The sequence below is a fragment of the Ricinus communis genome, chromosome 1, assembly GCF_019578655.1.
Source record: "Ricinus communis isolate WT05 ecotype wild-type chromosome 1, ASM1957865v1, whole genome shotgun sequence".
Lineage (NCBI taxonomy): Eukaryota > Viridiplantae > Streptophyta > Magnoliopsida > Malpighiales > Euphorbiaceae > Ricinus > Ricinus communis.
The window spans coordinates 7,951,178-8,009,954 of NC_063256.1; the positions used below are offsets into that span (position 1 = coordinate 7,951,178).

Below are 58,777 nucleotides of genomic sequence, written 5' to 3' on the forward strand. Positions count from 1 at the left end.
GAAAAAGGCAAAATTATCGATTTTAATTTAATCCTTAAAAGACAAGGAAATCTAATTTTAGGTAATAAAATGCAAACAATAACGGCCACAAGGAAAATAAATAAAGGAATAGCACGTGGCAAGCAAAGAGAGGGCCAATGCACAAATCAAGAAGCCGAGTTTGACGGGTTCGGTTTAACCCTAGTGGATGGGAATTGTTATTTCACACGCGTCTACGATTTCTTCCCCTATATAAACCCCTTCAGCCCTCCGCTTCTAAACCCACAAAAGAAAGAGCTTTTCATAGAGAAGGAGAGAGCCAGCCGCAACACCCCAAAGAGATTTCTTGAGCCTGCTGTGGAAAAGTTTGTTTTCTTTGATATAAAGTTTTTCTGCAGTAGCCTCAAGGTTGTTCTCTGGATCTTTCTTCACTCTCACAACAAGAACAATGGCTCAATCTTTCTCAAACGCAAAGGCTCTTTCTTCTTTGATAACCAAGGCAATTACCAGACGAGGGTTCTCAGCAGCTGCATCTGCATCTGCATCTGCGGCGGCACCAAAAGCTACTGCAAGAAGCGGCGCTGCTATGGTTAAGAAAACAGGGGAAGAAGTTGTTGGATCTACCGAGAAGGTTTCTTGGGTTCCTGACCCTCGCACCGGTTTCTACAGACCCGAAAACGTCGCTAAGGAGATTGACGCTGCTGAGCTAAGAGCTATGCTATTGAAGAAACACTGAAACAATCAACTCTAATAAAGATTCTTCTTTATACATAAATGTTTATGACAAAGGTTTGTGCTTTGTCATAATCCATCAAAGGAATGATGTGAAAATCGGCCGCACGGGTTCTTGTGCGTGCTCGTATTTTACAGGTTTTCTTTTTCTTTATATTGGTTACTGTACTCTCTGTTTTAATATCATTAGTTTTTAGCCATCTTTATATTTCATTGAAAGATTTAACACCAAAAAAAATCAAAGCTTTGTCGAAGAAACATTGAAACAAATAAGCGAAATAATTGCCCGAAACGAAACCCAGATGCACTCCAATAATTATTGTGAGGATGGCCTGTGTCTAATAGCGAGCCTCTACCTTAACTTTTTTAAAAAATAAACTAGCATATTAAAAAATAAATAATATCAGTCGATGATTTGTAGGATAAGTTTGTAGCAGTATAGGATTATTATTATTATTATTATTATTATCTGTTGAGGTTAGGCCAAGTTTATATCATATTTTATTATAATTTTAAAAGAGAAAAATAGAACTGAAAAAGAAAACAAAAGAAATGCAAGATGCGGTGAATTGCCGAGCACCTCGTTCCTAGAAAGTTAGGCATAGAAACAACTTGCGACAGGGACATGAACAACTTGTCTACTAGGAGAAAGGTCCAATCACTCAAATACATGCACTTCAAATTAGCGTGTTAAGGGAAGGCGCTCTGATTGACCAAATAATTGATGAGCTTGCAAATATCAGAGATGTAGGCAATTTGGGCTCTTTTCTTGCGCAATGTCAATGCATGATTGACCCACCAGCGAAGTGATATTTAGTTTACTGATATTCTAAACTTCCTTTTTAACTTGTATAGGAAACGATGACTGACCTGGATTTTTCCCATTCCAATTTTAGTGTATAACTCTTGGAAGTTCTATGGAATTTATGGCAATTTAAGATTAGTGATGCCAACTTTCCATCAGAATGTAACAGAATTATTCTCAAAAACAAAAAAGAATGAAACAAATCAACTATTCTTTTTATTATTCGATGTATATCATAATTCACAATATTAAACTGAAAAAGACAATAACAGTCAGATTATAATGATCCTCGTGTAAATAAAGAGGCAAGAGGATTCCTCAGTTTTCTAATTATGGAAGAGAAAAGAGAGGGGTATCAGGTGGCGAAAACCAGAACTATTAAATTGAATACCACCATTTTTCATTATCTTAGATTCCATATTCAGAGAATACATACATCTATTGTGTTGTCCAATCACTTTTAACTAGAGCTGGTCAAAGAACCAATTAAGAACTGAACTGCCTGGTCAAATCTTGAATTTTTTTTTAGTCTTAACAGTTTCGTTCATGTACCGACACAAAACTTAAAGGAGCTGGTTGAATTAACTTAACAAAAATCTTAAAGGAGCTGATTAAAATTTCAACTTTTTGTTAACCTAAACCAACCCCAAACCTATACTAAGGATTTGAACCGGTTCAACCCTTGAGAAATAAAAATATTAATCTAATAAAACTAAATTTTTAAGCTTGTTTTAAATTTAATCACTTATATGAAAATATGAATTATGCACAAAATGTTTAATTTTAAATGAGTTTAAACGGATCGTAATGTCGCACACGAAAATTAAACCATAATTTTGAGTTTTAATTTTATGCGTTCTTAAGGAAATAAATTAATAAGAAAACTAGTAGTGAACTAAAATACAGTATTTCATAATAAAGTATAAACCAGTTTTTCATCGTATAGTGGACACCAAAGATCTTCGGCAACCGATCTAACAAAACACTCAAAATAAGAAAATTAAAATTAAAATTAAAATTCTCTCATATTCATATTAAACATGATAACTTAATTCTATTTTATAATATTCACCTCTTAATTGAATGGTTGAAATTTTACCAAAAGCTATAGTAAATAGCTATCTATTGAATAATAAAATCTCAGCCATTTAAACTTAATGGTTAAAATTATACCAACATAGCCTGTCATATTAACTAAAACATAAAAAGAATTTCAATTCAATAAAAAATAATAAATAACATAGGATCCATAAAAAGACATCACAATCCAAGAAACTATCTTTTAATTTAGATACATTAAATATGAATAGATTAATCTTAAATTATCTTTTATCAATCAACATTTCTTGTTTTCTTATTATCCTCCTTCATGCACAACTAAATTACATCATAATTTTAATTTTTATGAAACATAATTTTCATAACAATTTTTTTTTAAATATAATAAGAAAATTAGAAAGTGTAATGAATTTAAATATATTTTTAATAATAATTGTTTAAATTAATTCTAATTTTCCAGTCAAAACGGAATTAAAATTTATGCAAAACTATATGACCCCTTAATATTGAACAGAACCTAATTTCCTCATAAAATATATTCATGATTGAGCAGATACTAAAAATCCTATAAAAAAAAAAATTCCAAGAAATTTTTAGACAATTCTGTCAATTTCTGGTAATTGACATCTATCAACTTCTGTCCACCACAGAACCACACAAAAACCTAATATTCAGTCCGTCAGATAAGAAACATAAGAAGAAAAATGAAGGGCAAAAATTTAATAGCTAGCATTGAAATTGAGAACAATTGCCTACCACTACTTAAGACATATATCCAACAATGCATCTACATGATACCTGCCCTCCGTGGCTGAAGATGAAATGAAATCTGAGTAAGACAATCTAAATCACTAAGACAATCGCCGAAGAATATTCCTACTCTTAGAGTAGAGGCAGAAAAGTTTAAGAGCACTACGCGAAAAAGAATAATCTGTTGGTTGGCATATTTAGCATTGTGGCTGAGATGCTACAACCAACTCCGGTCCTCTTACCCATTAACATTTTAGAAGATTTCACAAAACCTTTATTGCTTAGCTTTCAATTTTTTGGAAATATAATTTGCAATGCTGAATCAGAAATCATAAGGTAAAGGGAGACTAGCACTTCAAGGAAAGTGAAATCTTGTATCCATGGGAAATAAAGAAAGAAATGGAATCCGTTTCATCCAAGCAGAGAAGTTTCGCCTACACATAAGATAATCCTCAAGGAAAAGAGAGAAAGAACGGAAAGCGTGATATGGAGAATTCCCAACATTATATTCCAAAATAGACTAGAGAGACGATAAAGAGAAATATATTATCCATATGTCCAAGTTCATGTGCATATGTAAGGGCAAATTACAGCTCAATATGCACTATAATGATTATACTCTTCACTTAAATGACCAACTCTGCTCTTTGGCCCTATAATTTATGCATGTATAATTTCATATCTGCAATACTCTTCACCTAAATGACCAACTCTGCTTGTATAATTTCAACTAGCTGTAACCATACTCCACATATTTTCTTAAAAGTTCATCTGTAACAAACTTAATTTGAACTGCATAGCCATGTCAAATGAGAAGTATGTCACACCAACGGAGTACTAAATTTCCTTGGTGTTGCTATGCCCTACCCATACTCCACATATTTTCTTAAAAGTTCATCTGTAACAAACTTAATTTGAACTGCATAGCCATGTCAAATGAGAAGTATGTCACTCCAACGGAATACTAAATTTCCTTGGTGTTGCTATGCCCAGGATAGTTGCCTCATACAATATCTCACTACTGGGCATCCAGCAAAACTTCCTTCCGGGTCAAACTATTGGTGCTAGGATAAAGAATGGCATTCATTTTAGTTCTTTGTTCAGACAACTTGAAAGAATGTCCCTGCCATATTTCTGACCTAGAAGATCCCAACGTTCTCGAGAACTCTTAACAATTGCATCAACCTAAATCAAATGTCTAGTTTTGTACCTGGTCAATAGATCCTCGGATAATAGTTATGAGATTCTTTAACCATCATTATTCCCCAAATTCCAAGCACCACCGGGATTTTCTTGTATTAAGCGAGATAGGAACATTCCAAATTTTTTTAATCATCCAGTGCCAGACCCTCACTAATGCAAACTCTATCTTTCAAAAGGTAATCAGCATATAACAATTAAAAGACTTCTGAACTCTAATATAAGCATGTATAAGCTTTGGCATATGACATGTGCCAATGCGAGCTACCAGAAAGAGTTGTAATTATCTCCTCTTGTGAACATTAAGATTAATTTCATGGCCTAATCTCTATCAGTTGTCTGTTGTAATGTCAGTAACAACACAGTAAGCTTCAGTGAAGCAAATGCTGTCATAATCTAGTTGGAATGTTATCAAGTAGGATGGGATAAAGACTTAAATTCTACTGCTATACACCAACTAGAATGTTGATATACAAGTTGAAAAACAGTAGGTGTAAGCTTTCTCAATGGTGCTTTTGGAATATCACGTTATCTGTGCAAACTTGTTTGCCACACATAATTTATTAAACCCCAAATTTTCTTTGTGAGAATGACATTCAATTAACAAAAGAGTCGGTATAAAGAACACAAAAGGGAGGACACAGTATATGCAGAATGTTCTGAACTACAGTAGCTCTACCTTGGATGAAGAATTCAAAGATAAGAAAGCTTCTAGACAATGATTTTGTTAGTTGAAACTCAGGAAAATTATCATCAACTCCAATTTATCAAAAACCTCAAGTGCTTACTAGGCATGAAATGGGATCATAGAATGCTAGTCTAACACTTTCCAAGCAATTTTATAGCTTGCTAGCTTACCTCATTGATGTCATAAATTAAAACTTCAACTTGTGCAAGGTTAAATGAGTGGTTGTAGTTAGCTTTAATAGCTGCACAAATGAATACATACACTTCAGAAGGCACCCAAAAAAAAAAAAAAAAGGAACTAGCTCTATGCCTCCACCCATAATATGGTGTTCAAGTAGCTAGCCCAAGAATGTCACGTCTGTTGTATGTTGCGCCAAAATATAGCTAAACTAACAGCAAAGGTGAAACTCTGGAGTGTAAATCACACTAAAAAAAATGTCAATTCCAGTACCCGATTGCAATTCCTTAATTCCAACAAATGAAAAGCTTAAAAGAAAAATAATTATACCCCATTCAGAAATAAACACATGAATAAACCAATATCCATTTCCACATATAACATTCAAGATAAATATTCATCAAACGAACTTATGTATATAATACAATAAATACGGAGCCCTAAATTGAAGAAAGAAGAGGATTGCTCCTAAGTTTACTTACTTGAGCAACGTTATTGCAATCCAATCCACAGCCACACTGAGGACAAACATAGAAATTATCAAGCGAAAAACTGGCGGACGCAATCCCAACAGAAAATTGAAGATCATTTTCAGCTCTAACAACCTCCACGATATTCAACCATAAAAACAACACCTTCACGCTTACGCCACTAAGGTTCGTCAGCTTCCTATCGCTTATGTAACCGCTAATTGTTGATTTATATTTGAGCTGATAAGAGCCCTGTAGAGAAAAACTACAAGAACCGTTTAAATAGGCGCGGAATTTACCTGTGGTTCTATCTAGTTCGTAGCCGGTTACTCCTTTGGGGAGGATACCGACTGGGAAATTGTATCCTGCGAGGACCTCGTATGCTGTTGGAGTGTCGCCGGCGGCGGCGGTTAAGGATGAGTGGAGGAGGAGGAGAAGAAGGAAGGTTGTAATGGCGGTGAGAGACATTGCGGTGAGAGAAACGAGATTTGACACGGTGGATAGAAAGTTTGGTATTGGTATTGGTATTTTCTGGAATATTTTGTCATCTACTTGTTCGGATGCCACCTAATGATGACGAAGCTAGGAAGGAAATTCGGCTACGTTTGTGGCACCAGGAAACGAACAGACACGGCAGCGTTTTGCTGTTAATGTGGCAATGCACGCGGCATTCACCAAATGCAGCATGTTGCAGTTGCTGAGAGCCGTTGACTGGCAGGTCGTGGGTAATGGGTATTGATTTAGTTTTTCTGTCGAGGACCCAGTTATGTCACCCGCACTCTGGTTGATATGACATGACGATTATGTCCCTTAATTAAGCGCGGTATTTCGGAGATTGAAAAGCCAAGATAGATACAGGGAGTATATGGTCCTTTCGCGATGGCCCTCAATGGAACTCATTTACAGTAAGAATTTGTCAGAATGATAGCCTTTTTTTGGGCCAAGCAATTGCCACCTATTACAACGTTTTTATTTTGCTTTCTTCTCTTTTCTCAGGGTTCAAGCTGATTCGGACAATAAAAATCATTATATAAATAAGCAGTGTTATAATAATTAATTAAATATTTAAAGAATTATTCATAATGTAACTATTCATAAAATAACATATTAAACCTATCATTACCCTAAAAATATACATATATGATTATTGATGCCGTAGTTTGGGTTACAAAGTAGAGGATCCTTTCCAAGGTCAGACGATTGGCGGCCTGAAGGCCTAGCAAGAAAGTAAGTCACCTCCTTAAGTTAGGATCTTGTGTTCTTGTTCTGTGATAGTGCGGCTATACTGCTATCTCCTCTTCTGTTTTTTCAGCAATGAGTTGCCAAGTATAACTAAAAGCAATAACTGGCATTTGATATCTAATGCAAATTCAAATTACACGTTGCCAATACTTATTTCTGGTACTGTCATGATCTAAACAAACATCAAAACTCTCGCATAAAAGCAAAACGTGCAAACAGAACCCACAAGATGTTCAGACAAAAATCAAAAACTGGATCACATTCATTTATTCTTTTCGGTAACATTCAAAGCTCAAAATTCCCCAAATTAATCAAGAAGAAGAGACCAGACGATTGATCTTAATCTCTCTCGAATTCACATCATCGCAATCAAACCCACATCCACAAGTAGGACACTCGTCAAAATTTCCAATAGGAAAATTAGCAGAAGCGATCCCAACAGAGAATTCAAGCTCATCATCATTGCGAATGACTTCAGTAATGCTAAGCCAAAATAAAAGAACTTTAACCTGGATACCGCTCAAGCTAGACAGCTTGTCTTTCTCAATGACGCCAGTGATTTTAGACTTGTACTTGAGCACATAGCTTTCGATCTTGAAAGTGCAAGTTTCATTTAGGCGAAGCGAGAATTTACCTGTTGAAGTGTTCAATTCGTAGCTTGTGACTCCTTTCGGAAGGAGACCGATAGGGAAGTCGTAATCTTGGAGAACTTCATAGACAGTGGAGTTGGTGTTTGCTGCGAAGATTGGATGGATCGAAGAGATTAGAAAGAGGAAAATTGCAGAGAGAATGGACATTGCGAAGGAGATGGGTGATGATGGGAATGAGAAACTTAAGTGCATATGCTTGATTTCCTCTTTTGTAAGCCTAGCCAGGTAGTGTAGGATGGTGGGGTTTTGACTGTTGGTTATGAAGTGGCAAGTCCCAGAGTGTTTGTTTATATTTGTGTATATTTATTTTCGTGTCCGATTGAAAGATTCGAATTGATTGAATTTTGAAAATCTTTCAATTCCATTATTTATATTTCGTCTTTATTTGCAATTTGTGAGTTACAAATTTGATAATTGAGCTTTCGTGAGACATTTTGAGCATTTGAGTAATGTCTAGCCCACTCCATGTCCATACTTCTTTCTAATTTTATTTTGTTCTGCTTTTGGTAATAAACTCGGTCTCCTCCATTTACTACTAACTAAATTTCTTTCTTTAGGTTTTGTTTTGGTTTTTACTATATGTTTTGTAAGGGCGATGAAATTAGAATTTCATGTTAAAAAAAAAAAATCATAATTTCAAGTTTCCCTCTCCTCCTCTCTCTATTTATGCACATATCTTATCTATCTATGGAGGACACTGTAGTATGTCCTTAGCAGCTCGACATACATCTAGAATAATGTAGGAACTCGTGTTCGAGGAGGTGAGAAAAGTGCAAAAAAATCTATAGTTAAGGCGACTTTAGAGGCGAGGAGGTCACTGCTCAGTCGAGGAAATATAGGGTCAAGAAGAGTTTAGAGTGAGGTCAAGGACATCAACGATGCGAGATGGTGAATAATTGAACTAATTAAATAATAAGAGACCTGCTCATTTATTCTGCTATCAAGATCTATGTTAAGTAAGACCATGCTTTGAATTCCCCTGTAAATAGTTTGTTTTGTGATACAAGGAGCAGGGATCATGGTTATTGATGAATGAATTAGAGGTCAGATTGGGATATAAATATATAATTGGGACGGTAACAGCAGATCATGGAATTACTGTTCACCTTGTTGAACTTATAGTTTGTCATCTTGAAAACAAAAGATCATGCAGAGGTGATGGACATGTGTAATATATCCACAGGCCACAAGAAAACACACAATAGAAACAATACGCTGGAGAAAACTAACACAGGATATGGTTGCAATTTCTTACAAGAGCTGATAAATTTAAACAACTTTCTAACCCGATTGCAAAGTCATCAACTACTAATAAGAAAAGATACCATTTTGCTTCAACTTATTAACACAGTCTAACCCACATCCACATCGCGGACACTCCTCGAAATTGTCAATTGGGAAGTTAGCAGAAGCAATTCCAACAGAGAAATCGAGTTCATCGCCATCACGGATCACCTCAACTATGTTAATCCACAGCAAAATAACAAAAACTCTGACACCCTTCAAATTGCTGAGCTTTCCTTCTGATAGTACACCAGTAATAGGAGAGTTGTACTCCAGCGTATATGACTCGACAGGAAATTGACAAGTTTTATTCAAATATGCAGAGAACTCACCAGTTTCTCTATTGAACTCGTACCCACTTACCCCAACTGGTAGAAGACCAACTGGAAAGTTGTACTCTTCAAGAACTTCATAAGCTGATAGCTTCCTCCCGCCACAACAATCAAAACCCAAGGCGAATGGGATCGTAAAAGAAGTTAAAAAGAGGGTGATTGCCCAAAAGAAAGCCATTAAAAGCAAAGATTTTGGAAAAGATAGCAAATCCATGTCAAATTTGAGTAGCTAACTAGTTGGTCATTCTAAAATTGAGGTAGGATAATGGGGCTTAGATAAGCCGAAGAATACTAATAAAAGTTACATGCATAGGTGGTCCTTAACTCTGAGACAACACACATAATGGCCAACTACCAAGGATAAAAGAGGAGGTAGGTAGTGGAAGTGAGGCAAGAAAACATAACAAGTTTCGTCGCGATTGTAATAAAAGGATATCAATGAAGGTAGAGAGATTTTGTGATGGAGAAGTTAATGTGTTTTTTATACATGGGCAGAAATTGAACAGCTGAAAGGTGAGAGTGATTGGGGTGCGGAAAATAACTAGGAAGAGTGTAGAGTGTGTGCAGACGCATGCAAGTGTGCAAGCAGATGGTGACTCTTGGCTTCAATATAAGTAAGTGCTGTGGCCACAACAATACTGTCATTTCAAGCCTAGTAAAGACGGATGCGAACCAGACAAGAATATAAGAACATTCAAACTCTTGACTGCTACTTATGAATTGTTTCCTTTTAGCAACAAAGAGTTGGAAAAACAAAACAACAACAACAACAATATTGATATTTCTTTTTTTATTATTGAAGATTAAGGAATAGGCGTACGCTTCCAACAAATAAAACCATTGCACGATAAATAAATCTGATATGGAAGAACATAAAGACGCAGGATTATATATGTTTTCAGTTATTCCTTCCAAGAACCACTTCTCTGATGCAAACTCCAGAAACTAAAACACAAACTTACTATTTGTTCAATCTTCCTTTTATTCCATTTCTTCTGCCTTCCTTTTGATTTTACTCCCTTAATGCTTCACCTCTACTCAATCAGTTGATCTTGTGCGAAACACTCATTTGCATGTTTTCTCAAATGTGCTTTGAATTTAGTTCTTGTCTGGATATCCTAACCTTTCAGTTCACCTTGGAAGCAAACCTATTGGGAAGTCTGTATTTTATAAGAAGATATGCTGAAAACGAGATGGGATTGCAAACTATGAAGACACAGAAAGAGAGGGGTCGGGAAGTAAGAATCTTAAAAACCCCATCTGCAATCTATTTCTTCTTGAAGGTGTTAGGTCATTGCTAGATTATTGGGAATAACGGTGGAGGATTGATTTAACGATGCTCATAACGGGGTACTGAAACTTGAAAAACTATTTAGTAAAACACATAATTGGCAATTATGAAAGGCAAGAGGAGGATCACAAGATAGAGATGTATATGGCAGCTAAAAATCATCCATACAATGGCAATCAAAGTATATTGTGAACACAAGGCTTCCTTTAACATAGAGCATTAACAAAGTTGAAATAGGCCTTACTTCTTCAATCAAAGCAAGTATTTTAAAATCATGTCATCGTCATTTCAGCCTGGACTCCCATATAAAGCACGTCTGGCCATCCTCCACGTTTCATTGGGAAATTTTATTTCCCGTTATTGCTAACTTCATTCCAACAATGAATCAAGCTTCCCATCTCAACCAATCCTGCCTACAAGACATGTTAACCTCTTGCATTCAACCTTATCTGTTCACAATCTTAACTGAAAAGACATGCTTATAAAAATCGAATAGCATCCATGCCCAATCATAAATTCTAAGCACACAATTCACATTTTCTCACCCTCTAAATCACTCAATAGGCAACACCTTGTCGTCTGCAAGAACTTTTTACAATAAAACTATCTAATGTCATCTTCTACAAAACAGCCTCAAATATACTGGGAAATCACAAGGCTACTTGACATCTACTCTCACCTTAGCACTCAACAAGAATATGAGAGCCACTTTTCAACCTGAGAGCGGTGACAATTACAACTTTGGTAGAAGAAGGTCAATTGAAAAACGAAGAGGCAAGAGGATACAAAATAAAATGAGGAGGCAATTGTGAATAGTGTGACTAAACAAATTAAAAACAAGATTATCCTACTATGGAACTAAAGTCAAACATAAGAAGGCATCACAACAGCAAGCAGTGGGTCCACTCCCATATGCTGCCATCCTGATGTATTAAAGATTGCACGGAGGGTTCCACTTAGATTTACTGAAGGATATACAGCACACTAATTCAGATCAGAAGAATTCAATACAAAAGCTGATGCATGTGTATTAACAATGAATACAGAAATATTAAATCTCATATCTATTGACACAATCAGAAGACACAAATTGGAAGGAATCAATGATGACAAAAAAAAGAGCATGAATAACAAAAGTATAAAAAGATTTCATAAACACAACTAGAGGAAAGAGCAAGGATCATTCATACAGCTCGAAATTGGATCAGCTCACATCCTTAAGCCTTTTAATTAATGCATCCAAAGATTTCTTCTTTGGGTTCTGCCTAGCTCCCCTGCTCCCAAATGTTCCAAATAGTCTATCTGACTGATCCCTCAACTTTTCTGATACAGTCACTACTTTCCTATAATCCAATTTATTGTAGCTCCTCTCCCTAATTACAGGGTTCAAAAAGTTATCAGGGTGACTGCTCAAAAGCAAATTAATCAGTTGCCTTGCCTCAGCTAGTGATGATTTCAACTGATTTGCGTCTCCCTCAGAGAACAAAGAAGCTTGATTATCAGCAAAAGATTCCAGCAACCGTATATCTACATCAACCCCCATGATAGCATTTATATTAAACCTCTTGACAGAGTCCCCATATAATGCCCCAACAATCGTCTCTGATATGTGAGAAAGAACATCTTGTATAACCTTTTTAAGAACATGAGCTGGCAATATCTGTTGAGCAGTTGAAACCAGAGTTTCCAAATATATTATGACTTCATTCACATATTCATTTCCACTCTGAATGGGTTCATCAGCCATCCAGTTCACATTCTCAATCAATGTCATGAAACCATCAACCTTCTGTTTAAGCAAACCAGACAGCATCTCTTCCGCTGCATCACGAGCTTTGTTTAGTGGAAACTGCCTCCTACCCCTCTCTGCCATTCTCAACGGAATGCCAGAGAGCTGTGCAGCATGACGGAAGAAGAAATCGCAAGCACGTTCCATCACAGCCATATTTGCAGCAGCCTGCATAGCTTGGGAAACCCCATGGACAGATGTATTTGTAAGCTTCAACAAAGCTTCATCCAAAACCTCACCTAAAAGTCGGTCCAAATATTTCTTAACAACATCAAAGAAATCAAGCTGTCCACCATAAGACATAAAACTGACAGAATCTTCAATAAAGGACCGCACAATTCGACAACAATCTGGCACTGTGGAAGAAAATGGTGCAACAAAAGGAAATGCAGGTACAATATCCGATGTCTGCAATTGAAAAGAAAGCACATTCATTGAATATTCATACTCTTTCTTCATCAACATTTGCTCAAACTTATCAGCAGCAAGAGCCTCAGCAATCTGCTTACGACAATCAGACAACAACAACTCATGATACTTATCCCTATGCTTGCTCAAAACATCTAATAAAGCATCAACAGGATAACCATATCTCCTTAAAGTGACACCTAACAAACTCACATAATCCTTTATAAGCAAAAGATGATTTGCAGTTTGCATCCGTGAAAACTGGTCTTCTAAAACAGAACACATCTTACTAACAGCAGTCTCCCATAAATTCTCAACATCCATCCTCGAAATCAAACTCCCTCCAGTCCTCAAAATACGATCTTCAACAATAAAAAAGCCAGCAATTTGTGCAAAAAATGTTTGATGAGATTCAAGAAAAGGAGTCATGGACGAGACCTGAAAATCAGAGGTCAATTGAAGCTTCCTGTTCTCGAAATAATACTGCTTAAACCTATCTTCAAGACCTAAAGTCTGATGGATATGATAAGCCCTATATAAAGGAGTCAAATCAAATCCTAACAATCCATTATTACTATAACCATCTTTACCATCATCTCCAATACTAAAACCATCCTCATCATCTTCATCTTGCAAAGCATAAACACAGTCTCTTAAACTAAGACGGCTTTGCTCTTCAGCTTGTCTCTGTTTAATTCTCAAATCCTCTTCTCGTTGCCTAGCAGCGGATGCTTGACCAATTGCTAATTGACCTAAATTACGACTAACTACACGGATCTCGACAAGCCAATCACCAAACTCTTTATTCACTTTCCTCTCTATATGCGATCTAATCTCTGGTATCTTTTTCTCCATCATTCTTTTCAATGTAGATGATGGCGTTTTATCTAAATACTCACTCTCAATCGTGTCTACACATTTCAACGCCATGTAAAAATTATTATTAGATAAATGATAATTGGATCGCGAACAGAGCTCCATCAGTTTAGTACATGAAATTATTAAAGCCAAAGCTAAGTTTACATTACGAGAAACGGTTTGTGCCTCGATATAAGAGTCAAGAGCGGTTAATAAAGGTCCACCAACAGATTGAAGTCTGGTGTTCGAGTCGGAGAGTGCAGATTTAAGTGAATCGACGTCGGAGAGTAAAGATCGGAGGTCATCGACAGCTAAGATGAAGTCTTGATAGTGTGCCTTGCATACTTCTTCGATTTCTGACTCTTTTGAGCGAGCAAAGTGACGGAGGCTGTGAAGTAACATTTCTGGTTTTCCCGAAGCGAAGGCTTTGCGGATGAATGGGCCGAGGTCTTCCCCGTTGCAGATGGCGGCGGAGAGGAGAAGCTGGTCTTGTTTTTCGGCGGAGTTGCTGTCGATGTCTCCGTTTGCCGCCGGAGCTACTTTCCGGCGGAGCTTTGTGGTGTACATAACGGAACGGTGACGGTTTATATTTGGAGGGATATGGGAGTGATTCAGGTGGTGGATTTGTGTTAGAGCGGTTATTTGGACACAGTAGAGAAGATGGGGAAAAGTTTGGAGGTCGGGTTTGACTAATTTGGACAACGGGCTATTAAAAGGGGTAGCTGAGTAATTTCACCGATACGAGAAAGGTGAAAGACGATTGTTTTGACCTTCTAATTTGGCAATTACACGGCAAAGGTCCCGCTACGAAATGTCCGAAATATCCCAATGATTCATAGGCGATATGGGGATGTATTATTTTCTTGTTTAGACTGTTTTTATATAAATTATATACATATTACATAGGAGAAAACGAAAAATGTCATATGTGGTGAGATATGAATAAAAGAAAAAAGAGAATAAATTTAAAGCAACAACGATTTAAACAAAAAGAAAAGACACTATTTAGTGTAAATTTATAAAACATTCTAAAAAAATTATATAACATATTCTCTGGGCACTTTGGTTTATTGCTTTCATACTATAATTTAAATCAATTAGATATTTAATTAAAGAATAACATATTTAATTATTAATTGATATATTAAGAATAAAAAGGTATCACATTTAAAAAATTCTATATAGCCTACCAAATAAGAAATAGAGAATAAATTTGAAATATTACTTATATATTATAGGTATTAGCATTCGTATTAAAATGAGTATCAATTAAGACCTTAAGTTAAAGATGGATTAATCTTAAAATCAAAACTATAAACAAGACCGCTTTGTTAGTGGTGCGGTTGGGCCAACAACAAGGTGCAGAGGACCTGACCCACGAATGAACTGGCGGGGAGGACAGTGCTGAATAAAATAAGAAAAAAAAAAAAAAAGTAAAAAGGGCATGTTTATTTACAACTCTGCTGTTAACACAAAGTGCACGTGCTTAGGTATGCCAACAAAACAACAACTTATTCATGTTCTCAAATAAAACGTAAAAAAATCACTTGATAAATGTGTGATAATAAAAATATAGAATAGCAACACTCATACTAATTAAATATATTTTTTGGATAAATTTAAATAAAATATTTATATTTATTATAAACTTTTGATTAATTCCATACGCACGTCAATTAACCGTTATAAAAGAAGTCATCGAATTTTAAATAATATAAATTAATAATTATTTTTTTATATATTTATCTAAAGATAATTTAGGGCGATACCACCTCAAAAAAAATTATTTTTGATGTAATTTTTGTTGTTAAGGATAAAACAAGTCTTACACACCAAATGTATATACAAAATTACAAGCTAAACCAATAAATACAAACATACAAACACACGAACACTAATAACTAAATATTAGATTAGATTAGCGGTGGCAAAAAGAAGTGCATAGAATATTTAAGATGCATCGAACAGTGATATTCTTTTCAAATACATATGAATAGAAATATAATCATTAGTCTAATACGAAAGTTTTAGTACCCCAAACAGTTCTTTTTCTTTTTTTCCTAAGAAAACGAATATACCTAATTTTTGTAGTGAAAAAAATTATTACAAAAATCTCTCAAAATGGGCCTTGATTCTTGTCAGCCTGGACCATATCATGAGCCGGACCCATCGAGCCTATAGGCACACCGCCCCACTCTCTCAAGTCTCAACCCATTAACAAAATGAATCAGCCACGTGTACGGAAAATAACTGAGGCGCATAGTAGAAGTCGATAGACTTCACCACAAATAGAAGTAGCCAATCACAACTCTTTCCCTACAAAGTCCTGAAAAACCCTAGCCACTCTCCCTTTAAGCACATTTGCCTCGCTGAAAGTCGCGCGCCGGGCAGCACTAACAGTATCAGAGATGGTACCATTTTTCATTTGCAAGCCTTAATTCAATCTTTAGCTTGTCTCTTTTAACAATCTGTGTCTGAGCTGATTGTCTAATGGATGTTGCAGGGTATCGATTTGAAGGCAGGAGGTAAGAGCAAGAAGACTAAGCGGACAGCACCGAAGTCCGATGATATCTACCTCAAGCTCATCGTCAAGGTGCCCTTATATAACTTCTATTAATCAGTACGTATTTTGTTTTTATAAAATGCAGTTACAAGTTTAGATTTGTATAACAGCTGTACCGATTCTTGGTACGGAGAACTGGAAGCAAATTCAATGCAGTGATTTTGAAGAGGCTTTTTATGAGCAAGATTAACAAAGCCCCTCTTTCATTATCACGTTTGATTACTTTCATGAAGGGCAAGGTGTGTTGTTCTCACTTTTTTAAATTTAAATGATTTTTTTATGCCTATTATAAGTGTACGTACTTACTGATGAGATGTGTTATTGGATCGTTTTGTATTAGGAGAATAAAATTGCTGTGATTGTGGGTACTGTGACTGATGATGTCCGGGTGTATGAAGTCCCCGCTCTCAAGGTTACTGCTCTCAGGTTCACCGAGACAGCAAGGGCGAGGATTGAGAAGGCTGGTGGAGAATGTTTGACGTTTGACCAACTTGCTCTTAGAGCTCCTCTTGGTCAAAATACGGTATGCCTTTGAATACCATGTATTATGTTTTGATATTGCTTGTTATATGATGTACTTTGTTATAATCAGCTGAGCCAAAAATAGCATGTTGAGATTAACTGTTTCTTAGTATTCATTAGTTTGGGCAACAAATGTCTGACATTTCATATAAATTTCAAATAAGATGTTGGATATTGCTCATATGATAATTGCTTTTTTATCTATATTAATGTATCAGAAAGCATTAAGATCCAGGAAGTTTAGCATCTTTCCCTATTCCCATTGACGTTACTGAGCAGCTTAATATTTTGCAATCTAGCATAAAATTGACTTGTATTTTGGTCGAAGACTAAGTTAACCAGATTATCTAATATATTTCCTGAATGTCATAAAGAAGGTGTTCTGTGACACCATACTTTTTGTAGCTGGATAGTAGCCTCTTTAAGTTGTGTGTATCTTTGCATGCTCTCTCTTTTCTTCTGCTTCTTTGGTGTTTAGGGATAAAGAGCTGTAAAGGATTAGCCAATACAGCTTGTGAGATGTACCAAGGCTAATCCATATGAGATGTATGGGGTTCCTATTCTTATTGAATAGGAGAGGGAGGCTTTTCTCGGTCACTCTATCTAGTAAAACTTAGCTTTTGTACTTCCATGTAGCGCCCCACTTGCTTTTGACTCTTCCAGAGTCTAAGGTGTCCACACCACTCATCATAAGCCAGGCTCCATTTGCCTTTGGAAGCGAGAAAGCAAGCAACAAGCTGAAGATTTCCTTTTTCCTTTAGATAATAATAAGGTGAGCTCCATAGCTCCGACTAGGGCAACCCAAAACCAGCTGAAGGATAGGCTTCATAGCCTTAACTTGCTATTAAAGAACCAAAGGGAGCTTGTTCTTATTATGTTCAAAATATGGGAATAAATAACAAGGTTTGGAACCGGACTCTCCAACAACTACAAAGATGCTTGTAGCTTAGAGTGACTAGACAGCTTTCACCTTTAGGTGCCTTGCTTATCTCTTCAAGCTTCTAGTATCACCAGTACTAATCAAGAGGTAAAATGTAGATTAGAGCCTTGTTCCTATTTACTTAGGTTCATCAAGTAAGACTCGCTCTAGATCATTTTCCTTCTTATAGGATAGGACCTATTATAGAAGAGGACCATCGGGGGATGCTTTGCAAACAGACTAGTTGCACCACTTCAATGGCTGCCTTGTTACCCGCCCCACATCTGCTTTTAGTGCTCGAACTCTTCTTAGAGTCTTGCTTAAAGGACTAGGCTTCCAGAAACTTCCTACTCCGTAAGAAGAGTCCATAGGGGGGGAGACTATCTCTTTAAATAAAGGGAATCAATTCCTTTATAGTATAAGTTGACGATGTTAGAGGTAATAATGATCTCCTTTCCTAGTTGTGTTCATGGAGGACAATTAGTTAATTACTGAACAGACAGGATAAACTGAGCATGATGCATATTCTATTTTTCAAAATTTTGCAGGTCCTCCTCAGAGGTCCCAAGAATGCCCGTGAGGCAGTGAAGCACTTTGGACCAGCACCTGGTGTACCACACAGCCATACCAAACCCTATGTCCGAGCAAAGGGAAGGAAATTTGAGCGGGCTAGAGGAAGAAGGAACAGCAGAGGCTTTAGGGTGTAAGCACTCACACTTCGTTCAGAAAATCAGTCTACAAATTTCAACCAGATGCATCCATGCACCAACAGTTGATCTGGTTATTTTTTCTTGTGTTTTCTCATCCTCTAGTGTGGAACAATTACATTATCTTAGCGGGTCAACATCTGCAGTTTATTTTGTATTTCGCTTTAAACAATAGATTTTGGATGTCAGAGAATAAAGATTGCTAGTATTTTTTGTGGCTTTTGTATGGTAGTGCTGTGGTATAATTACGAATTCCCCTACATAATATTGCTTACCAAACGGGAGACTGAACTACGGTAACTGATTGATTCTTCAATATCGTAGTCCTCCAATCCTTGAGAATTACAAGGAAATGTTCCTTTCTATCAAGATTGGGGGACAGCACTATTGCTTGTTATCGCCTTCTTACATGCATTGGTAGACGAGTTTGTAAAAAGAACAGTTTTGAACCGACCAAATCATGTGTAATACAAAACTAAAAATTGGCTCAATCCAGTTTCTTTCTCCGTGGCAAGCATGGATGTCTCGAGTTGAAGATAACTAAGTGTCTGAATTTTAAAAATAATAATTCGGTGTGTGAACTTGTTAAAAAGAATCAAACAAGTTTGTTTTGCATGTCACTTATTAGAAGTATTTACATGGATTATTTTATTATAAAATTATTATGTGAGGTGGAAAAGTAGCAAGTGAAATTACATAAAAATCCACTTATGTAATTCTTATGTATACTATTCTAAAAGATTCAGAAAAGAATAAATTTAGGAATTTGGTTCTTTCATCCTAAGAAAATGGATCTGATCTTGGTTTTCACTCTATAGTTTTCTTGTTCAAGAATCTTGGCTCCACCTTCTTACACATTTTGAAACCAAATCCAGAATCCAAAAAAGAACCAATTGAGACATTTTTGTTCCCAAATTTATGATAACCTGTTGAATTTGTTTCTTTAAAATTATCTGTTTTAAAAGGGCAGATATGAGATTTTCAATATTTACATTATTGAATGAATTAATAATATAGAAGGAAAAAATTTATAAAAGAGAGTTTTTGTTGTTTAAGCAAGTAAAGAGCTTGCAAACTCGACCTCTCTAATTTAGTAAGAAGACGAATCAAAATTAAGAGGAGATATTGGCGGAAAAGAAATTCCTTAAATCAGCAGAGAGATAGATGATGATTAACAGAGGAAGGAAACTGTCAACAAATAATAATAGCACCTCTTATTGAACAAATGATGATGTTTTACATCTTCATATTTCTTAATGTGGAAGATACAGAAAGATCCTTGATGAGAAGAGGAAGTAGGTACAGTTTATTGGTGATTGTGATGTTTTTTATCATTTTGCTCAATTAGAGTCTCACAATCATCTTCTTCATTGTTTGAATCTCTCGCTATTTTATTTTTAAGAAAAAATATTGGGTAATGCAGTGAGTGTGAGAGAAGAAACAGAAGAAATGAGAAAGATGAAGAAATGAATGAAAGAGAGAGTATGATTTGATATAAAAACACAAACTCTAACCTAATTTACTTTATTTTCATCCAAAAGGATGTTTTAGTCCAACTAAATATCCTAAATTCCGTCCTTCTTCCACATAAACATGCTAATCTTCTTCCACATCAACTCCTACTTTAGTGCAACATGTTAGCAACCTACAAAACAAATTTGTTCGTTTCTTTTTAATAAATTGACACACTCAATTGTTATTTTTAAAAATTTAAACACCTAATTGATGAATTCAGACACTGAGTTTGTAATTATACCTAGTTTAAAAGTATAGATCCTAGCCTTGGCTGGCTATTTCATGCAGTGTAAAAACTTGACACTTTTTTTCAGTTATGCGAGATTGAAACATCAATGCCAGATCTTGGATATTGTTTCAGTCCTTTTAGTCTTTATCAAAATTGAAGAAAGAAACAAGTTTACATAAACAGATTATTGTCGGCTAAGTTTGTAACCTCAAACTTGGCATATAAATTGGACATTATTATCTCATCTAAGCAACAAACAGGACAATAAAATTCCACTGCCGTCCATAGAGCATTCGAAGATAAGGAACCCTATTTAAGAAAATTTATTTTTCTCTAAGATAACTAAGCACTTGTTGGCTACAGATATGTAATCTGCCAAATTAGAACTTCTTAATAAAGTCGTGGATATGTGCAGTGACTTCGTCTGGCTTTTCTTGGCTGAGAAAATGTGCCACTCCTTCCAGTACAACTACTTCTTGCAAAAATGGAACATGCTTCTTCATACCATGGTGTATGTATTCCTTGACGCCGGGGAAGTGATAGGTTATGTCCATGTCACCCACAATAAACTTAACTGGTACTTTAATTTGTGACCCAGTCCATGGTGCTGTCAACTCCCAGTTCCTGCAACAGGCAACAGGAAGAAAACTTCAACATCCGCAAAACACAATCTCTTTCACAAACATGAGATGGTCGCATTTGACATTGCAAGCAAAAGTCATTTCATACTCAAAGTCTATGCCTGGGGACATCTTTTAGAAAAAAGTGACGAAAGAACTTTTTTCTCTTCTAGACAGTGGATTGCTCTTTCTGACAATAATATATCATGTCATGTTACGAAAAAGGTTGTATAACTGGAAATGTGAAATGGGCTTGTGCAACGAACAAAGATGTGGAAGATAAATCGCATACTAAATAAAGTGGCTATTTATTATCTAAGATGAAGAAAAATAGCAACAGCTACGACTAGCATGCTTGTATAGAACATACAGGTCCAAACATCGATAGTAGTTCAATCCTCCAGTGAAACCTTTCTGGCCGTATTTGCTAACATAATAATTGATATCCTCTTCTGACAGCCAAGAAGGCAAATTTTGAGGGACAGGTAAGCTTCTGAATCCTGTTGCTTTAGGTACACAAGGTGGTGCTGTACTCCGTGATGCAAGAAATCTTCTAATGATTCTTGCAGCACCAGCTTTGGCAAAGTCTTCTTCAATCTCTCCATGTTCCTGCAACATAATTTGGAACGTGTTTATGCTGGTTAGTTCAATGGAGAAAAATCATGGACATCTACAGCATCAAGGAGGCAAAACAAAATATAGGTCCAAGACGCATGCTAATATCATCATTACAAGATAAGTATTCCAGACAACCATGACTTCAAGGTTCATTCTCAATAAACATTTAAGAGAAAAATGAAAAAGAGTAAAGTAATTTGGTCAGAAGAAGCCTCATTCTAGAGCATAAGCCTTAAACAAAACCACATTCTGCAATGCATTCCACACTCCTGCAATGCTCTCAAGTCAATTCCAGTAAAGCTAATTAACAACGACACTGAAATTATGCGTTTAGGTATACTAATGAAATATGGCAGATGAGTAAGATTTACCCAAAGCCAATCTCTTACAATACCTAACAACACAGTGCAGAACAAGAGCTCATGTGGAACCTTTTCAATTTCTGCATAACAGCAGTGAAATCTAAGAAACATTTAACTTTGCTATCAAAAGGACTCATATTCAGTTTCCAATAGATATATGATATTAGTTCAGAAAAGAAAAAAGGGAAAAAAGGAAGAAAGAGGAATACCAGATGCTGCCTTAGGAAATGCTTAAATCCACCAGTAAATGAGATTCAGAACACTAGAAACAACACTATTCAGGGGTCATGGTGGGACAGCTATGAGTACTTCCCTAGGTATGAAGTTGAGTCATTAAGCTTTGAAGTTGTAGATTAAGAAAAGAAGAAAATTTTATGGTAATTTTGGATCCCATATTATGGTTAGCACTTAGGAGGAAGCTAAATGATCAGACAGCCACAAATTCAAGCCATGCGCTCAAGTGCATTAAGAGACGAGCATTCATTACTAGTTCAAGATAGGCTAAAGAACCAAAAGTCAAGCAATTTAATAGAGAAAGCAAGACTAAACCGCATACATCTAGGATCGTAATGGTGGGTCATGTTTAAGCTTTTTGTTTTAATTGTTCTTTGATGTAATATTAGTCTCCAAACAATCAAAACAAGAAGATCAAAGTTCTAAACTTTTAGATAGACTTGGCGCTTCTTTGACAAATTTAAATTGAGTCTTCATATAAAAAGAAAAAAAAAGAAGGATAATCAAAATTTCCATCATAATTTTACCCAATTTCAGTTTTGCATCAGATTAGCTCTCACACAATACCCATTAATGAAATACTCAATCAATCGCCCAACAACCAATACCCAAGAAAACTAACAGTCTGACACAAAAAATTATATAAAAAAAAATTGAAAAAAGAGAGAGAGAAAATAGCTTACTAACCTGAAACCTGCAGATATAGAAATCATCACCTAACAATTCTCTGTATCTCTCAACAGGCTTCTTATGTGGGTTCCTGGGAGAGAACGCAACACTCGTGTTGACCAAGGCCTTAATTCTATCAGGTCTAAACAAGCACAAATGCCAAGCAACTGTTGCTCCCCAATCATGACCCACAAGAAACACTTGCTCAACGCCCAGAGAATCAAGCAACCCAACAAGGTCACCAACGATGTGTAGGACCGTGTACTCATTGGGAGATGGTGGTGCATCGGTGTCGCCGAAGCCACGAAGATCAGGAGCTATGCAGCGGTAGCCAAGAGAGGAGAGAGCAAGAAGCTGGTGTCGCCACGTGTACCAAAGATCAGGAAAACCATGTAGAAAAAGAATAACTGGGCCTTTGCCTATTGAAGCTATGTGCATGTTTATGCCATTTGTGTATACAGTTGTGTGCTCTATCTTCTCCATCTCCAATCTTAGATGATCTTTGTCTCTTTGGTGGGTGTTTTCTTTTGACTTGGATAAAGATGGGGGAGAAAGTTAACAAGAAGACTGACATAAATAGCAGACCAGATGCATGAATCATGACAGCCAAAATGCAGTTTTCACAAAAATTGAAAGAAAATGACACCCAACCCAAATAACTTTCATAAACAAATAAAGACAGAAGGGAGAAATCTCAAATGTGATTGGACATTTGGAAATTTGTATTTAATTTCTTTGCTTAGATACTTCAATCTTTTTACATTAATTATAGTTTTTTTTTTTCTAAATCATTTACAATTTTCAAATTTAAACCTTATTTTCCAGTAAGATATAATCAAATTAAAGTGACTGGCTCAAACTAAATTAATTCAATTTTTTTTTCTTTGAAGCTTGAGCTCCACTTGAAGAAATGTTAGGAATTTATCTTATAATTTTAAAATTGAATATTAATATGCTCGAATAAGATCTCTTGAACTTAAAATTTTAAATATTTTAAAAATAATATAAATTTAATTAGATTTTTAACTCTTTAAATTGAATTTTTTATTATTTTAATATTCAACATATGCTTCGAGTCAATCTTCTATAGTTCAAAAACTAATTCTTACTCATTTACATATTTTACTTTTAGCAACAGCAATCTTGAATTAAGTATTTTATTTAAATAGAGACATATCCGCAATAATAGATAAAAACTTTTTAAAACTAATGAGTATCACTGTTATGCAATCCTTTGATGACTTTAGTTTTCAATGTTCTTATATAAAAGTCAAATCAAAAGTCAATATAAGAACGATATAAAGTTGTATGAAAATAGTAAAAATACGACATTTCATTTTCTGACGTGTTTTTGAGGTCGCTCCATTATGTTTAATACAGTTGACTAAAATGCTATTCAAAATAATAAATAAGTTGACTAAATACAAACCATAAAATAGAATGTGATTGGTGCAATTTCCAGTCCCTAGGGGCATTTTCTATTCAATTTCAGTCCATTATTATTTGGCCACGGAATTAATATTCAGTACTAAAGCCTTAAATATTTACAAGGCTCGAGAGAACTGCCTATCTAATTACATTTTCCTTTATAGTTTTTATTCAACTTTAACCTCAACCTATATAATTATTTCATACTCTAATTTAAAAAAATAAAAATAAAATCCTAACATTTGTATATTTTCCTTTATTTTTACTCTTTCAAAATTTTTAATTATATTTCGGATAATTCAACTATAGTCAAAGCCAAATAAATCCAAAATACTTGATTTTTAATAAATAAAAGAAACCAAATAAATTCAGTTAGGCCTTTTCTTTTAACTTTTTTATTCATTTATTTTTTTGAGAAATTGATGAAGAATGACGTATCAGTTCTTGACTTCTAAGCCAATCATAAACCCACAAATTTGATCTGTTAATAAAAGCAATCGATTTTTTTTATGTACATATATTCAAATTTTTTATAATTTTCTTTTAGTCAATCATATCTGATTTAAAAAAAATTAATTTAAAAGCAATCAAATTAAAAGGGCAATTAAAACTTTTTTATTTAAATAATAATCATTCTCCAAATTATAATGCATATATAGTAGATATTACAAATCATGTAAGGATTCAGACTTTTGAGGAATTATCGGTGCAAATTTATTTAATTCCATATTAATTGGACGAAGAAATTTAAGAGTCAATAAATTTAATTATGAAAATGGTTAATTGTTTTAAAAACTATTTCAAATATAGAAAGCTGTCATAATGTCTGCCGGTGCCCATACACCTTAACATAGACTGGTTTGTATTATAATTTATGTACTTTAAGATTCACAAGAAAGTATAAGAAATAATTTTGGGAACTATAATTAAGAAGAAGAAGAAGAAGAATTAGGATAGCGAGAAACTTAAGGGAAAACGAAAGAAAAACAGAAAAAGATAAGATGAAATTTCCTCTAACGATTTTATTTTCCATAAATGACAGTATTGATTCAAATGACCTTATTGGGGAAGAGCAACCCAACATTCATGAACCCCCAGAAATGCATTCTTTTTATAAAGGCAATTATTATTAGTGATTAAAACTTCTTAATGAAGTCATAAATGTGTTCGCTAATTTCCTCTGGTTTTTCTTGGTTGATAAAGTGAGCAACTCCTTCCATTACTACCACTTCTTGCAAAAGGGGAACCACTTGTTTGAATCCGCCATTGTGTATATAGTCCTTGATACCTGGAAAATGGTAGGTAAGGTCCAAATCGCCAATGACAAACTTCACTGGCACTTTGATTTGCAACCCATCCCATGGTGCAGTTAGCTCCCAGTTTCTGCAACAAAATTAACTAATTACTGAGATGACTAAGCAAGTGTCCTGTGTCTTTTGTAACAGTGGAAAATACATTAACATGCTAGCTATGATTCTGTAATATAAAGCAATGATGGACGTACTGGTCGATGTTTCTGTAATAGTTCAATCCTCCGGTGAAACCTTTCTTGTTAAATTTGTCAGCATAGTAATTGACATCTTCTTCTGACAACCAAGAGGGCAAGCTTGGGGGATCAGGGAGAGATCTGAATCCAATTTCTTTAGGCACGATCGGTGGATTTGGATCACGGGAGGTAAATACACTTCTAATCAATTTTGCAGTATCAACTTGAGCAAAGTCTTCTTCAGCCCCTCCAGGCTCCTGCAACCGTATATATTAACAATGTAAAAATTTGATATGCCCAATGCAATTTTTATTTGAATTTTGTTGAGAGTAATCTCTAATCTATCTCTATTCCAATAAATCCTTCAATCCCTCTTCCTATAATGCCTGATCAAGTTCAAGCATAAAACATTTCCACAAAGAAAAATGGATGCTTAAATCAGTTTGGCTGTTAGTGCAATTTTCAAGTGTTTATGGCTAAATATCTCCTCAAGTATAATAATTATTATATAATTACCTGAAAGCGACAGACATAGTAATCATCACCGTATACTGTCCTGAACAACTCCAGACTCTTTACTTGTGGATTCCTGGACATGTAAGCCACGCTGGTGTTGACCAGCGCCTTAATTCTATCAGGTCTGAACATGCACAAATACCAAGCCATCATGGCCCCCCAGTCATGACCCACCAAAAAAACTTGCTCGATCCCCATCGAGTCGAGGAGCCCGATCAGGTCGCCTACAATGTGAAGCGCAGTGTACCCTGTTAATGATTCAGGGGCGTCAGTGTCGCCGTAGCCGCGAAGGTCAGGTGCTATGCAGCGGTAGCCACGGGAGGACAGAGACAGGAGTTGGTGTCGCCATGAGTACCAGAGTTCAGGAAAGCCGTGAAGGAAGAGGATTTCTGGGCCTGTCCCTATTGCTGCTACGTGCATGTTTATGCCATTTGTAGCTACCGTTGTATGTTCTATTTTCTCCATACTCCTTTTCACTTATATGTTTTATTCCTACGAATGAGAGAGTTGCGTTGGTTTTTAAAGTGATCTTGATGAGTGAAGAGACGTATTATTCTAATAGGAATACTTATAAGGTATTGCTGTGTAAAACAAGACATGCCCACAAAGTAGATCTACAGGTACGTATATATGAATTCTTGCTTGCAACGTACAATGCTCAAAGCATTAGTCTTGAGTGATAGCTTAGTTTGTTTCCTAATCATTATCAGTACATAAATGTCCAGACAACGCATACTCTGTTAAATTCATTTAGAAAAATTAATAAACTAATCAGAGTGCTCTTAATATTAGCCCCACTATCATTTTTCTTTTTTAACGAAAAACCTATGAAGTTTAGAAAAATTATTGGCAATGGCATTGTAGTTATTTATCGTTTGAAGAAGACAAGATGATATGAACATTGTTTTTCACAGAAGGATATGGAGTTACGGGAATGGAATTATTTCCAAATGCATTTGGAAAAGGCCAAAGTTTCTTGCGAAAATTTTAAACAATTCCTTGTTTCTGTCATCTTCTGTTGGGCCCTGCCCACTTGTCTTCTCCATCGTATACTAGGGATCAATTATATTACCAGATTATCAAAGATGCCGCCATATGGCACTACGCTAGATATTTAGAAGATCAATGCGAATAGAACGTTATATCATATTCCATTCATCCTTTTCCAAGTTAACAATTATTTCTGCAACTTCATATTTGTTACATTTTTTCGCAAAAGCTTTACAAGCTATTTTCTTTTTAACACGCATACAGTATGCAACAATTGTCGACAATAATGTCCTCAATATAATTAGTAGAAGAATGGTCCGAATGACAATCTGACGCTCATGAACCGAAAGGATAGTCCACTTAACGTAATCCATTATTTCAATGCCTTTTAGATGCCAATTAATCCATCTACAAATACATAAGAGGATGAATGAGCAAAAGCTGCACATGTTAAGGTCTCCCAGGGCCTTCAAGCTTGAGGAATAACACTTATGTTGAAATTTGGAAGTCACCGAGAGTCGTTGCTGTCTATGAATTTGCAGAATTGTTAATAATGGTAAAAGATATTTCTATATGGGGAAGAATTATTCAGAAAAAAGAGTTAATATTGTTCGATTGATATATGCAATTCTATTTTATATTTTTGATATAATTTTATTTTTAAAAAAGTCTATTTATTTATTTATAAAAAAATGAGCTAGAAAAATTCAGTAAAACCAAAATTTGAGGGAGGCAGACATGTCAAGGTGTGAGCCTATGCATCTGGACCTGACTTTAGGACGTGACTGAGATGGGCCAGATGACAGCATGGATGGCAAGGTCCAAGAGTGGCAATAAGATTTCCCATCAAATATTTCCTAACGAGTCGCACCACAAATAAATTGATGAAATTTCATCATTTATCTTTTTATTTTTAAATAATTATAAAAATATTCTTATTTTTATTTATTTTTAAATATCTTCTGCTGTTTTCAGAAATATCTATTCTTCACTTTTTTCATCTTTTCCATTTCTTACAAAATTAATTTTTAATAATCTACAAATACTTAACGTATATTATATTTTAGTAAGCATATACCGTTTGTTGTTGAACATTTAAATTTAATTTTATTTGATTTAAAAAAAAATTAAATATTTATTTTAACAAACATATATATTTTGTCGTTTAACTTTTTTCTTTGTTTGTATTTTATTTCATTTAAAAGTTGAAATACCTAATTGTATTTAATATATATTATATTTTTATTAAATATATATCTTTTGTTGTTATTCACATTACAAATATACCAAACATATATTTTTTTCTTCAATATATATTGAATATATACTTTTCGTAAATAAAATTTTTGTGTTTTTGAATATTTTATAGTCAATAATCTTTACAGATATTTTTATAATTATTTTTATTTTTGAGATCATTCATGAAAAACCCAAATAAATATGACAGATTACTCTAGTATATGCCTCTGATGCTTGTCCTAAAGTTGTATAAGTTTTAAATTTTTGTCTCAGAGTTCATTTGAATTTCTTCATTTCTTATAAAATATCTTCCTCTCCTCATTGACATGCATATAAAGTCTAAATGACAAGCTAATTCGTCGATTATGTTCAGCAAATCAAAGCAAACATCACCTAATTAAAATACCTACTAAAGGTTGAGGCCAATCAATCCCCTTCATAACAATAATATGGTCATGAGGACTAAAAGTTCAATAATGGTGAACCTTGCTTCCAAGTTCCAAATTCTTGCTCCCACCCAAAAATTTTGCAAACTATACGTCAAAATCTTGCTCCAAGCATATTTATTTTGTTTTGGAGCCCTGAAGATTTTCCTTTTCTAAAGACTGACTACAACATATATTTTAACTAATTTATCTTTTACATTCCTACCCTTTAAAGATAATTTGTTTTAGTTCCCAATTTCAATTTTTTTAACACCATCTGCTTGAATAATAATCGAGTACAATCCCAGCAATAATATGCTGATTAGTAGACTTAACTTGAGTGAGATATTTCTTCGGACGATTGAATTAATATTGTAGTTTATAATAACTTCAATACCTTTATGTATTTATTGAATGAGAAATTATAAAATTTAGATAAATACAAGGTAATATATTTTATGTAAATTTGGTCTATAAATATTATTAATTTCATTGTATAAACATATAAAAATATTAAAAATTACTATAATATATGATGCCTTAGAATTCACCCAAAATATGTATCATAAGAGGGAGTGAGAGACTTGTTAGGACAAAAAGAAAACATAAAATGCCCAAGTAATATTACCATTAAGGATTAAGGGTAAAATTGGACCTTTTCCTAGATAAAAGGAAAAGCTAAGTGCTAAGAAACTTGGGTTGGGTCTGATGCAGCGTCATCACAAGTCCCTGTATTCTCCCACAACTGTCGGTCCCCAGATGACATCTTCAGCACAGGTTTCTCTTACTTTTCCCCTGTATTAATGTCCGATTCAGCCATAGTCTCCTCAACCTTAAGTTGATTCTATCAAATGTTCTGTCCTAAAGGAAAAAGACTTTAATGCATTCAAACACTTTGAGGCAATATATCATGCCACGCAAATTATTGGGCTCATTTTGTCATGTCCCAGATATGCTATTACTCCAACTATTGCGGGATAGTTCTTTTTCACATTTTAATATTCATTATTAATGTTGTGTTTGATTGATATTTATTAAAAAATTATTTTATTTAAAAAATTAAAAAATAAATATAATTAGCACAATAATATTTAAAAAAAAATTTAAATTTTATGGAATATATTGACAAACTAATGTAAAATTTATTTGAGAATTATATATATTTTATTAGAATTTAGTTTAGCTATAATAAATTTTATACAAATTCGATTATATAGGATTTAAATTAATTTTTATTTTATTTAAAATATATAGACTTTGAATTTGTAAAATAAATTCTTTGAATTTTATGAATTTCAACCAAACAAAATATAAAAATTAATGAGATAATATTTTATAAAAAATTAAAATATTTATTAAACTAGTCTGAGCTCTGAGTTAAATACTATTCATTTAATGTTGACGAATTTATTAAGTCTATATTTTTATTAACAATTATAGATTTAAAATATCTTTTCTCAATATTAATATAAAAATGCATATAATTGTTATAATACTGAGCATAAAGTATATATAATAATAATTTAAGTATTAATATAAAATATAATTTATAGTTATAATTATTACAATATTTAAAGTAATAATATTCGCATAAATTGTATAACAGAATCTAATAATACACATTGTATATATACAAAAACTTGTTCAGGTAATTAATCTGAGAGTAAATTTATTCAGATAAAAAAGATAATAGTATAAGTTTTTATTTTTTTTATTTTTAATAAATTTTTATATAATATTGTAAATGTGTATATCTATATAAAAATTTGTTCAAATAATTAATCTAAAGGTAAATTTATCTGGATCAAACTGATCCGAATTAAAACAGTAAAATTGTAAGATTTTTTTATTTTTCGTGGATTTATATGTAATAGTGCAAAGTCTTCATTGCCTTTAAAAAATTTTGAGTTTAGGGTTAGGGTTTTGTCGTAGAATGTGAAATCTGGGAAAAAAATAATAGTCTCTCTCTTAGTTAATGATGCTGTTGAGACCTAGAATTATTCATTAATTCAATAAATTGAATCTCTTTCTTTCTTGCCTTTCTCTCTTTTCTTTTTCTCTTCCTTTCTTTTTTGTCGTTCCTCTTCTCTTGTCTTTCTCTCTTTCTTTTTGCCTCTTTTTATTTTAAAAACAATGGCATCAAACTTAACAAACAAGAGCAACTTAAAAAAATTTTATGTTATTTTTAAAGGTATAGCAAATCATTAACTACATATGCATCTTTATGGTTTATAGAGTTATCTTTAGCGAAATCATTTTCTATTTCATCTTCTTCAGAATCGGAAACATGTGCATCTTCCCCAACATCGCTATTACTTTCATTTTTCTCTTCTTTTATTATTCATCGCATTTGGGTTACCATTGTTTCCATCACCGCCTTCCATCAAATTTTCATCTTTACTAAACTCGAATATCTCCTCTAGTAATTAATTTATACGTCGGTTATTCTACAAATCATCTATTAAAGAAGCAAGTGCAAGAGAGATACTGGAAGAGAAATTGAAATTCCTTTACAGATTTTAGTTTTGTTTGGCATACTCAAAAATCTTTCACCTTATACTAGTTTTATAATAACTTATAAATTAAATTGGATTAATTATCTAACTGTTGGAATAAAATTATTTTAATTTTTCAATGATCTTTTTATTAATTAGACTTAGATTAATGTGAAAAAATAGATAAATTTTGATGTTGATAGTTTGACATTATAGTGAAAAAAGAGAGAAAAAATTTAACAAAATTTTGGCAACAATCTATGCATCTTTTGTGGCGGTAATACACTATCTTATAATGGAGCCAAAAAGAATTAAGAGTGTTTTGGTGTCTTAATCTCTCATTTTACTAGCTAATCCGGATCAAACTGATCCGTTTAGCAGCGCGGTTAATCTAAATCAATTTTACTTGCAAATATAAGAAGACAATTATATCAATAAGATGATATAATATAGGTAATGCTTTGGATTTACTTTCCGATCATGTTTTGAAATTTTCTCTAAGGGTTGACGAGATTTCTTCTCTTTTCAGCTGAGCTGTAAGGAATGATTTTATAATACGACTTATACATTAATAAGAAATAATTTTATAATATGACTTATATTAATGTATAATTTGCATTCATATTATATTTAAAAATTACTCAATAATATAAATAAACGAACTTAAATCAGCCTTAACAAGTAAACTATCAAATAGTCGATGTGCTATTTAACTAATTTTAAACTAACAAAAATTATAAGATAAACAAGCAGATTCAACATTCTTTTAAGGTTTTCGCTTTTGATAGCCTGAAACGTATTGATGTTTGTCTTTATTTGAAGACATGAAAAGAAAACTTATCCTAGATGACGTACAAGGTTTATGAATTAATGATGATAAATGCAGTGGCGGATAAGGGAGGACCGCCCGTCCCCCTACCTCCTACCTTCTTCAAGTACTCTTTTACTTTCTTTCTTTTTCTCTTCTCGAATTGGCTTCCCTACCTCTCACAAAATCTTACGTTCACTATTGCCAAGGTCATTTAACTTTTTATTTCTTCTCAAATTCAGGGCCCAATTAGCCTTTAAGAAATCAAATAATTTTATCCTTCAAATGTTTTTTTCACTCTAATTCTTCTATATTTGAGTTTGAGCTTCAGTTATTGTGGAAAACGTTCTACTGGTGCAGATTATTTTGTTTGCATATAGTTCACTCGTGTGAAAATGATTATAAAAAAATAATACATGAAAATAATAAAATTGTCGGGACGACTAGCAGTTGGGAACCTGAGAGAAGATTGGAGTTCGTCTGGTCTCCCGACTTCCTTTGTTCTGTCCAGTACAGTGACAGGATGAGCCGATACGTGTCAGCTGTGCATGCTTACCTGAATGATGATTCATGCTGTTTGGCCCATTTTGTATATCTTGAGCTACATATCTAATTTATGTTTAGATAAATTTAGTTTAGACATGGTAACTAATAAAATAAAATAAATACATGTACATAATATTTTATATAAATTAATAAATTTTATTATTTAAAATACTAAAACTATACCAATTATTTATTGGTCGAGAAATAAATAGAGATATAAATCATATTGAGGTAAATTCTATTCTTATTTTATATTATTTAAATAAAAATTTTAAAAAAGTAAAAAACATAGAAAATAACATAGCTTCAACTAGCCAATAATACCTTTATAGGTCTCGATATCACTTTTAATCTTTTTAAACAAATTCAATTAAATCGAAATTGCTAATGATGTTAACTTTACTGTTAGTGGTAGGGTACATCTAAATTATACCCAATTATATTCGACTCTCTTTTACTCTTTTAATTAAAAATATAGATATTAAACTAAATTAATTGAAACTAATTAATAGATTAATTACAATACAATTTACATAATATAGCCACTATCATTAACAAACGACATCACCACCATCAAGACTGTTATTAATTCACCACTTGCTACGTGTCGTCTTTAACAAATCTCATCTCTATAACGCAACTAAAATTGAACGCAAGGATCAAAATCATCTTTATCACATTAATCAACTAAGACCCATTTAAACAAGGTTGAGCCAATCAAATACAATTAGGAAGAAGTAAAAACTGAGACTTGGAATAATAGAAGAACGTGACTGAGACTTTTAATGGTGGAATAAACAACTCATGGTTCGACTCCTTTTTCATCAATATGCTCCTAGTGATAATGGAATAACTAAATTGTACCAATTCCATCGAGTGATGACGAAGGTAGCAAGGATGAACGACAGCAATAGCGATGGTGATCGAGGAATAAAAGGCGACTTACTCATTAACATCGATAGTGATTTTGTTATCGGTGGTGACGAAAAAGACGGTGGCGGTTGGGCTGCAGAGTTGGCGGTGGTGATTTTGAATTAATTTAAGTTTATTTTCAATTTTTTTTGGAAAAGAATAGATGTCTCAATATAATTAGCTTATATTTTAATAGGAGTTATAATATTATTAAAAATTAGACTTATTTGGGAACTTTATTGTTTCCAAATTAGCTGAAGAATTTTAGTATTTGTGCCTTTTAAAAAAAGAAATTCCAGCTTTATGACGGTTCAACAGTTTTGGTCAGCCCACAGAAAAGGAATACGGGTACAAAGGTGCTGTTGGCACATTGCTTGTTTATTATTATACATTATACAGAAACTCAATGCTGGGAATGTTTTACATCCATTGATTATTTCGCAAAATTCAATTGTTTCAGTATCCCACGGCTTTATACCCAATATTCCGAAAATCCATTTCCTGGTTTCCTTTCGCAACTTGTCATGTGATCACACGTTCTCCTTTGCGTAATGATAAGCTTACGGCTGCTTCTTTGATTTATCAAAATCTTGCTGTTCATTCACAACTTCTCATCCAACATTATTATAACCTAATATTTGTTATTTCGTTATAAATATTAATTTATAAAAAATAACTCTTTCTTTTTTCATCTATAATTATATAATAATAGTTTTTTGAAATTAATTTTTTTATATTTTATTATTATTTTAATTAATAAATTTATTTATTTTATTTACATTTAGTATCTTTAGCTATATTATAAGATCTTACTTTAAACTTAATTATTCATTTGACATATATTTTTTATTTATTAATTTGAATTTATTAATAAATTTCATATTTTTTCTATAGTTTAGTTATTTTCATTGTTTGGTTTTACTCATTTAAATTTTAAATTTATATTTTTATGACTTTTTAATAATTTTTTATTTATTGTTTATAGAAAAACTTTAAATATTATATAATTTTATAATTTCTACTTATAAACACTTTCAAAAAAATAATTATTTTAATAAAAATATATTGAAACTATTTAAATTTTTTCTTTAAAATACATCGACTCTTTTTGTTTTTTTCTATGCTCTTACACTTCAATTTTATTTTTATTTTATATTACTAAAATTTAATTAATAACGAATAATTAGTTAAATTTATTTATCCATATTTTATATTGTCAATAAAACTAGAGCTTAAATATAATTTTTTTATATTTTATAAGTTCTTACACTATTGATTTTAATTTTTAATATTTAAGTCAAGATCAGTTTCTCTTCACCTGGTTCCAATTTCAACTTGTAAAATAAATAATTTATTTTAATTAATTTTTTTATTTTTTAAAATTGGTTAAAACCAATTGAAATTAGTGAAAATTGAAACTATGAACCGAAAACAGCCAGCTCATTGACACAATGTCTACTCTTATATATACTAGAATAGTTGTTATATTTATATTAATTAATATTAATATAAAATATCTAACATATATACTCTATGTAGTTTATGTTAGAAATAATAATAAAGTATAATAAATTTAACTCTAAAATATGACTATAAAATTGATTCTTAAATAAAATATATATAATTTATTTATAAAATATTCAATTAAATATCATTTAAAATTCAAATATTAAACTAGTTGAATTTAAAAGAATATGATTTAGCCATTATAGTTTTTGAAACTATCATTTATGGTATTCTTTTTCATAGTTTAAATTCATTTTATTTTTTTTCATCGTATAATGATATTATATTTTTATTTTATGATATCATTTTATTATATTTTTACAATTATTGAGCTTTATTATTTAAAATTAATAAATATGTGTTAATAATATATCGTTTAATGTATAGATGGTGACATAAGTCAAATATAAATAAATTTTATTTAATATAATAATAAAATGAAAGCAATTTACAGTGCATAACAAGATTTAAGTTTTTTCAAAATTTCTTAAAAGTTAAAAAGAATGGAAATTAAACTGACAATAGGATCCCCTCAATCTTAATCATTCACAGTAATCTTGATGATCTTGAATTATTGAGTTGGAGGGACATTGGAGAGAAAGAAAAGAAGTTATGCAATTAATTGATGAAAATAGATTGATCGACTATAGCGAAAAAGAAAAGCTATATCTAAGTCATAACTACTATTCTTTGTAACAGGTGAGTTGAAAAGGGCAGATAACCCATGCTGACGATATTGACGATGGTGTCAACATTGATGTAAGTGATGATAGTGTCAACATTGATACGGAACCTGGAGCTGGCTGGAGTTTATTACTAGAATCAGTGCCATTTAAATACTGCTAATAAAAGAAAGGGCAAGTGGTCCATCACTAATCCAGACTCTCCAAATATCATTTCTCTGTTTTGGGCGAGTGCCTTTACAAAAAGAAATAAATAAATAGACCCGAGTCTTAAAAATCTTGAGCTAAATTTCCCATCACGGGACTGTATTATATATACGTATAGCAGTAGCAATCACCACCTCCATCCTCCACACACAACGCATTTCTCTTTCTCTAATGGAAAACAAAGGAATCCCCAAACCAAGAGATCAAGTTTCCAATAATAATAATATTTCCTACTCTCGTTACGGAAATACCTCCATGCTTTGTTCAGGTATCATCCTCTTCTCAGTAGTACTCATCATGCTTTGTTACTGCAGTTACGATAGGTGCATCTTCAAACGTGGATCTCGCCGCGGCCGCCACCTCCTCTCTCTCTCTGACACGCCTACTATTGCAGCCACTACTTCCGCTGTTCCTTCCCAAGGTCTTGACCCCTCTGTTTTACTATCTCTTCCAGTTTTAGTTTACACCTCAAAGACACACTACCGATCACTCGAATGTGCCGTGTGCTTATCGGAATTTGTAGAAGGTGAAAAAGGGAGAGTGTTGCCTAAATGTAACCACACCTTTCATATTCCTTGTATTGACATGTGGTTTCGCTCTCATTCTAATTGTCCACTCTGTAGAGCTCCGATTCAATATGCCGAAACAGTAATTCCCGTAATTGAACCTTCCGGTTCTGTTTCCGGCTCACAGCCTGAGTTGCGGCAGAAGTTAGAAGAGGAAAAGGGTCGTTCTGGTGGTGGTTCTTCTTCGTCTCCGGCGAGTTTTTCCCTTGTGGAATGCAAGAGAGTGCCGTTAGACCTGGCGAGCATAGTAGTGGAGGCATCCAAATTAGATGAAAGGCGTATGGGCTTGGGTGCATTGGGCCATGATTCTGTTCCTTCTGTATAATGAATTGGTAGCATAGACGATACTAATAGATTTATGGGTGTGAAGTGCCGATATTGTATATATATATATATATATATATATAGCATAGTAGAATATCAATCTTCTTACCAGTGCACATTTGCTTTGTATTTTTTGATGTCCTAGCAAGTTGTATTAAGTAATAATTAGTTATAAGTGTTATCGAAGTGTATCATAATTAAAAAAAAGAATTCAGTTGATATTATTTTCAAATATATTTTGTAGTTCAAAAACCTTTTGAGAGACCATGCATCAAAATTTAAATATATAATTCCAATTTTTAATAAACATTTAATCAATAAATTATTTAATCCATTGCAAGATAGTCATTCTATTATTTAATCGAGTTTAGGCCTGAATATTGTATCTTTGAAAGATATTGAGCTTGTTACTAGCAACACTCCACTACCGAGAATATAAAAGTTTTTCAAAGTATTTTTTAGTTCAAACGATTTCCAAGTGCAATAACAACAATTTCTGTATTTTCCGTGTATAGTAAAAAAAGAAGGGGAAAGAACCAGAGTCCTCAAATTCCGGTGTCTTTTGGTGGCTAAGCGCATCTATTTCTTGCACTGGTGGACCTTCTTAACCGAAGAATAACTTGCACTAACAAATACCTAAATTTGACTTGACAATTTACAACCGATTTTATTGTTTCTTCTTGATTTAAAAACCACACCGTAACTCCCTTTCCAACGGAGGCAGAAAAGGAGGAGAAACATGAAGCCCGCTACAAGTTTCTTCTTTCTCTTTTCTCTGGTAGTTAGCCTCTTTCCTCACCCAAACTTTGCCGCCAGTCTAGTAGAACAAGTATGCGAACGCACTCACAGCAAGGACAACTGCGTTGCAAGTTTTGGGTCGAGCCCAGATAGCAAACAAGCCAATCTACAACAACTTGGCATTATTGCATTGAAACTTGCATCTGAAAACGCAACAGATACATCTTTGCAAATCAAGAAATTGCTTAGTGACAAATCTTTGGGTCCTGCAACCGAGCAGGCGCTCACTGATTGCTATGATCAGTATGTTGATGCTAATGCGCAACTTGCTGATTCTGTTGCTACATTGTTAGCTAATGCGAGTCGGGATGTTTACACTTGGGTTAGTGCGGCCATCGCTAGCGCTCAATCCTGCGAGGACGGGCTTAAGCAAAGCGGGGGTCAGGATTCTGTTCTGAAGCAGAGGAATGCCATGTTCCGCCAATTATGCAACAATGTCTTGGCTATTAATAAACTCTTGGTTAAACAATCTGGACGATGATTTTCTAATGCAATGTCTATTGCCATGAAACGTTTATTACTCAATTTGTGGCTTCATATTTCTAATATAATTAAGTTGTTGAGTTTTGAGCAATGAAATAATTTTGATACTATGGTGGTTGAATATCAATTAATGCAGGTTAAAAGGTTAAGAACATAATGAACGATCTTGATTAAGGTGTAGGAATGATGCTGTTCATGCGTGGCCAAAACCGAATTGTCTTCCACCAGGGATTCCATTAAAGGGCATCAAATGCCCAATTCTGAAGCCATTAAAAAGGAATTGCATGGGTCCCATTTCTAATTGGGTCCTACGACCTCTTAACCCTTCTCATAGTTAGTAGGTATTCTCCTGCAGGCCCGAAGTCCCTAACAAACTATCAATTTATTAAAAGTTTTGAAATACTGTGTAAAGATTCTCATCCACAAAGCATAGGAAAATAAAAAATTTAGCCAATTTTTTTTTTTTTTTTTTTTTCCTTAGTAGTAGTAAGGATAGATATTTTTAGCCTAATGAATAATGGCCATTTCTGATAGGCGAGAAGGTGCTCGTATTATCTCTTGACATAAGCAATATATAATCTCTGCATAAGTTAGATAGAATATATCATCATCATTTCACGAGAAACTTTTAAATATCCTTTCAGGTGTTTGGTTAGTCAGTTAGGTTCCATCAAATCGGTATATTTCTAATAATTCATACTTTTTCTCCTACTCATTCTTAATCATAAAAGATTTTTTTTTTAAAAAGACAATTATATTACAAAAAACGATTTATCCTAACTAATTCAGCATTTAACGAATGGAAAATAGAATAAAAATAGAATATCAATCTGTTTTACCTTACACTATGCATGAAATAAAAAGAAAGAAGGAAGGGAAGGATAAAAAAAGTGTCGGATTTAGTTTCTTGATTATATAATAAATTCCTTGATTATTGGCCTTGATTATAAATTGATTATAGTTTCATGTATAAGTTGATTTAGTTTTCTGTATATGCTGATTCATGTATAAGCTGATTTAGTTTCCTATATAGGCTAATTCCTATATAGGCTGATTGTTATTTCCTTAAAATAGAATTGCTTCCTAATTTAGCTCATGATTAGGAAGATATAAATGTGTGTATATTTCTTATTTTTTAGAGATAGAATATGATACAAATATCATTTATAGAATTTATTCGTTCAACATGGTGTCAGAGCAGTGTTTGCTCCTGAATGTTGTATCTTGAAACCACCACTATTTTTTTTTCTTTTTTACTTGGAAAAAAAAACTTAGTGATCTAAATGGCTAAGATTACTACCAATCCCATTATTCCAGCTACACAAACAAACCAAACACTAACGATAATCATCAACCAAGATAATTTTACATTCCCTATCAGTATTATACTTGATGAAACGAACTACCCATTATGGTTTTCAACTCAAAGAGATGCGTATTGGATCCCGGAATAAGGTTGAATATCTCGTTGGTGAAACGAAGAAACCACCACTCGAAGATCTTAGCTATGCAACATGGATCACCGATAATCACAAACTGCAAAGCTGGTTTATTGAATCAATGAATCCATTATTGATGCAGCGGTTCATTCGTCTTTCAACCGCTAAAAAAATCTGGAAAGCAGTAACCAAGACCTTCTATGACGGATCAGATGAGACTTGTCTTTTTGAATTGAACAGAAAATCCTTATCTACTACACAAAAGGGTAGACCACTGTCCACATACTATAAAGAACTTGTTGTTATTTTCCAAGAAATAGATCATAGAATGATCTCTCAAGAAGGAATAGTTGAAGGGTTGTTCCAAATGCATTCTGCAATGTCTAGGCTTCGAGTCCATATCTTTTTAAGTGGCCCTGATCCTAATTTTGATCAAGTTCGTGGAGAAATTTTATGAAAGGATCCCAAACTCGATCTGGAAAGTACTTATGCGTATATCAGAAGAGATTGCCAACAAAAATTTACAATAGAAGGATCTAGAATCATATCTGAAAGTTCAGCTATGGTTTCCAAGAGAACTCAACCAGCAATGTCACCTGCTTAGTAAAAAATCAGAGTGCCAAGTCTAGTTTTTTTGGTTTGTAGTCATGGTGTGAAACATGACATTCAAAATAAAAATGTTATAAGATTGTTGGTTATTCTGAATGGTGGAACTTCTCAAAGAAACCAAGAAATAAGATTGCAGCAAAGGTTATGATGACATACACAGAAGAAGTTAAATAAAATTTGGAGAATAAATCACAACCTTTAGCAAATATCGCTCACTCAAGTATTATTGTTAAGGCAAATGCTTTCACCACCGCTTCTAAGAATATTACTTGGATTATTGATACAGGCGCATATGATCATATGACTAGAGATTCATAACAATTAAAATGCATTCGTCCATCGCCTCAATCAGTTGTATCTACAGCTAATGGTGGTACTTCTCCAATCACTGGCAAAGGATCTGCCATCTTATATACTACCCTTACTCTAGATACCATCTTTATTGTCCTATCTCTTGAATATAATATTTTGTCAGTTAGCCAAATAACCTCTTCTTTTACTTGTAGTGTAACTTTTTGGCCTTCTTTTTGCATTTTTTAGGACATTCTGACCCGGAGGATTCTTGGTTATGGTGTTAAAAGGAACAAACTCTATTACTTAGATTTGATCGAAAAATGGAAAGAAAAAACTAGTCATGCATGTTGAACGAGTAGTAGAGATAAAGCTCAAGCAGTTGTTTGGTTATGGCATCGGAGATTGGAACATGTTTCATTTGGATATTTAAAGAAATTGCAACCGCATATTTTTTTGAATTTGAATGTTTCAGATTTTATTTATGATATTTGTGAACTGGCCAAAAGCCATCGTATTTCTTATTTGCTGAGTTTGAATAAATCTTCTGAACCTTTTATGATTATACACTTTGATGTATGGGGTCCTGCAAAGGTTCCTTCTTTTTTTAAAGTATATTATTTTGTTACATTCATTGATGAGTGCATTAGGATGACATGAGCATCCCTACTTCATAAGAAAAGTGATGTATCTATAGCTTTTCAAGAATTCCATAATATGGAGAGCACTCAATATCAAAGGCAAATTCGTGTTTGGCGAACAGACAATGCATTAGAATTCTTGGATACTGCTTGTGGAAAGTTCTTAAGCGAACAATGGATTCGTCATCATACTTCGAATACCTATACCCCTCAACAAAATGGCTTGGCAGAGAGAAAAAAATAGGCAAATTATGGAAATTGTTTGTGCCTCTCTCTTTGACATGAAGATGCCTCATTTTTATTAGGGGGAAGCCGTAAAATCTGTTGTTTATCTAATTAATCGAGTTCCTTCTCGAGTAATTGATTTCAAACTCCTTAATAAAAGATGCAAACTTTATTCTCTCTACCGCATGTGCTAAATCTTAAACTTAGGATATTTGGTTATATAGTATATATCCACATTCCGAAGGTACTATGAAACAAAGTTGATCCCTACGCAAAACAATGTGTATTTGTTAGTTACTCAGACTTTCAAAAAGGTTATCATTACTATGATCCACTCATAAAAAGAATACATGTGACCTTGGATGTGTCCTTTCACGAATCAGTACCATATTATTCTGAAAAGGTCGATACTCAGTCTCAAAGCGAGATTCTTAACAAGAAAACTCTATCACAAGAAAATCTGACAGATTTTCCAATTCTGGAAGAAATGAGTGAAAGTTTTTGGCATAATAATCAACAAGTTCCTGAAGAAGGGAGGGATGAAGAGTTATTAGTTTCTTCTGGAGACTCACAATTGCCAATATCTTCTACAATATCACCACCATCTGAAGAGTCGTTCATGTTAACACCATTGGCCAAAGAATCATCTCAGATTTTCTTGGATATCAATACTTCCACCCAGGTAAACCCAAGTCCTATATTTGATGAGTTTAATGAAATAAACATCTTTTCTAAAAAATTTCCTACTAGATATCCATAAAGATCAAATAAAGGTATACCAAAGAAATAATATGAACCTGATCTTAGAAGCAATGTTAGATATCCAATTGGTAATTACCTTTCAACATATAGATTGTCTAATTCATATGCACTTGTTACTAATCTATTATTCCAAGTATCTATTCCTAGTAGTGTGCAGGATGCCTTAGCAGATCCAAAGTGGACAAAAGTAATGAATGAAGAAATGGAGGCATTACAAAAGAATTGTACATGAGATCTCGTTCCATTACCCAAAGGAGAAAAGACGGTTAGTTGCAGATGGGTTTACACCATCAAACTCAAATTAGATGGAAGCATTGACAGATATAAGGCAAGGTTAGTCGCGAAGGGCTTTATACAAAAGTATGAAGTAGATTATCAAAAGACTTTCGCACCAATGGCCAAACTCAACAATATTTATATTCTAATTTATATAGCAGTAATTCGAGATTGGCCTTTGTATCAACTTGATAAAAATGCTTTTCTTAATGGATTTAGAAGAGGAAGTCTACATGGAGCTACCATCGGGAGTAAAATATAATACTTCATTTAAAGGTGAAGTGAGTAAACTGAAAAAGGCATTGTACGACCTTAAACAATCACCTCGAGGTTGGTTTGGGAGGTTCACCTCAGCAATGAAGACATTTGGTTATAAACAAAGTAATGCTGACCATACTTTATTTATCAAACATAAAGAAGGAAAGGTAATGGCTTTAATAGTGTATGTTGATGATATGATCTTGACTGGAGATGATCTTTGTGAAATGATGTTTTTGCAGGAATATTTGGCTAGTGGATTTAAAATGGAGGATCTTGGACATCTTAAATATTTCTTAGGAATTGAGATAGTAAGATTAGAGAAAGGATTTTTCTTTTCATAAAGGAAGTACGTTCTTGATTTATTGACTGAAACCAGAATGCTTCATTGCAAACCAGTTGAAACGCCGATAGAGGTAAATCATAAACTCAGTTTGTTCTCAGAACAAGCTCCAACAGATGTGGGTGTTATCAACGACTCGTTAGAAGATAATCTATTTGACTCACATAAGGCCCAACATAGCATATGCTGTGGGTGTTATGAGTCAATTCATACACACACCTAGTGAAGAGCACATGAGCACAGTATACCAGATCTTGAGATACTTAAAGGGGACTCCGGGCGGGGACTGTTATTCTCAAAAAATGGCAGCTCGTACATTGCAAAGTACACTGATGTTGATTGGGCAGGTGATCAATCAAAAAGTTGTGGCTACTTTACTTTTGTAGAAGGAAATCTGGTTACTTGGAGAAATAAAGAACAAAAAGTTGTGGCACGATCAAGGGCGGAAGCTGAATTCAGACGAATGGCATATAGTTTATGTGAGTTATTGTGGATTAAAAGTGTCGTACAATCTCTAGAGATAGATAATACAAGTCCAATGAAACTTTATTACGATAACAAGGTTGCCCTTGAGATTGCCCAAAATTCCGTACAACACGATCGTATCAAACACGTTGAAGTTGATCGTCGCTTAATTCAAGAAAAGCTCGACCAAAAGATTGTACAGTTCTTATTTCTCAGCTCAAAATAACAGCTAGCTAATATACTAACTAAAGTAGTGTTTGGGAAGAATTTTATGATATGGTTAATAAGTTGGGCATGATAGATATACACGCACCAGCTTGAGGGTGGGTGTCAGAATTAGCTCCTTGACTATAGAATGAATCCCTTGATTATTGGTCTTGAGTATAGGCTGATTATAGTTTCCTATATAGGCTGATTATAGTTTCCTATATAGGCTGATTCCTGTATAGGCTGATTTAGTTTTCTGTATAGGCTAATTCCTGTATAGGCTGATTTAGTTTCCTGTATAGGCTAATTGTTATTTTCTTAAAATAGAATTACTTCTTAATTTAACTCATGATTAGGAAGATATATATATGTATATATTTTCTCTTCTTTAAAGATAGAATATGACACAATATACCATTTAAAAAATTCATTCATTCAACAAAAAGGAAGGGAGGAGAAAATATATATGAAAACTATAATATCCCATTAATGTAGAACTTTATGTTTTTTACCATTAAATAGAAGGAAGAAAACATAATTTGATCCATGTTTAATAGAGTGTGATTTCTCTCCCTTTTTCCCTTATCTTATTGATGGATATTCTAATATTTTAGTTTTTTTATTTGCTATAATTTTTTATGATATGGGTAGAGAGAGGACCAACTCTTATATATAGATTAATGATGACTTTCCATCAAAGCACGAATAGTTACAACTCTTAATGTCATAATCTTTTACCAATAGTCAATAACTATTCAATTCATAACCTTTTATTAACTAATAGAATTTAATTACTAATATCTTACTATAATTATATGAGTCATTAATTTCTTATATTCTTCCACTTGGCTCATATGATTTAATAAGAACATAAAGTGAGCAAAAATTAATATTAAATTCTTTTGTTTTACATTGGCTATGACATAATGTCATTATTAACTAGAAATATTAATGTGGGTCATAGCGGTCGTATGTCATTTTATCGATATAGTCCCTTCCATGTACCACATCAACTTAACATGATTTTTAATAAAGATAACATTAATGGTCTAATATTAGTGTCTTTATTTCAAAACTATTCTTGTAACACCCGGAATTTTTTTACATATTTAATAATGAGTTTTTTATTTAAGTTAATTTTAGCTTTATTTTTAATGGGTTTAATTTGAAATGATTTAATGAAAAATTTAATATTAATCAAATAAATGAGTTATTTTCTATACCCAATTAGTTTGAAATTTTAAGAAATTATTCAAGTAAATTATTTGAGAAATGATTATATTTTGGTTATTCAAAATTTTTCCAAATGCATATTTATATAAGTAAAATTATATATTGGAAAATTATGGTAGAATTGTAAATGATGTGTTTATAAAAGAATTTTGGGAAAATTGATTATTTAATTTAATTGTGTGTTAGGACTAAATTGGAAATTTATTTTGGAATAAGGATTGAAAGTATAATTTTATTTTTGTGAGGGTTTAATGGAAATTTGTGAGTTTGGTATTTTCGTAAATAAATATGTCGGTCAGGGGTATTTTTGTAATTGTGTATTTTAATAATTCGGATTTGGCCCAAATTAAATAGTTAAGGGCTTAATTGAAAGGCTAAAGGAAAGTTTGGGGGTTAAATTAGAATTCTGCGGGATGAAATTGTAAGTAATTAAGGAAGTTGAGGGACCAAATTGTAATAAGGAAAAGTTCGGGGGCCTAATGTCGATATTGAAAGAAATGGAATTGGGGAGAGAGAAAGGAGATCGGGAGAGAGAGAGAGGGCGATGGCCGAAGAAGAAGGGAAGGAAGGCGGCGGCGGTGTCGGTGGGCGAGCTCGGGCGCGGAGCGGCGCGTTGCATGGCGTGAGGCGAGAATCGCGTGTGGCGGCTTCAGGCGTGTTCCGTACGTTCGGCGTTGTTGGCGGTAGAGTTGGGTGGCGATCGGCTCTCTACGGCGAGAGCTTTCTTTTAGCGGCGGCGCTGTGGTGGCCGGGAGACGGAAGATCCGGTGGAGAGAGATAATGGTGGCGGCCGGCGTTTTTGGGCTTTTCCGAGCTCCGACGGAGGATGGATGATCGGAGGACATATCCCGACTCTCCTCTGCTTTCAAGCTTCGCGATGGCAACTGGTTTCCGTGGCGATCGGGCTTCGTTGGCAAATCGACGGTCGAGATCGTCCGCAAATCTCTCCGGATGATCGGGTGTCGGATCGGAAAATCGGGCGGGAATCATCGTCGGTAGCGTCGTTGTGAGTTCGATGGTGTGTTCGGATCGTCGATCGGACTCCCGTGGTGGGCGAGTAGAAGCGATCGAGCGTCTCGGTAATTATCTTTGGCCCGTTAATTTTAGAAATTCTTGGTTTAATTGTGTCTATTGGATTATATTGAGTATTTGATGATTTTTGTGAGTAAAAAATAATTGTACATCGGTTTACGCCTCGTATTTTGTGCTGTGTGGCGGAGTCGGGAAATAGTGAAGTTTGGGGACCCGACTCCTATTGTTTGAATCATTAAGTATTTGGAGTTTTTTTCTGGCAGGTCCTGGACCCGTTTTTACGGGGGGTAATGTTCGTATTGTAGGGGAGGTTCTGCCAAATTTTCGGTAGTTCCCGAGTCGAGATTCTTAGACAGTCAGTCCTGGGAGTCTAGACCTAGGATTAATGATGGATTGTCTCAGCGTATTGATAAATTGTTTTCCGTGATTAGATGATCATGCATTCGGCTCGCTCCAACTGAGGCACCGGAGCAGAGCTAGGAGGTCGCCAATCCTGTGAGTTAAAGTCATTTAATCATTGCACTATTGCTAAGTCTGATTTAATATGCTATTTTGAAAGTTTATGCATAATATGGTTATTAGTATCATAGCGTAAATGATTTCAACTGGACTATTAATTATTGAAAATAATATAAATATTATTATTAGTAACGTTATAATAATACAAATATTATTATTCACAAACCTGAATTGCACGTTGCCTTATCCTAAACTTTTAATCTTTATTTTGATATGTGTTGAATGATTTCATTAGACAATGATATTTATTAAATGTGGTGATTGCGATTTGGGAAATGTGGCTTGTAGAACATGCCACTTTGATGGGTTACATCGGGACAGCGTCGTAATAATCATGGATATGTAATAAGATATTTATGGGTTTGCCACGGTCGAGCATGGCTCTCTGGGCTGATTTGTGTAAATTGCCTAAGATAAGGTCCCTGGTCGAGCATTGCTCTCGAGCCGGCTTATTTGGATACTTAAGTGACCGGACTAGAGGTAAGGTCCCTGGTCGAGCATTGCTCTCGGGGGCGCCCGATCTTATTGGATTAAGAGAGCCGAATGGCTACTAGATTTCTTATTTGGATACTTAAGTGACCGGTGGAGGTAAGGTCCCTGGTCGAGCATTGCTCTCGAGCGCCCGATCTTATTGGATTAAGAGAGCCGAATGGCTACTAGATTTTGGGGTTTAGGGTTCTACTGAGCCACTCGTCCCGTAAAAGTAAAAATATATTTTTATTTATTCATTTATTAATTTATTGTGGTATGATTATAATATGGATTGTATTTACGTGCATGGTTGATATTTTGATTCGAATGATTAATATTTTATGTGAAGGAAATAGTAGGGTATGATATTAGTATGGTTTGATATACTGATTTGAATAATCTATGTTTTCTGAGAAGAAGCAATAGTCCCTAGATTATTTGATTTTAACTCACTCTCGAGACCACGTGATCTCCATTTATATTTTTTTCGGATTCGTATTTAGTTCTCCTGCGACTCTTATTCAGTAACCCGACTCCTTCATCATCGGGTGATGTATTTGATTTGGTATGTAAATTGGTAAATCTTAGATTCTCCGCAGTAGTAATAGTAGATGTATCAGTTGTAAATTTTCTGAGCTTCGGGTCAAGCCTAGTTTTTTTTCTGGCAGACCGAAGTATTTATGTAGAATGTAGCTATTAAGATAATTTGTGGTTTTAATAATATTAATTTGAGATGAGGTTTGTTTAAATCAGTGAGTGTCAGGCTTACTACGGGTTTCGGTGGCCTTAAGCCTACCCATTCCCTAGTGCCGGTCACGGGCCCACGGGTGGGGTCGTGACAATTCTTGTCAATATTACTCTAAAGTAATTATGCATACCAAATAGAAAATAGGAAAATCAGAAACAAATAATTAAGCTCAAAGTGTCAAATGTATAAACTTAAAATAAACTTGATGTAATACTAGTAATGACATTTAACAATTGCCCATTCTTACAATATGTTCATTAAATATTTTGGACGGTAATTCTTTTATTAAAGGATCTGCAATCATAAGATTTCTGCTAGTATGTTCAATTGACATTCTTTATTTCTGAACTTCTTCTTTAACGGCAAAGTATTTTATCTCCATATGCTTAGCACCCTTAGAATACTTGTCGTTTTTAGAGAAGAAAGTTGCTGCAGAATTATCACAATAAATTTTCAGCGGCCTGGCTATACTGTTGATAATTCCAAGTCCTGAAATAAAATTTAGCAGCCATAATCCATGAACGGTAGTCTCAAAACAAGCTACAAACTCAGCCTCCATAGGGGATGCAGCAATAACAGACTACTTCACGCTCTTCCATGAAATTGCTCCTTCAACTAATAGGAATAAGTAGTCAAATGTTGATTTTCTTGAATCAACACGTCCAGCAAAATCTGAATATGAATATCTAATCACCTCAAGGTGCTTAGATCTTCTATAAGTGAGCATATGATCCTTTGTTCCTTGTAAGTATCTAAGAATTTTCTTTGCAGCTTTCCAGTAATTTAATCCTAAATTACTTTGATATCTGTCTAGTATTTCGATAGCAAAACTAATGTCAGTCTGGTGCAAATTTGAGCATACATTAAACTCCCAACAATAGATGCATAAGGAATGTTCTTCATTTGTTCTCGTTCCAATTCATTTTTTGGACATTGCATAAGATTAAATTTATCCCTCTTTTGAATTGAAACTATCCCCGCTGAGCATTTGTCCACTTTAAATCTCTCTAAAATTTTATTAATATAAGTCTTTTGAGATAAGCCCAATAATCCTTGTGATCTATCACATATTATTTATATTTCTATCACATATGTGGCTTCTCCCATATCCTTCATTTTAAAATTATTAGAGAGATATTTCTTAGTTTCATGTAGCAAACCAAGATCATTAGCAGCAAATAAAATATCATCAACATACAGAACAAAAAAATAAACTTGCTCCCAATGATTTTCATATATATACACTAATCAATGATATTTTCTTAAAATCCAAAAGAAGTAATGATATCATTAAACTTAATATACCATTGACGGGAAGCTTGTTTAAGTCCGCATGTTGATTTCTTTAGTTTAAACACTATATGATCTTTTTCCTTAATTGAAAAATCCTTAGGTTGATCCATATAAACTTCTTCTTCTAGATTTCCATTAAGAAAAGCGATTTTGACATCCATTTAATGTAGCCTTAAATCACATGAGCCACTAAAGCTATAATGATTCTAAGAGAATATTTTTTAGATACTGGTGAAAAAGTCTCTTTGTAATCAATGCCACTTTTTCAGTAAAACTCTTAGCAACAAGTCTGGGTTTGTATCTTTCGATATTGCCTTTTAAATCTCGTTTGGTTTTGAAAACTCATTTGCATTCAATCTTTTTACATCCTTCAGGCAAATTAATAAGGTCCAGAACTTAATTTTGATCCACAAATTTTAACTCTTCTTCCATAGCACCAATCCATTTAATTGAATTATCACAATTATGGCTTCTGAAAATGAATCTGGATCATTATTAATTCCTAAATCCATTTTTGACTCTTGTAGATAAACTACATAGTCATCAGAAATAGCAGATCTCCTTTCTCTCTGAGACCTTCTTACTATTACTTCTTGTTGTTCATCATGAAGCATTTGATCATTTATTTGTTGTTCTTGAATGTTATTGGGATGAGCAATAACATTAGAAATAACAATTGTAGAAGTTTTGGCTATAGGAACTTCCATCCTAACTTCTTGAATACTAACATCATATATTCTTTCGCTCCCACTAATGTCACCATTCTCAATGAATCTTGCATTTCCAGATTCAAGAATTCTTGTACTATGATTAGGACAATAAAATCTATACCCTTTAGACTTTTCTAGATAACTAATAAAATAACTACTGGTTGTTTTTTAATCCAATTTTTTTTCATATGGATTGTAAATTCTTACTTCTGTTGGGCAACCCTAAACATGTAAGTGCCTCAAACTAAGTTTCCTTCATATCCATAGTTCAAAAGGTATATTTGGAATTGCCTTACTAGAAACCCTATTTAGCAAATACATAGCAGTTCTTAACGCATACATCCACAATGACGAGGGTAAAGAAAATGAATCATCATACTCCTAACCATTTCTATTAAAGTACAATTACGCCTTTTTGCAATACCATTTTGTTGTAGTACTCCTCGCATTATGTATTGAGCACAAATACCGTGTATTTCAAGAAATTTGGCAAATGGACATAGACATTTCCAGATTCATCATATTTTTTATAATGTTCACAACCTCTATTTGACTTTATGATTTTTACCTTTTTATCCAATTGCCTTTCAACCTCTTTAATATAAATTTCAAATGAATTGATTGATTGAGATTTTTCATGCAATAGATAAATATGACCATAACGAGAAAAATCATCGATAAAGGTAATAAAATATTTTTCTCTCCCAAAAGTTAGAGCATTAAAAGGACCACAAATATCAGTGTGTATAATTTCAAGAAGCTGTGTGCTTCTCATGGATCCTTTCTTAGTGTGTTTTGTTTGTTTTCTTTTAATACAATCAATGCGCACTTTAAGATTAGTAAAGTCTAAACTTGAAGGTATTTCATTCCTTACTAATATTTGTATTCTTTCTTTGGATATATGACCTAAACGTTTATGCCACAAGTAAGCATAACTTTCATTAACTAAACTATGTTTAGTACCAACATTATGATGCAAGGTCATTAATATCTCAACAAAAGAATTATGAAGTTTAAGCTTGTAGAGACTATCACATAACAATCCAGAACCAATAATATTATTATTCTTAAATAAAGTTAAAGATCCATAACCAAACTTAAAATAAAATTCTGCTACATCAAGTTTCGATAAAGAAATTAAATTGTGGAAAAATGCGGGTACATAAAGAGTTTGAAATAAATCTGACCTGTATTTAAATTAAATGATAAGTGCCAAAATAGAAGATTTTTTTCGATTCCCCATGAAGACAAAACTTTCATTTGGCTTTATGGTTTGGATTATACGGAATCCCTGTATCGTATTCGAAATATGGGTAGTAGAACCAGGATCAATCCACCAAGTATTATTCAAAACTTCAATAAAATTTGATTCAAAACATACTAAATCATAATACTTACCTTTCTTTTCAAACCAAACTTTACGTTTCAGGCAATCCTTCTTTAAGTGCCCGATTTTATCACAGAAGTGACACCTAACACTCCCATATTCATTCTTGTGAGCAGCCTTAGAAGATTCATTCAGGTTGTGTAAACCTTTTTTTCTTGCTCTTTCCACCTTTCTTTTTGTAACTCTTTCCAGCTTCTTGATGACTTAAGAGATGAATTGAATGAGCTCTTTGATTCTTTAATCTTATCTCCTCTTGAACAAGCATACTGGTCAGTTATTTACATTCCATTTATCCTTTAAGGTGTTATAGTTTATTTGGAATGGACCATATTGTTTAAGAGGCAAGGAGTTCAGTATGAACTGTACTAGAAAATACTCATCCACCTTCATTCCTAAGGTCTTTAATTTTGCTGCTAAGATAGTCATTTCAAGAACATGCTCATACATGGCACGTGAACTATCATATTTCATGTTGGTCAAATTAGTTATCAATGTGCCAACAAATGACTTATCAGATGTATGAGAACGTTCCTCAATAAGCTTCTTAAATTTCTTAACACTGTCAGTTTTAGGAATTGTACTTTTAAGTTGTTTGCAACAATCATTTTGCATAAACATTAAGCTTAATCTATTGGATCTTTCCCAAGCTTTATATAAAGCTTTTTCTTCATTGCTACTTTCATCAGTAATAGTAGCAGGTTTCTCAATTTGAAGTGGAAAATCAAGATCCAGAACACCTAAGTGAAACTGAACTTGTTCGTACCAATCAGAGAAGTTCAAACCGTTAAATAATGGAACAGATGAAGCATGTGAATGAAGAGAAACAGGGACAAATACTAAAAATAAAAATAGTATAAAATACTCATACATTAATACTTTGAGTCATAATATTTATTCCATAAATTTAAATATAAACATAAAATATATCAAAGTTCTCTTTTGGGCAATACTAAGATATACTTATATAAATAATTACAGGTAATTATATACACATTACTAAATTTATTTTTTCTATTTTTGGATATGTACAAAAAATTAGCATAATATACTAATCACCACGATTATGCTTATCAATTATAAAATAATTAATCAACCTTTGGCTTGATTCCTAAATATCTTATAATGATAAATTTAAATTTACCCATAAATACACAAAAATCACAATGTCATTTTAAACGTAAAATTTATGAGTAATTAAAAATTATAATCTATAATTTAAAATTTATTTACTTTAAAATTCGGTCACTTTAATGAAAAATAAATCATTCTTAATATAAATTTCAAAAGTTTACAATAATATATTTAAATAATATATGTACTTTCATTAAATATTTAGCTTAATTTTAATTAGTATTAACTACCGATATCCGATATAAATATATATATATATATATATATATATATATATATATATATATATATATATATATATAAGATTTTAAACTCATTTTTATCCGCATCATATCACTGATAAATAAGCACTGTTCATTTATGCACAGTAGTAAGTCCCGTAAGGTGTAAGGGCAGTAAATCTGGTGACTTGATTCATGTTTGTTTAGAAAGTAATTTTGGTTTATTTTAAAATGAATTTAGAACCATTTTTTTGTAGATCTTCTTCTTTTTCAAACTCTTCTACCTCTGAGTCCTCAAGGTACAAAGGTTTAGTAAATAGTGAAGAAATCACTATTGAAGATTTTATAAAGCATATTGATGATTGGAAAATACCCAAAATTCAAAAGAAATAAATTTATGAATTTTCAAAGTTTCCTCTCTTTAAAACTGATTTTACTATCAAAACTGAAGAAAGAGATATTCAGATTTCAAAGCCTTTTAAAAAAATTTATCTTTTAAATCTAAAGACCCTCCAGAAGCATAAAGAAAAAGATTATAAGTATATCCATATAGGCCTTGTCCAGGTAGGAATAAAGCCCCTTACCAAAGAAGGTTTAGATACTTCCATCTTAGCAGTCCTTAGAGATGCTAGGTTTACAAATTTTTATGATTCTTTATTAGGTACTGTTGAGTCGAGCCTCAATAAAGGACCAATTTTTTTCAATTATTTTCCAAACATTACAATTTCATTAGATGATAAAAATATTTTAAGGAGCATTGTTCTTCAAATAAAGACACATAATTACAAAATGCTTGAAGGATATATTCCGATAGCATTGATTTTTAAAATACATTACAAAGCCATGATTTCTACTTTTGGTTCAAAACACAAGCTCCATTCACCAAAAGGAGAAACCTTATTCCTACAAACAGATCTCTCCAAATCCAACGCAACAATTCCAAAAACCATTCAATGGAAAGACATCACTCTTCCAGAAGAATGGATCATCGAAGGTGCAACCCAACCTGAATCCCCAAAGCAAACAGAACCAAATACAAATCTAAAAAATATAACCAGATTCCCAGATGGAAAAGTAAAACTTACATTCAACAGAAAATCAACCTCTTCTAGATTTTCTGATGATGATTCTTCAACGACAACCATAGATATTGGAAGAGTATCAAAAATACCTTCTATTATTTATGCTCCTTACAAAGAACCAACTCCATCTCAAACACAACCCCGATTTTCAACATCTGATTTACCAAATACAAACAATATACTTCAAAATGTTGATTACCAAAGCAATATCCCCAGACCAGTCTATAATGAACCAAAGAAAGATGATGAGGATATAGAGATCGTCTCTACCCCCTCTTCACCATCACCATCTGTCATAACACAAAATCTAGAAGCAGAAATCAACATGATTTCAAAAGATTTTCATATTGACAAAAAGCTTTTACATGAAGATTTCTATTCAAAGAAAAACCATTCTAAAAAACTTTAGTTTTTTAAGAATTTTTTACAAGAAAAAGACAGTATTCAAGAAAGATACTATCAATTTTGCATTCAAAACAAAGTCCAAATCAAATTTTTTGATTGGTTTCAAATTTATTGCAAAGAAAATAGTATTTTTTATCCTTTCAAAGAAAAGATCATTAGTCCTGTCACTGTAAGAAACAAGGCTCCAGAGTGGAAGGTCGGAGAAAACCTAACTATCCAGTCTGAACATCCTCCCCTTAGGAAAATAACCATTCCTTATGGAGAGAATGAAATAGAGGCTACACCTTACAAACTGGTAGGAGAAGATCTTGAAAAGAATATCAAGAATATTGTTCAACAGAACAATTTCTCGAACACCTATCTTAACACAATAGGAAAGCAGCTTGTTAGGATAGAAAGCCAGATCCAAAAACCTCCTATAGTCTTCACCTCGCCAATCCCTAGCACTGAGCATCCAAAAGAGACAAACCAGTCGGAAAAGCTCAAAAATCCAGTCTTCAAACCCTACCAAATCTCAAAGCCTAGCCAAGATCAATTTCAAAAGCAAACTGAGTTTGCTAGAGCAGTCAGAGAACAGCATAACAAATTAGCAACCTCTGAGTCGTCCAAAAATCTAGTGCTAGATACTCCTCAAAGCAGTAGGAATATCAGTACTATAGATCAAGCCCAATGCGATGAATCCAATGATTCAGAGCTTGAAAGTGTCATTGACAAACCCTCCAACATCAACAGATTGGGATGGCAATCCCCTAGATTGACCTGGCATACTCCTAGGAATACTGCCCCAGATCTAGGAATAGAAAATAGGAATAATATCCTGACCCAATCTAGATTCAATGCCTCCTCCGTCTATGAATGGAATATAGATGGAATGTCAGAATACAATATCCTTGGTCTCTTACAACAGATGACCATAGCAGCCAATGCTTACAAACCCAAAGCGGTACCTCTGATAAAGCCATTGTTGAACTCCTCATAGCTGGGTTTTCAGGCCAGTTTAAAGGATGGTGGGATTACCATCTCACTCAAGCTCAACAGCTCCAAATCTTAGGTGCTATCCAAACCACAATAGAAGGAACTCCCATCTTAGATGAATTAGGAAATCCAATTGAGGATGCAGTGTCAACCTTAATCCTCACGATTTCCCTTCACTTCATAGGAGACCCTTCTCTTCTGAAAGATAAGAATGCTAAGCTCCTCAGCAATCTTACCTACAAAAAGCTTAGCAATTTCCAAACCTACAAAGACACCTTCCTAACTAGAGTCATGCTTAGGGAAGATTCAAGCCAACCTTTATGGAAAGAAAAGTTCTTAGCTGGTTTACCTAAGATTCTAGGTGAAAGAGTTAGGAATACCATAAGAGAATCCATAATGGCCAGATCCCTTATGATTTCTACACTTATAGTGAATTAGTTAGCCTTACCCAGAAAGAAGGTCTAAAAATTTGCTATGACCTTAAACTCCAAAGACAACTCAAATGGGAGATGAAAAAAACTAGGCAAGAACTAGGTAGTTTTTGTAACCAGTTTGAGTATAACCCCATAAAGCCCTCTTCTACCTGCAAAGGGAAATGCAAAGAAGATTTTTCTAAATCTTTTAAGAAAAAACGACTTTTCAAAAATAGAAAGACTCCTAAAAATAAGGAGAATTTCTACAAAAAGTCATCTTCTTCCAAATTTCCAAAACAAAATTCTAAAAGAGATTTTAGTAAAATTACTTGCTATAAATGTGGCAGAAAGGGCCATACTTCAAAGTATTGCAAGTTTTCCAAAAAACTCTATCAGCTTCAAATAGAAGAAGAAGTTTTAACAAAAATTTCTGCTCTTCTTGTTGATTCATCTGAGTCAGAATTTTCGAATAGTGAGGAAGATTTTTAAATTGATGAAATCAAAACCTCATCCGATTATTCTGAGACAGATTCTGAAAGTATTTCAAAGAATATTAATATGCTTACTAGGCAACAAGAAGCCCTTCTTGAAGCTGTCAAGCATATTAATGATCCTCTAATCCAAAAACAGGTTTTGAAAGAAATTTTAAAAACTGAAACCCTTGTCTCCTCTTCTAGTAAGACTACTTATGATCTTACTATGATATTGGATAAAGGGAAAAAGCTAAAAAACCCTCTTCCTACCGTTCAAGAACTTCAAAAAGAAATCAAAGCTATCAAAACAGAGCTCAAAGATTTGAAAGAAAAACAACAAAATGATTATGTTTTTCTCCAAAGTTTGATCCTCAAACAGAATAGTGATTCTGATTCTGAAGAGGAAAATGATTTTCAAAATCTTGAAGTTTCTGAAAGTGTTCCAGAAAACTTGTTGATCTTTTGATATTTTTCTCAATCTTGGTGTATATATATATATATATATACCAAGATTGAGAAATATATACACAAGAATTAAGGATGAATCTGGATTAAAAGTTTTCTTATTTGGATGAAACTGTAAATTATTTCAGACTTAATAGGAAATATATAAACTTTATAGACAATCTGGGAAGAAAATGAAACTGTAGGGGCCAAACTGACCCTTTTTCCTTAAAAACTAGAATTAACAGTACTTCACGCTCTTACCATTTCATGCACACAAGTTTTTTCCTAAAAACCAAACGGTAATAATAAAATCCAAGAAAAATACAAGATACATAAACCTTAATTTAATCCAAATTTTCATTTAATCTTAATTCCAAATCATGCATAATCAAAATTCTCAATATTTAGTAGAAATCAAAAAATTTCTTTTTAGAAAAAATTCTAAAATCTCAATAAAAAATCTCAATATTTAATACAAATCATGTAAAATTAATTAAATAAATTTTATTTACTAAAATAAAAATTAATTCTTACATGCATCCACAACAACAATAAATCCAACAAAATTATGGAAAAACATGATTTCTTAAAGGAAAACGATCCTAGATACCCCAATCTTTAACCATTTTCTCAAATCTACCCTCACCTTTAAAACGTATTAATTTGGTCCACCATGTTTGCATCTTGTATCATTCCTACCCACCCGTGTTTTGGCGTGTGCCACTAATGACATGGTGTCCACACGTTGCTCTGGTTTGTCTACGTGGTTGCTCTACTTTGTCTACGTGGCTGAGGACATAGAAGTGCCTCAAAACTCACCGTTTCATCCCAATTACTTCCCCAATTTTTCCCCATTTCTAATTTCTAGGGTTTCTAATTTTTACCGTTTCATCCACACGTATAGCCTTATTTCGCTCATTTCGCTCTGTTATCTTTGTCCCTTCTTCTGTGGTCCATTATTGTTGACGCTCGTGGCTGTAGTCCCCGCAAGATGGCTCCTTCGAGAAAACGACAACGAAGGTATGTATTTGTTAATACATTGAATGGGTAAAGCAATGCAAGTGGGGAATCTTATTCTCGTGGGTATAACATTGTAGGGAAAATACATTTGTTATTACTACAACCTTTGAGCACTTTCTAAACATAATGCAATTACTATGAAATGCATTTTCATATATGCATTTCTTAACATAATCTAGTAATAACAAATGCCATTCTAAAGGCCCAATTCTAAATGCATTTGTTATTGCATTTGCATTTGCATTTGTTATTACTAGAAAGTGGCATTTGTATTGCTGCATTACTAATTTAATTGATGTGTGTATATTTATGCAGTATTCCTATTGAATTTCATCATGGTGGGGCATTAATTAGTAATCCTATAGTCAACTATGTTGGTGGGTGTTCTGTAAATCTTAGTGGCATTTCTAGTTTTACTATGGATGATATTGAGGAGATAGTAAAAATATTAGGATATACACATTTCTTAAGTATTGCCTATGAACCCCCTAGGAGATGGAATCCTTTAGGGAAGGAACTAGGCTTATTTTTTGTTGAGATTGAGGAAGAGTGCAAAAAGATGTTTGCAGAAGGTTTAGATTATGGCTTTTTAAAAGTTTATGCTGAAACTGTAACAATTACTCCAAACTGTGGGCAAACTATAACTGAAAATGAGAATCAACATCATAATGACAATATAGATGAACCATTGACTGTAGTTGGATTTGAAAATGCAAATCAAAATGAAACTGAACCTGAAAGTGTTGTAAATAAATGGGAAAATGAAGTAGAACCTGAATGTGTGAATAATGTTGATGACTATGTTGGATCTAGTGAGGATGAAGATTATACCCCTGAAAATGATGAATGTGATGATGAGGATAGCCTATCTTCTGATGTTTTCTGACTCAGATGTGGATGAGGAATATGTAACTGCAAAACAGAATCTGAAGGACTTTAGCAAGACTGTAGTTGACAATAGATTTGGTTTAGGATTGGATAGGGACCAAGGGAGAGATGACACTGGGTTTGTGGGGGCTAGTGGCAATACTAGAGTGGATGACAATGTGAGCGATAGTAGTGAGTGCCATTCTGAGTACCCTAACAGTGATGCTGAGGTTGATACTCCTGTTTCAAGTGATGAGGATGACTGTGGTTCTAGAAAAAAAAATGGAGAAAAAAATAATTTACAATCCTAAGTGTAATCATCAATAGTTAAAGTTTGTAGTAGGAATGAAATTCACAAATGCAGAACAATTTAGAGGAGCAGTATAGAATTATACTATTGCAAATGGGTATGATGTGTGGTGGAAAAGGACTCGAGAAGATAGGATGGAAGCATAATGTAAAGGAAACTGTAGTTGGAAGAGATTAGGGGTGCTTTGATGGAAAGGATTAAAATGAACTATGACATAGTGAAAAATAGTATGGATGAATTGTGCCCAAGGATTAAAAAGAAGATTGAGAAGTTAAAGTGGGAAACTAGATTCTGTATACTAAAGGCAGCTTTGAATGACAAATTTCAGGTTAAAATATTTGATGATCAGTTTGTGGTGTCTCCAGATAGGAGTTGCACATGCAGAGCTTGGCAACTGACTGGAATTCTTTGCATTCATGCAATTTCCAGTATTCATTGGT

General features: G+C 33.5%; 10 protein-coding genes across 11 annotated transcripts; 4 read left to right on the top strand and 6 right to left on the bottom strand.

The window, feature by feature from the left end:
- The first annotated feature begins 243 nt into the window (after positions 1–243).
- LOC8259886 (indole-3-acetic acid-induced protein ARG2) lies at positions 244–911 on the top strand. The gene has a single exon (XM_002523055.4). It carries the CDS (start codon positions 428–430, stop codon positions 713–715), a length of 288 nt encoding a protein of 95 aa, XP_002523101.1. The 5' UTR covers positions 244–427; the 3' UTR covers positions 716–911.
- A 4,833-nt stretch (positions 912–5,744) lies between these two features.
- LOC8259887 (uncharacterized protein At5g01610) lies at positions 5,745–6,526 on the bottom strand. Its single transcript, XM_015721714.3, has one exon. It carries the CDS (start codon positions 6,326–6,328, stop codon positions 5,831–5,833), a length of 498 nt encoding a protein of 165 aa, XP_015577200.2. The 5' UTR covers positions 6,329–6,526; the 3' UTR covers positions 5,745–5,830.
- A 667-nt stretch (positions 6,527–7,193) lies between these two features.
- Positions 7,194–8,068, bottom strand: LOC8259888. The gene has a single exon (XM_002523057.4). The coding sequence runs from the start codon at positions 7,942–7,944 to the stop codon at positions 7,414–7,416; it is 531 nt and encodes a 176-aa protein (XP_002523103.2). The 5' UTR covers positions 7,945–8,068; the 3' UTR covers positions 7,194–7,413.
- A 771-nt stretch (positions 8,069–8,839) lies between these two features.
- Positions 8,840–10,130, bottom strand: LOC8259889 (uncharacterized protein At5g01610). Its single transcript, XM_015721729.3, has one exon. It carries the CDS (start codon positions 9,580–9,582, stop codon positions 9,061–9,063), a length of 522 nt encoding a protein of 173 aa, XP_015577215.1. The 5' UTR covers positions 9,583–10,130; the 3' UTR covers positions 8,840–9,060.
- Positions 10,131–10,784: 654 nt separating this feature from the next.
- Positions 10,785–14,428, bottom strand: LOC8259890 (exocyst complex component SEC15B). Of its 2 annotated transcripts, none has more exons than XM_025158080.2 (2): positions 11,850–14,428; positions 10,785–11,068 (listed from the first exon to the last, which is right to left on the bottom strand). In XM_025158080.2, the coding sequence occupies exon 1, from the start codon at positions 14,279–14,281 to the stop codon at positions 11,864–11,866; it is 2,418 nt and encodes an 805-aa protein (XP_025013848.1). In that variant the 5' UTR covers positions 14,282–14,428; the 3' UTR covers positions 10,785–11,068; positions 11,850–11,863. The 2 variants fall into 2 exon arrangements, with proteins under 2 accessions (XP_025013848.1, XP_002523105.1); XM_002523059.4 differs by having other exon boundaries at positions 10,785–11,072.
- Positions 14,429–15,973: 1,545 nt separating this feature from the next.
- LOC8259891 (60S ribosomal protein L18-2) lies at positions 15,974–18,647 on the top strand. The gene is made up of 5 exons (XM_002523060.4): positions 15,974–16,125; positions 16,218–16,307; positions 16,388–16,516; positions 16,618–16,800; positions 18,267–18,647. The coding sequence occupies exons 1-5, from the start codon at positions 16,123–16,125 to the stop codon at positions 18,423–18,425; spliced, it is 564 nt and encodes a 187-aa protein (XP_002523106.1). The 5' UTR covers positions 15,974–16,122; the 3' UTR covers positions 18,426–18,647.
- Positions 18,648–20,285: 1,638 nt separating this feature from the next.
- LOC8259892 (epoxide hydrolase A) lies at positions 20,286–23,289 on the bottom strand. Its single transcript, XM_002523061.4, has 3 exons — positions 22,691–23,289; positions 21,160–21,398; positions 20,286–20,793 (listed from the first exon to the last, which is right to left on the bottom strand). The coding sequence occupies exons 1-3, from the start codon at positions 23,153–23,155 to the stop codon at positions 20,550–20,552; spliced, it is 948 nt and encodes a 315-aa protein (XP_002523107.1). The 5' UTR covers positions 23,156–23,289; the 3' UTR covers positions 20,286–20,549.
- A 1,761-nt stretch (positions 23,290–25,050) lies between these two features.
- Positions 25,051–26,617, bottom strand: LOC8259893 (epoxide hydrolase A). Its single transcript, XM_002523062.3, has 3 exons — positions 26,103–26,617; positions 25,605–25,843; positions 25,051–25,483 (listed from the first exon to the last, which is right to left on the bottom strand). Exons 1-3 carry the CDS (start codon positions 26,565–26,567, stop codon positions 25,237–25,239), a joined length of 951 nt encoding a protein of 316 aa, XP_002523108.3. The 5' UTR covers positions 26,568–26,617; the 3' UTR covers positions 25,051–25,236.
- Positions 26,618–35,891: 9,274 nt separating this feature from the next.
- Positions 35,892–37,037, top strand: LOC8259895 (RING-H2 finger protein ATL5). Its single transcript, XM_002523064.4, has one exon. It carries the CDS (start codon positions 36,085–36,087, stop codon positions 36,802–36,804), a length of 720 nt encoding a protein of 239 aa, XP_002523110.2. The 5' UTR covers positions 35,892–36,084; the 3' UTR covers positions 36,805–37,037.
- A 450-nt stretch (positions 37,038–37,487) lies between these two features.
- On the top strand, positions 37,488–38,194 carry LOC8259896 (pectinesterase inhibitor 10). Its single transcript, XM_002523065.3, has one exon. It carries the CDS (start codon positions 37,543–37,545, stop codon positions 38,080–38,082), a length of 540 nt encoding a protein of 179 aa, XP_002523111.2. The 5' UTR covers positions 37,488–37,542; the 3' UTR covers positions 38,083–38,194.
- The last annotated feature ends 20,583 nt before the right edge of the window (positions 38,195–58,777 follow it).

Bases quoted from the DNA above. Each gene is read 5' to 3' on its own strand.
- LOC8259892 (XM_002523061.4), bottom strand. From the start codon at position 23,155: ATGGAGAAGATAGAGCACACAACTGTATACACAAATGGCATAAACATG. The intron at 21,399-22,690 runs GTTAGTAAGCTA...ATTATGTTGCAG, and splicing joins TCTATATCTGCAGGTTTCAG to GAACATGGAGAGATTGAAGA. The intron at 20,794-21,159 runs GTATGTTCTATA...TGCCTGTTGCAG, and splicing joins TACTATCGATGTTTGGACCT to GAACTGGGAGTTGACAGCAC.
- LOC8259888 (XM_002523057.4), bottom strand. From the start codon at position 7,944: ATGCACTTAAGTTTCTCATTCCCATCATCACCCATCTCCTTCGCAATG.
- LOC8259889 (XM_015721729.3), bottom strand. From the start codon at position 9,582: ATGGATTTGCTATCTTTTCCAAAATCTTTGCTTTTAATGGCTTTCTTT.
- LOC8259887 (XM_015721714.3), bottom strand. From the start codon at position 6,328: ATGTCTCTCACCGCCATTACAACCTTCCTTCTTCTCCTCCTCCTCCAC.
- LOC8259891 (XM_002523060.4), top strand. The intron at 16,517-16,617 runs GTGTGTTGTTCT...GTTTTGTATTAG, and splicing joins TTACTTTCATGAAGGGCAAG to GAGAATAAAATTGCTGTGAT. The intron at 16,801-18,266 runs GTATGCCTTTGA...AAAATTTTGCAG, and splicing joins CTCCTCTTGGTCAAAATACG to GTCCTCCTCAGAGGTCCCAA.
- LOC8259896 (XM_002523065.3), top strand. From the start codon at position 37,543: ATGAAGCCCGCTACAAGTTTCTTCTTTCTCTTTTCTCTGGTAGTTAGC.
- LOC8259886 (XM_002523055.4), top strand. From the start codon at position 428: ATGGCTCAATCTTTCTCAAACGCAAAGGCTCTTTCTTCTTTGATAACC.
- LOC8259895 (XM_002523064.4), top strand. From the start codon at position 36,085: ATGGAAAACAAAGGAATCCCCAAACCAAGAGATCAAGTTTCCAATAAT.
- LOC8259890 (XM_025158080.2), bottom strand. From the start codon at position 14,281: ATGTACACCACAAAGCTCCGCCGGAAAGTAGCTCCGGCGGCAAACGGA.
- LOC8259893 (XM_002523062.3), bottom strand. From the start codon at position 26,567: ATGGAGAAAATAGAACATACAACGGTAGCTACAAATGGCATAAACATG. The intron at 25,844-26,102 runs GTAATTATATAA...ATACGGTTGCAG, and splicing joins ACTATGTCTGTCGCTTTCAG to GAGCCTGGAGGGGCTGAAGA. The intron at 25,484-25,604 runs GTACGTCCATCA...ATTTTGTTGCAG, and splicing joins TATTACAGAAACATCGACCA to AAACTGGGAGCTAACTGCAC.